This window comes from Brachionichthys hirsutus, chromosome 21 (genome assembly GCF_040956055.1).
Source record: "Brachionichthys hirsutus isolate HB-005 chromosome 21, CSIRO-AGI_Bhir_v1, whole genome shotgun sequence".
Classification (NCBI taxonomy): domain Eukaryota; kingdom Metazoa; phylum Chordata; class Actinopteri; order Lophiiformes; family Brachionichthyidae; genus Brachionichthys; species Brachionichthys hirsutus.
In genome coordinates, this window is record NC_090917.1 from 8,018,619 (window position 1) to 8,081,468 (window position 62,850).

At 41.8% G+C, this 62,850-nt stretch overlaps 3 protein-coding genes across 4 annotated transcripts in view; all 3 read left to right on the forward strand.

Moving 5' to 3' along the window:
* LOC137909922 (ras-related protein Rab-26-like) overlaps positions 1 to 12,382 on the forward strand; it is a 20,720-nt gene extending 8,338 nt beyond the window's left edge. The window contains exons 4-9 of the mRNA XM_068754351.1: positions 91 to 157; positions 2,798 to 2,850; positions 9,864 to 9,929; positions 10,700 to 10,756; positions 11,020 to 11,096; positions 12,280 to 12,382. Coding sequence (XP_068610452.1) covers positions 91 to 157; positions 2,798 to 2,850; positions 9,864 to 9,929; positions 10,700 to 10,756; positions 11,020 to 11,096; positions 12,280 to 12,382 — 423 coding nt within the window. The remainder of the gene's footprint in view (positions 1 to 90; positions 158 to 2,797; positions 2,851 to 9,863; positions 9,930 to 10,699; positions 10,757 to 11,019; positions 11,097 to 12,279) is intronic.
* A 14,341-nt stretch (positions 12,383 to 26,723) lies between these two features.
* pemt (phosphatidylethanolamine N-methyltransferase) lies at positions 26,724 to 49,541 on the forward strand. 2 transcript variants are annotated; one of them, XM_068754518.1, is made up of 7 exons: positions 26,724 to 26,933; positions 27,677 to 27,784; positions 36,138 to 36,253; positions 40,387 to 40,532; positions 44,906 to 45,017; positions 47,163 to 47,237; positions 48,920 to 49,541. In XM_068754518.1, exons 1-7 carry the CDS (start codon positions 26,847 to 26,849, stop codon positions 48,972 to 48,974), a joined length of 699 nt encoding a protein of 232 aa, XP_068610619.1. In that variant the 5' UTR covers positions 26,724 to 26,846; the 3' UTR covers positions 48,975 to 49,541. The 2 variants fall into 2 exon arrangements, with proteins under 2 accessions (XP_068610619.1, XP_068610618.1); XM_068754517.1 differs by having other exon boundaries at positions 49,017 to 49,541.
* Positions 49,542 to 55,388: 5,847 nt separating this feature from the next.
* Positions 55,389 to 56,737, forward strand: LOC137910146 (dexamethasone-induced Ras-related protein 1-like). Its single transcript, XM_068754575.1, has 2 exons — positions 55,389 to 55,659; positions 55,758 to 56,737. Exons 1-2 carry the CDS (start codon positions 55,389 to 55,391, stop codon positions 56,285 to 56,287), a joined length of 801 nt encoding a protein of 266 aa, XP_068610676.1. The 3' UTR covers positions 56,288 to 56,737.
* The last annotated feature ends 6,113 nt before the right edge of the window (positions 56,738 to 62,850 follow it).

Here is a 62,850-nt window from a genome sequence, read left to right on the forward strand (position 1 = left end):
GTTCTGCGATTGTTTCCTGTGACTGCCGTTTTCTCAGGCACTCAACCCGACAACTGTTGCAATGACGAAGATCTTGTTCATTCCTTGTAGATTTGGGACACGGCTGGACAGGAACGTTTCCGGAGTGTGACGCACGCTTACTACCGCGATGCTGACGGTAGGACTCCTCTGTGTTTGTCTGACGTCAAACTCACAGTTTGATTTTCTCCTGGCGTGGACGACCTGCTCCGACTGAACTCTGTTCCATCCGCTTTCCCATCGGGGAAGTAGAAAGTGTGGATTAGGCTCCGGGATGTGCAGGTAAATTTAAGAGGCTAGCCACTGGGTAGAAAAATGGGTCTGCCTCTTCCACAGTGGAGGGAGATAGATGATATATTTCTGTGTGTGTGTGTGTGTGTGTGTGTGTGTGCGCGGTTGGCATACCCCAAACAACCTAGCTGATTACACTGTGTCTCAGGCTAGCCTGAATCTTAATGAATACAGTGCCACACACACAAACACACCTTGTTGGACAGACCTCATCTCACACTATCTGCTCACCTATATTGAGTATACAACAGCTGACGGGGGGGGGGGGGGGGGGGTCCTGTTATTTATCTGTACGTGCTTGTGTATGATTGCATGTGCGCAGAAATCTATGAACTGTCGTGTCCCGTAGGGCCAAGGAGCAGAGCCAGACCCCAAAAATGCAGAGACCGAGTTGGGAAACCAAAATATAGTCTTTAATTGTTCCCAAAAACACAAAACACTCAGTCAAAACTGTACTGAGGGGGCGGACGGGCTGGAACGTCCTAACAAGAAAACAACACAAAATCACAGCCAAACAAAAGTGCAGAAGCAACAGCTGGTCGGGAAATCAACTCCGACAAACAAAATCAAAATACTCAGCTGGTTCTGGTAACTGGCGGAGAACGGAACAGCTTCTTCAAAAACGCAGGGACTGGAACTGGAACTGGAACTGGACCGGGAAACACGTACGGGAAGCATTTGGGTGATCTGGTGATTGACTGCGGAGACGGAGGGACTTTAAGCAGTGGGGTAATGGGGATGATGGGTTTCAGGTGCGTCTGTTACTGCCGCTCCGTTCTCTGCCACGCCCACTGTCAAGAGAGAGAGGGAGAGGGAAGAAACCAAAACAACCCTGAACCCCAACATGAACATTAGTATTGAATTGATTGTATAAATTACAACATGTGTACATGTTATCTGTATACGTAGAGACTTTTTCCTTTAACACGGAGCCCACTGCTGCTCAGAGTCGTCCGTCCTTCACCGATAAATAAAGTTAATTCAATCTGGTGGGTGGAGCCACGGGACGGGAACCTGTTCAATACGACTCAAGAAGAACGGAGCGTAGTTATTCTAGAAAAGAAAGAAACCTTTATTTTTCAGCTCAGTTCAGACAACTTTATTTCTCCCAAGGGGCAATTTAGTGTATCGATGCAAACACACATGTATATAGTAAACACACACACAAAATGAAATGTCATTTACAGCGAATGAGAGACTTTGGCCTTGAATTAAGAACATTTAGGTCACCGGGAATAATGCCCCATCTTAGACAAATGCCACCAGACGCTCGCATACGAGCCCCAGGCAAGGCCTGGCTTCAGGGTGGGGCCCCGGTCGTGCAATACCGGGTGAAGTCATGCCGGTGATTTCAAAACCTCCGCCTAATAATATTAAAAATATGATCATGTTTTTGGTAATTTTTAAAGCTATCTACAATCCTCAACTTATTTCTGCAGTGCATTACCTTCTGTCTCTACAAAGCGGCTCCCTGCGTCTTTCCTGCAGCGAGGACATATTGTCTTCTTCTCTTGCCAAAGCATAATTGGATGAGAAGTTTTACAAACACAGGATATGATGTTATTACCCAAAGTGCACTGGACTCTGCACGGCAGGGGCATCCTCATCCCTGAACCAAACTTGTCTGACTGCATACCGTACAGAAAGCAACTCTTTGTGTTTTTTCTTGTCCTTTGGTGGATGATAAACAAAAGATGCACAACAGGAAATGACCTTTTAGGTCAGTTCACGTCTCTCCATCAGTCTACTCTCCCTTCCTCTGCCCCCCCCCTGTTGGCCGGTCGTTTACGTCAATCGCCCTTCACTGACTTGCCTGGTTGGAGCAACCAAAAACCTGAAGTAACTCAGAAACATGTTGAAAATGCAGTCCCTGCTGAGGATTGTAGGAACGAGGATGGAGAGAGACCAAATGAAGGAGGATATTACTGGTGGGATTACACAGTCGGAGGAGGAGAGACGCTGCACAATTAATTTGACGATTTGACGGATAATTCTTTACAAGTGAAGGCTGTTTTATCTGAGACAAGGAGCTAGAATTGCCTTCACAGCTGAGTTTTTCTAGACGGACCAGTTTATATAAAAGTAGAATGCAGTAGGATGTTACCCATTGAGGTTATTAGAATTCCCAAGTGGGTATGCAGTCAGGTGCAGCGCTCATGTGATAAAAGGTAGCTCTCAGCACGAGAAGTTTCCAAATGCTCCTGCATCTGTGGAAGTTTTTGTACCAAAACACTCAATAATAATTATTGCTTGTTATTGTCCTCTTAAATATATGTAATATATAAATCTGCCGCATGACTCCGTGCCTTTCAGGTGTGCTCAGGTGAACGAACCTATTAGCAGGCCGGAATCACAGCCAACCCCATTGCTACAGGGATGTTTTCCATCGCAAAATAACTGAAAGATCATTTCTGAATGAGGTTTGTTTTAACGGCGAGCAGTCGAGTATTGAAAGAAATCAAAAGTGTGTTTTCTCCTCTCTCCTTAGCGCTTCTCCTTCTCTATGATGTCACTAACAAAGCATCTTTCGACAACATTCGGGTAAGAACAACCAAGTTTTTCTGTCTCTTTTACTCGCGCTACTTCTTTGATGTTAAGTCGCTGCTGTTTGATGTGGCCTCATGTCGTTCCCCAAATAATGGTTTCTGTACGAACTAGAAGTTATTGAATGTGCAGCATGTTATTCCAGGCCTCGGGGTTGGGAGAGAGTTGCCACCCAAGCGACGGAGTTTGAGCATCTTCCATCTCATTCGTGACGTGAGAATAAAATGATACATGGCTTTAAGGGGAGAATTGATGCTGTGTCAGCAGTAGACTGTTGCGAGTGCCGTGCTGGACCATTGAGGGAGTTGTGCCTTAAGGGGAAGCGTTCAATTAACCCATCAATCTATGTTCCTCAGCTCTGGTCCGACATTTGGGCAGAGACTGAAGGAAATTGTGTTCCAGCCGGTTAAATGAGTCTTTCAGGGTGGCTGAGCTTATCTTATTAGTGATGATAAGGATCTGAGACAAGGGGAAGGAGTCAATGGTGGAGTTGGTGCTTCTTAGATTCAGAAAAAGCAGTTGACATGGATCCATCCTTGATTTAGCAATCATATTTAATTGATGCCCAAGAGACTCTCGGATACATCCAGAATACACTAGATCAGGGGTCCCCAAACTACAGCCCGCCTCCACATTTGGCCCGGCCCGACCTATTTTCCTCCACATACAACACGAGTAGCCGGTGGGGGATCAATAATGGTATGGGGTCAATAATTCCATCTTTTTTTTTTCCTAAAAATAATATTGATAGTGGAAAATATATTAATATTCTGAAGAAAAGCATTCTTCCTTTAGTTTGGGACAATTTTAATGATAATTATTTTGTGAAGAAAGAGATATTTAGTTATTTATTGTATTAATAGTGTTATTTATTTCCTGACTTTTTTTCTGTGAAGAAAGTGTTATTTGGTGGCTGTCTGGAAAACAATAAATGTTTAGGCACCCCTGCCATCGTCACACTTTTCCTGTACAAATTCTGCATCAGAGGAGGGAAAAGTTACGTAGCTACGTACGTAATATAGTTTATATTTAAATAGGAAATAAAAGATTAACAGAACAGATACCAAATTATTTTGTATAATGTTAAATTTAGATGACTTGTTTCTTGATATAAACAGTTTCAAAGCTGCTTGTGCTTGAATCTCCATTGCATCTGCACAAATGCATTATAATTCTGTTCCCTGCCCCCCCCCCCCCCCCCCCCCCCTGGCCTGCTGATACTCGGTATTCATCAAATGGATTTTTACTTTACTGTTGTGAGAATCTGCAGGAGAATAAAGCCTCCATCCTGCGAGAATGCTTTCAGTGATTTTATAAATTAATACATCTGGGCTGCATACAGGTCAATATCAATAACGTGTGTGTGTTTGTCACTGCAATTTGCAGTGTACATTCATGTGTATGTGACGGATCCTGTTCTCTCTGTCTCTCTCTCTCTCTCTCTCGCTCTTTCTCAACTCAACCAGCCAAGACAGATGGCCGCCCACAATGAGTCTTCGGTTCTGTTCAAGGTTTCTGCCTGTTAAAGGGAGGTTTTTCCTTGCCTTTGTTGCCAAATTGCTTGCCCTTGTGGGTCAAGTTGGGTTCTGTCTTTCCCTGCTACTCCTGTAAAGTGCCTTGAGACAACCTTCTGTTATGAACGGGCGCTAAAGAAATAAAAATTAATTGAATTGAATTGAATGCACGCCAGGATTTGAAGAGAGGCGTTGACCACTGGAAGTACCCTTGGAAATAGAAATTAAATGTTTCACTCTGGCCTGTATGCCCTCATTCTTTATTCTCATGTTTGGCCCTGAGGCCATGTTCAAGGTGTCTGCAGAACAAATGAGTGTGCAAAAACTTGTTTTTCTAAGAAAGACATGGCTCCACAGTAACTCGTGGCATTTAGAAACCAAGAGATCTTCAGCCAGTTGCCTGAAGCCTTGCTTCATTTTACTTTTATGTTTTACATCCAAACATTGTGAACCGAGTCCTTTCATTTTAAAGGTGGTGAATCCAGATTAAGGTTTGATTTTCCAATTAAAATTGGGACTAGATTGAGGTGAAAGAAGGTAATGCAGCTGGGATTGATATTACTTGTGCTTCACAGCCCATGTAATGAATAAAATAGATGAGTAAATGTGAGATGCAGCAGCATTGGAGTGATCCCATCAGGCTTTGAGACTTAAGTTATTAGGTATTGAAACTTAAAGTTTGTTTTCGTTTGTCTGTTTTTTGCCTGAGGAATTCAGACATTGGCCGGATTATTATGTCTCAGGAGTCGCGTTGCAGATTCCAGAGACGGTTCTGTGCCAGCATGAGCTGCCTGCAGTCGCTTCACAACATGATGGCAAGGCTCTGACGACGCTGACACACACACACACACTGCCTACCAGCAACGTAACTCCCACGAGGGACCACTGTGTTCCCTTCTTCCTGTTCATGGGTGAAGGTGCAGATTTGCAGTCTTTTTTATACACATACACATACCCTCAATATATATTTTTTTCTTTCCTTTTCAAAATCAGAAAGAAAAAAAAATCCAATTGATTCACCTCCAAACATGACGAAATGGCTTGATTATGAATTACTATTTTTTTTATCACAAAAAAGCAAATAATTTTTATCGGTAAATGTGATCTTGCGACATTTTGCAGGTAAATATTGTCCATATATCTCATGTCTATTGCTTGTAATTAAGATGAAGTTCACATGTCAGTATTTTTACATAGATTGGCTTTGCTAGATACAATTTGTGTTGCTGTGTTTTTGAAAAACGCCGGAATGTTGTGAGACCTGTAAACATTGAGTGAGGAATAAAACACAAGGTTTAAGGGTGGTGGATGCTGGAAAGGTCTCAGGTGTCTCAGCCGGGGGGGGACGTGTGGGTTGGATTGGGTCTCTCCCTGCAGCAGCTGGCTTCCACACACCGTCCTGCTGAAACACAGATGAAGCTGTTACTATTGACTGATGGAGAAAGGAATCAATCAAAAGCCGATTAGGGATGAAAGCACAGAGTCATCTGGATCTTTAACTCAAACTTTTAAGCCAGGGCTTGTTCATGTCCTAAAAAATCTGGTAATTTACTCATCTCGTGTTTCCTCATCACGAGGATTATTTCTTGCTTTGGGAATATGACCATTATAGAGTATCCCTGATGATGTCATAAGTGTTAGCATAGCGTCAACTAACATGGGAGTTAGTTTAATGGATGTGAGTATTAGCAAGGCAGGGAAAGCCAAAAGAACACGTTGCATTATGGGAAGTGTAGGGTGCTTAATCTAAGACGGGGACTAAATTCAGTCTCTCCCACCTCTGTTATTGTTTTTTCTTTCGCCGCCTACCCCTCCCGTCACCAGAGGACACTCTTAATTTTTTGTTTTGCTCTTTCACTTTCACTTCTTCATTGCTTCAACAATACTGCAAAACCTGAATTAATGGCGTGCAATGCTTTAGTAATTCTGTTTGTACACTTTATGATCCTGGTTGTCTCTCACAAGTTTACTTTTTTAGTCCTGTTCGATCACTGGATTCCTCTTTCTACCTGATGAGTGGAGGAATTATCTTCATTTAGAAATATTCATGCTCACCAGTTTCCTGGACATGTAGGCTGCTTTGGTCCTCAGGTGGATGCAAGTGTGTTGTTTTCGTAACTGTTGCAAAGGTGCTCTTCATTAGTTTTGCGGCGTCTGTGTGAATGAGCAATCAGTTGTGCTGCTTGTTTCGCCACAGAAGTCTTTTCTGGGACGGGCGGCGGCGCCCCCGCTTCCTCTTCTTCCTCTTCTTCCCCTCGCCAGAAGACATCATCAGACGCATCTGAAAGAGTGAGCGAGTGTAGACGCACAGCGCAGAGCTCATCAGCTGTCACAACAGGCAGAGGCGTCGCCAGAGATCTGAGGAAAGCCAACGAATCAGAGTGGGCGCGATGGGATGGCCTGGGTCTGAGAGGGGTCTTGGTTTTGCGGGGGAGGCCTGGATCAGAGGCATTGTCTTCAGGACTTTTTTTGGGGTCAGGAGAGATGTCAGGGAGGGGAATCTGCAGAGACAGCCTGTTAGCACAAATGGCACGGGAACCAGACTTGGTATGCCACCTCCAGCCCCGAGGGGCATGGCCAGTGATGACAGACGTCTGGACATAAGCAGGAGAGGAGCAGGAAGAGCTGGACGGAGGGGAAGAAGGGGGGTGTTGGTGAATTGTCTGGCCAAAGGTTCCTGTGAAGGGATAAGAGTAGGATTTCAATGAAGGATGTTTCTCTGCATTGGCTTTGAGGAGGGATATACCACGCTGTGGAGGCTGCGGCTCCTTCTTCTTCTTCCTCACTATGATGAAGTGGGAGGAGCCACGCTCGCAAAGGTCAGCTGACCTCCGACGCTGATGAAAGCGGGGTGCTGAAACATGTGGATAATCTCCAGGCTCCTGGTCGTGTTCTGGAACTTGGCTGTTCTGTTCTCTGAGGCTCACTTGGTTGGCATTAGTCACTTTATTACTCCTCTGTTCACCTTTAGCTTTAGCATAGCCATCAGTGGGATGGGCCCGGTTAGCGGTCAAACATTTGATCATCTTGCATGAAGTGTTTGCAGGTATAATGATCTTAAATAAACCTTAGAAACATGGAAAGAAAGATATATACAGTATATATATATATAAATTGTCAAAAAAAATGAAACTTTGTCTGTCTGTTAGCAAAATAACTCAAAAAGTTACAGATGGATCTGGATGAAATTTTCAGAGAATGTTGCCAGAAATGGATTATTAATATTTGGCGATGATCCAGAAGAGATCCTGGATTATGGGTCACTTTGGAATTTTCGTCAACATTGTAGTCAATGGAGCTTCAAAATGTGTTCCTCAATATCAATTTCACACACTCGTGTTGGGTGGGGGCTTCTATTTTACTACTGAATTTCATCCGGACCGGATCCGGATTACGCCTACTGTCATGATTTTTCAAAAAATTCGGGTAATCATTGCATTTAGCAGGATTACTGAAAATTTTGAGAGCAATCCTGATACCTGTCGAGATTTTTAAAAAAAATCTAGATTTTTCCATTTTCTTATAATGGAGGCTTTTTCCAAAATCAGTCATAAATGGGTCCAAACTGCACCATCATGCAAGATGTCTTCAGAATCTCATCCAGAATGAGGTCAGGAAAAAATATAACATTTTAATATTGCAAACCACATTTACGGATTCAAAAAGCAGTTAAACACATCAAATCTGATTCACTTCTGCTTTTCATGGTTGGCGTATAAAGATGCCAAGAACTATTTAGAACCTTTTGATGATGGTCCAGATCACCATGTGGACGGTTTAGATCCAGTTAGGAGGGGAATGAGCTGAAACATAGTTTCAGTTTAAATTGTATAAGAAAAGTGATTTGATTTTCTATTAGACAGCTGCTTATCTGCATTCTGGGTCACAGATCTGCCGGAGCCCATCTCAGTTGGCTACGGGCACCAATTCCTTTAAACTGCATGTTTTTGGAGGCGAGAGGAAACTGGAGAGAACTCCACATACATATAAACTCCACACAGAAAGGAACCGTATCTCTGTGAGGCAACAGCGCCACCCACTACGCCGCTGTGCCGCCCTGCATTAAACATCTCGAGCTAAATTTGTTAACTAAATCCATATGAAAAACCTGATCTGAATCTCCTTAATAATAAATGTACCTAACATTATTACAACCCAAAATGAATAACTGAATTGTGACAGAAAAACAAAATAAGCTGAGGCTGTAAAATGTCAAACATTGTTTACCTCGAGCCAGAGCTGCGTTGACCTCAGCTTCATCCAGTCTGGACTGGCTTTAGCTCGTCTCTTTCTCAACATCACTTTCAGTGTGTCAGTGACCCACCCTACATCCGACCACAGCTTCCTCAAAAGATGACTTCGATCTTTTTCACAAAGAGCTGAATGCTTGAGAAATAGACATTTGCACAGCTTATTAAAAGCTTGCAACCTCACGAGTATTCAATTGTGATAATAAAGTAAAATACTTAAAATGTAAACAGTTATGATTAATTTTTCAAATCAAATACAGAACCCATTCTCCTATTTTGCTCTATACCTGACCAAACAAACATGTAAACAGCCATGTCTGAGAACAACAGCAAGAGTATCAAGCCATTGGGGTTTTCAAAATGACTTTCAATTGTTGTAAAACCAAGAAAATATTGCGGTATATGAGGTCTTTAAAAGTAATAACTTTAACTCTAAATAATCCAAATAAACCTGAAGTACTGTTTCTTGGCCCAAAACATCTCTCATCAATGTTTGTTCTTGTGATGTAGTTGACCTAGATGGCATCAGTGTCCCCCAGCACCACTGTGTAGAATCTGGGGGTCGTCTGTGATCAGGACCTGTCCTTACATTTCAAGGACTGTGTTCTTTCACCTTCACAATATTTCAAAAATCAGGCATATATTAACCCAAGAAGATGCAGAAATGGTAGTCCATGCTTTGTAACTTCCAGGCTGGATTACTGCAATTAATTACTGTCGGGTTTCTCCAACAACTTCAGCTAACCCATAACGTAGCAGCTTGTGTTCTAACAGGAGCCAGACTGAGAGAACGCATTTCCCCTTTTCTGGCATCTCTGCATTGGCTTCCTGTTAGAGCACAAATTTAATATAAAATCCTTCTGCTCACGTTTAAAGCCCTCTACAGCCAGGCCCCTCTTTACCTTGCAGAGCTCATTATGCCATATTCCACCACTCGGGGGCTGCACTCCCAAAATGCCGGCCTGCTGTTGGTTCCAAACATTTCCAAACAGTGTTTAAGAGTTGCCTGCCTGTAAACCTGTAACTGGAATAATATAGATGATCAAATAGAGTATCCATAAGAGATTGGGTGGAGAGACGAACAGCCAGCGACGATTAAAACAGACCTTTTGTTTCACTACCTCGCCTCTCCCTCCCTGTATTGTGACTATGTCCTTTGATCTCTCTCTCTCTCTCTCTCTCCTTTGTCTTCTTTTCTTTCCTTTTGGGATTTCTTCACCTCTCTATGCTCTCTCTCCATCTCTAGGCATGGCTGACAGAGATCCACGAGTATGCCCAGCAGGATGTGGTCGTCATGCTGCTGGGCAACAAGGTTAGTTCTTGCTGCCAACACTCTGAGATGGATGGACAGATGGACTCAGAGAGGGAAGTATGGTGGAATCATCAGGATGGACCTATGGATAGGCTATGTGGGCAAGGGGTTAATTTGACATTAACTCTTCTCCCTATACCTATCTGACTTCTTCCTTTGTTCCCACTGAAAAGACACACAGAAATTTATGTTATTAATTTAAATTGCCTTAAACAATCAGCAGTAATATTGTTTCCTGGTGGAGACTGAGTCTACCAGTTATTAAGTTGCATCTTTGGTAATAAAAGAAAAGTGGGAAGCTCTAAAATGTTTAAATTCCTCAGCAGTGCGTCTGGTTTCTGTGAGGATGATGAATCTGTAAATAATGACCTAAAGGCAACCAGATTTTGGTGAATTTAAGTCTGAAATCAAATATTAGAAGGCTCATAAGACGTATTTGATTCACCACACAGAGTAGAAATGAGGTGCTATCATTTTTAATCATAGCAGCAATTTCAGGGTGGTAAAATGTCAAGTGTTTCGCTGACTTTTTTACAGATCTCTGAAATTGAAGAAAAGTAAATGCAACCTAATTTGCGACATTCGTCACATACATCTTTGAAACTATCTGCATTTGTTGTGGAGCATTTTTTTTTAGCAAAAAGGCAGCGTGTAAGAAACTGTCAGGTAATAAAATCCGTGCTGCAGCAAGAAAAATGAGATGATCACTGGTAACGACTCTCCAGGCTCAGTATGACAGGTCTTCTAACGCCATGTCTGATATGTTCTAGGCTGACTCAACACATGACAGAGTGGTGAGGCGAGAGGAGGGGGAGAACCTGGCAAAGGTACACACACATGCAGGAATCTGCCACGTTACAAAGGACAAAACACACGCTGAACCTAATTTGCCCATGCAGCCCCTTGTGTAGCTGCCGTTATTTGATTAGCATGTGTGCTTCCACATTCATGGGGGGGGGGGCATTATGATGTTATTGTTTGGAATAAAATTATATAGGCTGGTTAAATTATCATTTCTGAATTTTGTGTTCCTGCTGAAAGTTTTGCATGACAAACGCATCCAGCGAGAAACGGATGTCTGTCTGCGCAGGAGTTCGGCGTTCCGTTCATGGAGACGAGTGCTAGATCTGGACTGAATGTGGAGCTGGCCTTCACTGCAGTGGCCAAGTGAGTCGCGCACATGCAACACAACAGAGTGAGGAGCACAGCAGGGCTCCTCCGACTAAACCCGGACTTTACCTTGAAGCAACACGCAGAGCCTTTTGTGAGATTGTTTGCTGTCGTAAAGTGACTGAAGTGATGGCCGCCGCCTGGAGCTCAGTAACGTGAGCGGCACAGAAAACCCAACGGCTATAACATGTTGCGGAAATCGTTAGGTAGCTTGGCTATAACTTTCCTGAGCCACTCTAACAGCTCTGCATGCCTTCTACTGTTGTTTTAAAAACGAGTGCAGCGCTAGTGACAAATCTCATAGTCAAGGGCACATCTTACATCCCGCCACAGAGGTGTGTGTTTGCACGCTTAGAGCATGATGGCTGTTGCAGGTGTAATTTAGAAAAACAAGAACTGCCTTTTGATAAAAGATGCGATTATGTTTTTGCTTGATGCACATTTGCACGTGTTCCCTAATGCATTAGAATAATACAGCTGTTAATTAAGCGATCAGCATCTGAACCTAAACGTTATCTTCAACGCTCTCCTTCTTTTGGAGAGTGAGGATGCAGCTTCCGTTCGCTGTGTGTTTCACATAAGTATTTGAGTCTGACAGGATGTGTGGGAGTTGTTTTACATTTATAGCCTCGTTATGGTAACACGATGGCATGGTGGGATGCTGCCAGTAATAGCACGATGGTCTGGCACACATCGTCTCACAGATCGCCAGCATATGACGAGCTATTTTCTTTTCTTGCTTGCCTTCGCTCTTCTTTAAACTCGCATCCCCTGTTATTCTTACTTTATTTTTATTCTCATTCTCATCCTTACTGTTCTTATTTATAGTCTCAATCTTGTTTTCAGGCTTTTGTTTGTAAATGTGTTTTTTTTCCATCCTTGCTTGAAAAATGCTCTTATGTCGTGCACATTAAGCCACCATTCTGTCAGACATGACATAACATAAAGGTTTACCTTTTATCCTTAGGTAGATTTAAATAATTAAACTGTTGCTTTCTGAATTTTATCAAATTTGGTTTATTCACAATGTCCTCATGCAAAGACGCACTATTTGATTTCCATAAAACCGTATTGCCGTGGTGAAAACATTCTTGGGAAATCCAAACATTGTTTGGATTTTGCTGTGTCACCACTATGGGCATGATGTTTTGCACAGCATGATGTTTTGCCTGTTTCTCAGAGAACTGAACTACAGGACCATGAAGGAGCGTGAAGAGCCAAAGTTTCAGCTGAAGGAGTACGTCGATAAAGAAATGAAGCCTGCTGGCTGCTGCAGCTCCTAGAACGCATGTGTGTGTGTGTGGTGTGTGTGTGTGGGTGTGTGTGTGTGGGTGTGTGTGTGGGGGGGTGTGTGTGTGCGCGCAAGTGCATTTGAATAAGCAAGGACAGGTACGTTGTGTTGGCATAGTCGGTGTCGGTGTGTATGAGAGCTGCCCTCTCATCTCAAACCTTAGCCAAGTAGGACACGTTGCTGGATCAATATAGTAATCGGCCAATCGCAGATCTCTGACATCATCCGTCTGCTCCTCTGGGTGTTTTAAAATCCAGACTTCAGTTTAACTGCATGTTGTTAAGACAGAAATATTTTATCTTTATGATATAGTTGTTACTTAGCAATGTGGCTACCTCCGGGTTAGACGGTTCACAGGCTTGTAAATGAGATAAAAGACGTAAGTTTCATAGATGTGTAATGCGATCACTTTTTAACTGGAACATGGTTTCTCTGTCAAACTTAGTAGCAAAGATCTCGTCATCTTCAATGAGGAAGATGACATGATACATGTGTAGATGACAGATGCTTCTTGTTACATGGAAGACAGTTGAACTTGACAGTGACCGTAACAACCTGTCGTCCTTGCACATTGACAAATCTTAAACTGCCTTTTTTTTCAGTTTTGAGAGACGTTTTGGTTCAAATATGCAAACTTAAATTAGGAACAATGTCAAAAGGCTGATTCTAGTCGATCGTACTGTTGATCAAAGGTGACCTCATTGATCGAGGAACATGTTCTGCTTTGGAAAAATTACATCATGCAAATTCTCTCTTTGCCAAGTCACCTTTCCTTTGCGACTGTGAATGTAATATAATTCCCATTGACATTCTTGCACGCATGTGCGCACACACACACACACGCACACACACAGTCATGTTTGTACACGTCTTTCACAGCTTTCTTCAATCTGTTATTATTAGTCCAGTGAAGTCAAGTTTATTATATCCCAAGATTACAAAGCCTTCGTGTGGTGTACATGTCCTTTTATTCTGGCTGCTTTGAGTGCTTTGTAGTTTGTAAATGCCTGTCTTGTTGAAAACAAGAACATACGCTGAAAAATGTTGAATATCCAATCATTGTGAAAGTCGGAGGAATAATGAGTAGATTGCACCACTGCATCTGCTGTAAGTTGTGCTGTGCTGTGCTGTTGAATTCAGGAAGCCATGTGATAACCATCTTGTGATCATGACTCATCAAATGTTCTTTACATTTTATACACCAGTTCTACAGTTTGAGGTTAAAACGGTTTTAGGGAAGTAATTAAACGTGGCGAAGGCCGTTTCAATAAAGGCAAAAAGACCATTTGGAAAGTGACATCTATTCATAGCGAGCCAAAAATGTAGTTGGGTATATTTATATATGTTCCTTTGCCTTCAACAGGCTCGGATCTATGACCTGTAGTATAAGGTTTGACAAATGTTTAATGTTAAAAAGATCTACTCCAAAAGCTACATACTCAGCAAAAAGGGACGTCATCTAGTTCTGTCTGTTTCACATACGTTGTGAATTTTCCTATTTTACACTGTATAAAGACTTAAATCTGTAAAAAAAATACATCTTGCTTATTTGGCAGCAAAAGAAAAATGTTCACCACTAGAACTTTGAGGGCTTCAAGGATGACTGTCTGCAGCGGAAATGCAGCAATGCTGATAAATTACTTTTTTTCCTGAGATGTAAAAAATAAAAAAATATGTTTTCATACTGATGTCTGTATGTGCTTTAAGAAAACATACAAATTCTACCATTTCATTATGTAAATAAATATTTAATTCCCACTGAATGGTTGTATTCAGATTTTACAACAGATTTCACAATTTAGAAATGAATCAGAAATCATTCATTGATTAGTAAGTTGTCACCTGTATCTGCATCTCTATCGTAACTTAAAATATTTGTATTGTGTGACACGTTCAAAATAAAGAATGAGGAGTGGGTGACGCGTTTTCTACATGTGGAGCCGCACCGCTACCGTCTGTCGCAGTCCTGTTACTACAACACTTACCGTGTCTGGATGCGTTACTGCGTCACGCAAAGAGAACCAATCACATTGTCCCGCCCTACCTGTTATTATTATTACTAATGATGTTTGATTTTAATAACAGTATTTTTCATGCTGACTCTGAAAGAGTTCTTCTCCTTTATTGAAGTGACTGATTCCACCCTCACATCCAGAACCATGCAAAGCTTAGTGTTCATAATACATGTATTTATGTATGGTCTTATGGATTACATTAAGGATTGATCTTCATGAGGATTGTCTGGATGCAGTCAGAGAGTTGTTGGCATGAAGTCTCGGCATTACCAGTTCCTTGGATCATTTAAAACAGGCGCTGCTTCTCAAAATATACTAGAACTGGAATTAATTCATCTTGTAAAGCTGTCAACAACCTGATCGCTGCCCCTGCAGATATTTATTATACCTTCATTGATCCAATTTGCTGGGTAGTATAAGGGCATCTCAGACAGAGGAGTGACTACGGGGTAATATTAACCTGGAGGAATGATGTATATGTGAGGAACAGAGCAATAACACAGTGCAGGAATATTTTAACCTGCATTCCTCTCATTCACACAATGCATCAGTCGACCTATCACTTCTAGTACATTTGTGCATACTCTCAATTTCTTAATTTTGTTGCGTGGGGCGCTGTTGCTAATAGAATTCTGTAAAGGGGAAGATCTAAGTGAAGAGAAATAGAAAAATGGGGAGGAGGAAGAGCGGAGACTGTCTGTCCAAAACGGGTGGAGAGAACAGGTCAACTTCACACAGTACAGCATGATCAAATGTCACAAAGGAGAAGGAACAGCATGACTCACCATAGGACAGGAAATTAATTTATTGTGTTATCAATGAACCTAAATAAATAAGTAAATGTCACGTTTTGGTTTGAATTTGTCCAGAGTGAGCTTTTTTTGTGTTTAATATTATTGCATTATTCCTTCACCAATGTTTAGGCACAGAGTTGTTGCAGACGGGTTCTGCAGCTCACAATCAACTCTCATTTATCGTAACTCGTAGAACACTCAATAGAGCACATGTTTCACAAAAGGTGGAAAAGATTTCAGGACCCACGGCCAAATGTAATCGATTCTTCTTTTGCCGACCCGTCCGCCAAATCAGGCTCAATGTTTGCAATAAGTATTGGAAGTTTGAAGAAAGCATAACTGTATTGAATGAATTCTTTAAATGTCTTAGACAATGATTAATAGTAATAAAAAAAATTAAGCAATGCAGTCTCTTGTTGCAACAAGCAAAGTAAGCAGAGTTGTTATAAGTGTATTCATTGTATTTACTGTAGATTTGGGGAAAATCCTGTGAATTGTAATCAGTAATGCTTGAAAATTATATCATTTTTTAGGTAATTAAACTTAAAATTAAGTTTGTTTGTCGCAAGGATCCTTAACTTCCATTAGTGATTATTAAAGGGGATCTCTTTAATCTGTCAGTTTGGACTGGTGTCCCTGTTACGGATTCTAACAAAGACGGAGGCTAAATTAATCGACACTTTGTTCCGTCCACTTCCACTCAATTTACTGCCCCCTCCTCATTATTGTGTTCTTCAGTTACAGTGCAAGTGGAGCATGTGTTTCATGCAGAAATGATGCAGACAGCACTCTGACTCAGACTATTACATTTGGTGGCCCTTATTAGAACGCAGAACGCTTTGTCCTCAGAAACTGAGTTGTGTTACACAGTGAATACCTTCCATTCTGTGCGGCTACACTTTAACTCACCTCTTACTGATCTTTAACCTGTGCCACTAATTGTTCATCAATCTTTCACTTTAATCCCCACATTTCCCTCCCTCTTTTAAAAATCTCAAGAATTACAAATCTTTCAGCCTCAGGCGTCTCCTGATCAACCGGGCAGCGACTGTTGGTGCAAGTTTTAGTCTAAGACTAATGAACACTTAATAATTCTGTCCCGGACTCCTGAATACAACTTGCACTGTTCCATTTGCACTGCGTGATTATGCTAGTTTACTGCTGCTAGTACACATCTGTGTATCCACTCCTGCTGCTGCTGATGTGTCCGTACTTGTATGGTTTTTGTATTTTGTCATTACTGTTAGATGTAGCACGACTTCACCGAGAAACGTTCCTAGTCAGTGAACACTCACTGACAATGGCAATAAACTACTTCTGATTCTGATTATTTAATACCTCCTTTATATCAGCAGGGGTCACCATTGTATCACCGATTCAGCAACATGCAGCCCAATTCTGCTTTAATATTAGTGAGATTTCTTTTCTTTTTTTTTTCAACATAACATGTTTTCAACATGAAAAGGATTTATTGCACAAAGACATGGATGCATTTACCTAATGGTTGAAAAGGGAGGTTTTCAACCAAAACTACCAGGTAGTTTGACTTTTAAGACTTGATGAAAAACAAAGGGTTTAAAGAAAAAAAAAACCTGGACACAAATAAGAAGTTTTTTAATTCACAGACTGGTACACAGAGAGACCGGAAACATGTACCATTATTCCAGCGCAGCAAAACTGCCTGGTTTTGTCATCGCTCCTCTGTGATGGGGGGGAAACACACATAAAAAACATCAGTATGTCTCAGCCAGACTCACCAGTCCCGACACCAATACCAAGAGTTTTGGTTTGCCATGAAGCTTTTATTGCTCTGACGTTCACATGGTCGTGAGCTGTTCAAACACTTGCATATTAATTATTCAGCATTTTGCATTTCCACAGATAAACAATGAGGCAAGGACGAGACAAACACAGAACAAGGACTGGCCCGGGAGAAGTCGTGCTGCACGAATAGGTGTAAACGTGTGCAACGGTGTGAATAATAGACAGTCATAGTGGTGCCACTTACTAACAGAGGGCCTCATATGACACAGCGAGGACCATCTGTTGCAGCAGTTGCTCCCCATGTCATTAGCCTTACCTGAGGGCACCATAACCCCGATGGCCCTCTGTACGTGCTTGATCGAAGGTGTGCAAGTTCCTTCGTCACCAGTTGCCAAGCAGTCCACTCGACAGTGTTTAAATGAGCAGGGACCCCAAACAAAGCCGTGCGGCGTGCATGTGTGTAGAAATGCTACGGTCTTTTGCCTTGAGGTTTAATCAAGTTCTGTGGGGGGGGGGGGGGGGTAGAAATGCAGAAGGCCTCTTTGTTTTTGTTGTCTGGGTTTTGTTGCTGTGTGTTTCTAACCCTCTAGCAACATAATTAACACTTTACATCTTCAATAGCAATGAATGGAACTGATCCCTTTGTGTTGTTTGTAAGATGGCATTCAGCCATTGTGTCAACCTGCAGACAGGATTGATTTGCTTTCACCTGACTAGACTGAGGAAATTGGAATTAATAGAATATAATGTTTTATTCTTATCATTGTTACACTGCAAGCACACAACAAAATTACATTTATACCCAAGTACAACCACACACATGCAGCAGCCCTATATAGCATGCAGAGAGGGAATAGGTTGAAGGCGCCGCCATGATCGGCGCACCTGCAGCAGTTAGGGGGATGGTGCCTTGCTCAAGGGCACCTCACCAGTACTCTGGAGGTGGACTGGCCCCTCTGCAGCCACCAGCGCACACCCCATATGTTGTCTGAGCCGGGACTCGAACCGGTGAACCAGTGGACCTCTCCGCCCAACCCAGATTTTTGGTGAGTGAATTGAATGCATAGTTTACAATATATATATATTTTTAAACACCTCCACTATAAGTAAATGGGGAAAATCCAGAATTCTTTTGTATCCAGATGGGTTCTCAATATTTAATGGTATCTAAGTTAGACCAAGACCCAGCTTCAGAACAGACAGACAGACAGACAAGCCAGTATGACTATGACTAATAAGGACTAAAATCATTTGGTTTTATTATACTAATATATACTACTCTACTATATATATATATATATATATATATATATTAGTAGACTAGATTGGACTAAAATTGCTTTTGCTGGAATTATTTTTGATTTTGAATAAATTGAAATTAATTTGGTTGGATAAAAAAAGATTTCAGTGGAATGTAGTGGACTGAGATGGAAATCAATCAATCACAGAACAGGATGTAGATTGAGGTTATTAAGTGCTTAACTCTTCATCAATAATTGTGCTGCAACACTCCGTTCATTACGAGCCATCCTCAGTTTATTATTTTGTTGCATGGTGATGAAGGAAATGTGTTACAGTATTTGCACTTAAAGTGGCATGGCCTTTGAGTGTATCGATCAGCGGAAATCAACAATTACATTCCTGCTGTTTGTCTGTGTGGATGTTTCAGTTGTCATTTCCACACGTGATCAAGCATCGATGTCCGTATTGATGATTGTGTTTGGGTGCGTTCGTCGCTGTCCGTTGTCAGATAAGCCTCACCGCCACTCAGCTGATCAACAAACAGTGGAGAGAAGGTCCTGCTGTGAAACACACTCACACAGACACACACACACACACACAGCCTGCGGTTTGGGGTATTTACTTTTCTATGGATCTGTCATAATGGGCCACGTATCTCCAGTGTCGTATGTTTTCATCCACAGATTACACCTACGCTGACATTTACCTTGCTACGTGAGAAAGCAAATAAAGAGAGGAGGAAGGAATGGACACAGATTATAATCTAAGTACTTTGTGTGATCATGATATTATCTTGAAAATGTATCGCTCTGGTTCGGGGCATGAAATTTTTGAAGCAGGTCTTCCTTCCCAAACTTCATCAATATCCACATGACCCTGAGCCACTGATAAGATAAAACACACACGGTGTAAGAGAAGGTGCCTTACATTGCTGCTTGACTGACAGTGGAGTACAGAAACAGGCACAGGTCCCTCCTTAAACGACCTGTACTCTCATATTCTAAAGCTGCTGATGTGCATTTCAGGTGTTTAATGAGCTCCTTTTATTTTCTCGCTCTGAATATCGGGCTTGAATGGAGGGATTCAGCATGCCTGCTCTGTCCAGACAACCATTTGAGCAATATAAATTGCTGTCCTGCTCTGTCCAGACAACCAACTCCTCAGCAATATAAATTGCTGAGGAGAAGTGGCATCACATTAGTTTTTGATGTTGTGTGTTATCGTGTCACACTCTGTGCCTTTGAACGGGTTGTCTTGGATCATTGCCTCCGCTGAGGCCGGGGTTACGTTATCGCCGGGCTGGTCTGTCTGTTAGCAAGAGGACTCAAAATGTTACGGATGGATCTTGATGAAATTCTCAGGAAATGTTGGGAATGCTACCAGGAACAGATGATTAAACTTAACTAACCCCTAACCCTTTCCCTTCTCTCTCTCTTCGCCGTACCGCACTGCGCAGCAAGATCCGACAAACGGACTCCATTTTCATATTTGACGATTATGTCCTTCTTTAATTCAACAGTTGTTCTCACTGCTTTCGTCTTTTCTTTTCCAGTCATCTTTCTAAGAGCTAAAGAGAAAAAAACACACACACAAAGTGAAAATTTAGCACACAGAATCTACTCGGTTAGACTCCGCCTTTGTTCGCGTGTCTTCGGTTTGCCTCGGCTCCACTCGTGTGTTTGAACCCCCCGAAAATCTGTTTGACTTCTGGGGCATTTTAAACTCCTTTTTTTGGGGGGGGGACCGAGTCGTTTTAGAACCGAGGTTCCACTGGAATTATATTTAACAGGAAAATGCATCTGAGCCTTCGTTGCTTTTGCATGCTCGCTTTTGTTAATTAGAGCTGATCACAAATCCTCTGGGACCATGAATATTGGTAGTTCAGTCTAAACTAAAGTTGTGTGTGTGTTTGTGGACAGGGCAATACACACCTGATTCCTATTCGGCCTCACATCTGACTCCAATCTACGCTCAACTCCAACAGCTTTATTGGGCATTTACCGGCCTGAAGTTGATTCATTGATAACTACCAGTTTCTCTGTGCTCAGGATTCCTCTGCTGACCTCTTGCTTTTTACTTCTGCCCCCCACCGCTGCCTGCCTCCTTCAAAACTTCAAAACGGCTGAAGTTACAATGCAAGTACGGTAAACTTTTTCGAAATTTCAGAAAGAGAACAAAACAAAACAAAGAGAGGGAGTGATAGAGAGCGAACGTCTGATCACAATATTCAGGATTTCCCCAATTATTAGAATCTTTTTTTTATGTGATTGCAGATAATTGGAATTAATTAATTAAGTTGTTTTAAAAAAACATTTTGTTCTGATGTGATCTGCCTTTGATACAAAGAATAAAAATGATCAAACATTGCATACATATCTCAGAATTGTGGTTAGATACAGTGACGTTAGAAAGAATCTCATCACATATGGAATTTAAAGGAATAATCATTGAGGCAGGAAACTGACATCACACTTTGCTGTAAGTTGTACCAGGAACACACACAATTTTGATATTCACACAGAGCTTAGATGTCACTGTGTTCCCCTGGAACCAGAGAAATGGAGAGATTACCGTGTGAGAACACATTAAACCTGTTAACCTGGAAAACAACACTGCAGTGATTCATGTATCCATCACACCACTGAATATAAATATTGTAGTTTCCATCAGTGACCCACTGGCAGAGTCTCATGTACAAAGATCACTGAGTCCAGAACACTTCAGCAAGACAGAACACTTCCCAGCTCTCTATCACGCTCCTTTATTCTGGAATCGGCTCCCTGATTCGGCTGGTGAGACAGACACCATCTCTATGTTCAGGAGGAGACTAAAGACTTTCCTTTTTAACAAAGCTTATAGTTAATCAATACAATAATCAATATGCTGCCATAGGCCAACACTGGTAATCCCTCTCTCTTCCTCTCTTGTGCTCTCTCTCCCTCTATTTGTCCCTCTTTCTGTCTCCCAGTCTGCAGGTCCTTGTAGCCGTTTATACGGAACCTGGACCTCTGGCCTTCAACACTGATGTCCCAATTGATTTATAGTTTTATATAGCAGCTCTTTAGTCAGTATCTCATTACGTTAACATAAACGTACGTAACGTAAAACAAAACGTAATGATAAGTTACGTTATGTTTTGTTTGCTCCTGCTCTCTACCAATCTCTCTTTTTGACTCTCATCCTACCTGTCCTTGCCTCTGTCTCTCCTCTGTTATTGTCTCTCTGTGTTTCTACCTCTGTCTCTCTCGCTCTCCTTCAGCTGGCCCAGACAGATGGCCGCCCACTATGAGCCTTGGGTTCTGTCCAAGGTTTCTGCCTGTTAAAGGGAAGTGTTTCCTTGCCTCCGTCTCCAAAGTTCTTGCTCTTGTGGGTCAAGTTGGGTTCTGCCATTCTGTCAGGCCATTCCCTGCTCCACCTGTAAAGTGCCTTGAGACAACTTTCTGTTTCGATCTGACGCTATAGAAATGAAATCGAATTGGATTCTCCCTGAGAGTTGACTTTGCCTCCAGACAAAAATAAGTTATTGAAAATGACGCTGTTAATTCCCTTCAAAGGCGGACAGAGCGATCAATCCAACGCTTGCCACCCAGTGCTCTGTGTGACTCATTCTGTTTCTCAGACTGGCAGCTGAAATGAAAGGACTCTTTGTGACCAGCCTCCTTCACTGCCACAGAGACGTGCCACTGATGGATGCAGAAAAACACAATATTAACATGAGACAACAGTGTCAGTCTCCTTCCCTTGGTGGGCTGCAGAGAGTCCCACAGAGGGGTGACGCATGGCGACAGTGTCAGAGAGGTGAGGAAGTCACAACTGCTCTTTCCACAGCGTGTATGTAATAAAATGTCACCTCTAATACTCTCAAAGGGTCTGTCCATGTTTATATGCTAGCGTCACCTTCTGCAGTGATATTAACTGCCCTTTTTAAATTACCATTTTAATCTCTGGCTGAATCAAGCACCGTTGAACAAGGGGAAGACTAATCCATGGACTAGTCTGACTACCACTGATACATGCACGATTTTTACTTTTAATTTATAGCCGGCGTCTGTCTGTCTGTCTGTTAGAAAGATAATTCAAAATGTTCTGGATGGAATTTTCAGGAAATGTTGGGAATGTTATCTGGAAAATATGATTACGGTACATTTTGGTTCCAGTTTGATCCATTAAGTGATCCCGGATTCTGGATCACTTTGACATGTTCATTAACATTGCAGTCAATGGAGAATCAAAATGTGTTCCGCAATATCTCGGTTGATTATTGACCGATGTTTATGCGATTTGAAAGCGTCATGTAGGGGGGGGGCGACCTCTATCTCACCACCAAATTTCATCCGGATCGGAGCCAGAATGGAGTCTGTGAAGAGGAGGGGAATGAGCTGCTTGGCCTCTGCCCTCTCTGACTGGTTTTCTAGTTGTTGTTGTTGTTGTTGTTTGTCTTCAGGTGACAGTTACTGATCCCGCGTGAGCCTGTGTATTTGCAGAAGACATGTCTATGTCTGTTTGTTCTCCTTTTAATTGTCTTTATGTTCCCATTTTACTGGTCTATTTGTGAATCTTTTATGAAAATGACCTGTCCTGCCACCTTTGCTGTCCTGTTAACGCCGTCCTGTTAATGCTGTCCTGTTAACGCCGTCCTCACGGGCGAGTCACCGTGATTCCCGGGCTTATTGGTTCTTTGTTTACAGTTTGATGGGAAGATGTTTGAGTCACATCTTATTAATGTGGTAATCTCTCCAAAATAAATAAAGGAATATAGTTAGCCTCCAGTGCAGCAGCAGGTAGCAACTTAAATCTAATCAAGCTTCCTCTGTTTATTTACTTCCCCAACAAGGAGGAGGACGAGCGTACAGCACGTGGATAAACGCCCCCCCCCCCCCCCCCCTCCCGTGTCAAAACAACAGCATCCATTACTACACATCGCAAGCCTGATCTTCCTCTCAGATAACAACAAACCACCGTATATTTCACAAGTACATCTGGACTGCGGTCATTACACAATCAAATATAAATATTGCTGTACTTAAGCTCATGTTCCACGCAGGATCAATGAGTTCTCATTGGTGTTGATGTACTTTTTACTGTAAACTACAGCTGGTTTAGTCGACGGTTGTAACATATCAAGGGACAATTTGTACAATAACAAATAGAGATTAGTTTAGAATTACACATTATCTTCCGTGAGGTGACGACAGCCAAACCAAGGATGACGGAGACAGAAGCACAAAGATGATCTCTGATCGGGTTCTTTGGTCAATTAGGCCCGCTTATCAACTTCCTCACGTGCTATCTGATTCACTGTTGAGTATTTGACTGATGCTCAACGTGAACTCGGTGGAACTCAGATCAGCTCTCAGATGGAGTCTGCACATAAGGAGGATGCACGGCTGAATCAATGGGCCGTTTGTGAATCAGGAGCCTGAGCAGTCATCTGCTTATCGCAGTCCAACCCGCGGCCTCCACAGCCTGCTCACACCATTAAACGTTTCACTATGGTCATCCATTTAAACATCAACAGTGTTTTCAGGGCACAAGAACTTTTAAACACGATCGGTTTTTGGTTGAGCTGGATTCTCTGCTTATTATTTATAATCTCCAGAGTAGATTAGCTGCGTTGCTGCTGTAATCTTATTCTGTGGTACTGATTTTTAAAGCAAGATTTTTCTGTGTGAATGAGCCATTTAGGACCGACTGCAACAAAGGGAGAAAGAAGGCAAATATCAGATTTATATTTGTCAGTTGGTCAAAAAAAAACACATTATTTCAAATGAATGCTTCTCTAGCAGAGTCATCATATTATCTTGAAAGGGGTCAATTTTGTGTTCGGTTTGCTTCAGATGCCAGGTTGGCAAAAAACCTTTCAAGTCAAGTACAGCTTGTTCACATTCTGTTCAGGACCAAGTCATTTTGTGAGAGATTATATTGATGGCCTAATTCCCCTGCCGGGACATTAGTTTGACTTTTCTGTGGCTCGCTGCTGAGTTTCATGAACCTGTTGACTGTCTGCAAAACAATCGTCATGAATCAAAGTGAATCGATCGAGAAGCGGAGCATTGATTCTGACCGTGAATGTTTCATTTATGCAACGAGACTTTATTCTGCTGTCGTTTCCGAATTTAAATGCCTGCTCATCCTACTTTATGTTGCATTGTGAATTTATTATTTTTACATGAACACCATTTTTTTTTTTTTTTTTTTTTTTTTTTCTTGTAGTTGCTGAGCCGCCTTGTAGGTCACGGGTGTTGCTGGAGCCTAAGTCCCAGCCGGCTGCAGGCGAGAGGCGGAGCTCAACCAAGATGAGACACCTGGGGCGGGGCCTCGTGTATCAACTGTGCGTACGCACAAAAACCTGGCCTACGTACATCCTCATGTCAAAGTTCAGATGCATCAAGAGTGAAATGACAGTGGAAATGTGAAACTGTTATATTAAATAAATACACATCAGAGAAACATGAACAATGAACACCGACCAACAATGAACGCACCCAGATGTGTGCAGCTACAGGAGAGGATAGAAAAGCAAAGTGGAGCTGAAAACACCGTCAACAATGGTGCAATTGGAAGAGAGCGTGTTCAGAGACGGGGAGGATGTACCGGCCCATGATGACGACCGGCTCATCAGCCGCTTCAGGTTCCTGCCGGTAATCCTCCCGGGACTGTGCGCAGAGCTGCGGTTTATCACATTCCCACAATGCAGCTGAACAGGCCAACATTAAAGTGCAATTTGCAGCGAGAGCCGGTGTTCCAAATGTAATCGGAGCTTTCGACTGCACAAATATTGCTATAAAAGCGCCTTCATGATGAACCTGTACATGTCAACAAGAAACATTTCCATTCGATAAATGTACAGATCATGTGTGATGCGCAAAGGCAATTAAACATTGTAGTGAGGCGGTGCAACACACGACTCCTACATTCTGAGTAACAACATGGCTGGGAACCGGCTCCAGGCTGGCGTTGTGCGCGATGGAGGCTTCTCGGTGAGTAAATTCATTCATTTAATAGTTGTTGCGCATGTGCGCCCCCAAATACTCTCCCGTTTTCACATCCCAGAGGATGACAGATGCGATCCAGGCAGGGACACCTGTGGAAGTGCAACGTAACGTCATTTGGTCGGTGGTAACTCATGATCACGTACAGCATGTGCAGTCCTTCCAGCATAATCATTTCAAAATCTTTGTTTATTTCATATCAAAATAAATGTTTCTATTATATATATCATTATTTAAATTGGTTCTTATGATAGTAATATTTGGAATTTGATAATGCAGCAATGCTCCTTGAAAGGATACGTAAAGCAAAGTCACTGTTTTTGCAGCCAAACAAATTGCTCTCATCATAGTGATGAAGTGTTGATCGGCTGACCACAGATGCTGCTTTTCATCCAATAGCTAATAGGTTGATTGTTATTGGTCAATTATGGTCTGTATTGTAAAATATAATGTCATGTTTGGGGTTGATCCATTCTAATTTAAAAGGCCAGACTGACTTTTTATTTGCTGCAAATTATGTGTTAACCTCGGTGACGTCTGAATTCCATCTCCCATGACTATTTCAAAAATGAAACTTCCCAGACAATATGTTAAACATTGCATTTATTTTGTCTGCATTATCTTCATTGGATTTACAGTTTGGGGCTGAAGAAGAGAGTCTCAATTAGCACCATAATTCTCACCGACTGGCTGGATGTGAGGCCAGTTCTATGTTCATGTTTCAAACACTTTGCAGACTAATGAACGAACAGTGTACTCGGTCAGGGAGCTGCAGGGCTTTACGCACTGACTCCATCCCATGCTCCACATGGGGTGTCTTCATCTTAACAGATAGAGTCCAAACAAACCACAGGGGGGTTCGGAACACAGGGAGTGATATAAGGCTAAAGAGGAGCAAGCGAAAAGAAGATGGACAGAAAGGAGAAAAACAAGATGAGGAGGAACTAAATGAGAAATGGATGATGTCAAAATAGAGGGGAAGAATACAAGTGACAAGAATAGAAAGAAGCTAAATAAGAGGGAAAACAAATATGAAAACATGGGACAGTAAAGAAAGCACGGAAATGGAAATGGAGGAGGAAAATTGGAAGCACTCGAAAAAATTGGAAATGATGCAAGAAAAACATTCATTCTAATGATGAGACAAGAAAATAGATGAGTAAGGGGGTGAGGAAAATGAGAAACACAAATGGAGAAAAAGAAGAGGACATGTTAATCCTGTTTGCAACAAAATAAATGAAAATCCAGAAATGAAAATTGTGATAAAGGCCATTTAAAGAATATTTAATTATTAGGCATAATTTATATATAATCTTTTCTTCAATATTGACTCTAATAATGGCCCAGCCTTTATTTGTATTTTTCTGTGTGGCCCTCAGTGGAAAATGTTTGGACATCCCTGACAGCTGGTGTGAGACGCCAATCATTTCCATCGATCTCGTGCAAGGGAACTATGAACTACATTTCCCAGAATGCCCTACGAGAAGGTGAAGGGTTATCTGCGCTTTGACGCGTTCCAAAGCAACTGCGCCTTTGTGCCACTAGAAATAAGAACCTTCAACCTTCAACCCACTCAATATAATGCAAGTATCCGCATCTCTCTGGATACATTTACGTTCCGGCAGCCCGCCCCGGTCTACTCGGGGCGCATGAGCGACCCTTCCGCCGCTCGGAATAAGTATCCTTCCGCCTGGCTCGACTGCTGCGGAGGACTCAACAACGTCGATTACTCGAAGGTAAACGAAATAAATAAACTTAGTGCAACTCCGCGTGTCGAGCATTGGCACAGATTAGTGTAAGTGGCCATATCCCGCTCTGAGCGACGTCACCACGAGCCTCCTGACAGGCGGAAAACAACATCCGGAATGACGAATTTTCAAAATAAAAGCACAGATTTCTACAAACTGTTGAAACGAGTCCAATGAACAGTGACACAGTATTAAAATAACACCTCAGCTTTTCATACCCACTATATGCATTTACAGTTTCTGCCGTCTCACCCACGATGTCTCTGATATTTTCCATATCATGACGCACCATAATATACTTACGATAGTTTAACATGGGGCGACTTATGACCGATTCGGTATACAACAAAACCCTCATGTGTATATATATATATATATATATATATATATATAGGTATTTGGAGGCGATGAGAATAGGTTCAGGTTTATCGTGGTGGAGTTTGAAGTAATTGCAGGTCATCCAAACATTAAGGTCATTTAAACAGGCAATTAGGTTGGATGGTATTCGAGGGCTTGGTGTTTATGTAGAGTTGTGGCGTGTATTTTAATTAGCATGCAGAAACGTGTAAACATAATTCCACCTAAACGTTTCCTCTGCAGAATAGAGCTCTGATCATGTGTCATATTCTTTATTCCAAAATACAGAAGATAGCACCCTTTTTATGAACCATTCATCTTGCATTGATGGAGCATTTTAATTGTCTGTTTCTCCTTCTTGTTCTGTCTTTCAGATGGACTTGACTCTGATTGAAGAACTCTTAAATCACACAAACTTCCAGGACTCTGGCTTTTGGGTCGCTGTGGTTGCCATCGTTTTCAACCCTTTATTCTGGAATGTGGTAAGCAATATTGTGGATCCTACTTTAGATATTATATATTTTAAAATACAATTTTATTGTACTTCCTATTGCAGCCAAATAATTTGGAAAATTATTTGGCTGCAATATCCCCTCAAAATCTTATTTTGAGGGGATATTTGCATGTTCTATGTGGCAAAATAAAAAACAAATAATAAGCAGAACAAATAAGAATGACGTAAGACTTATTAACAGCTATTTAGTTAACAACTATATATATTTGCAAGTTTTGTCCACAACATTTTTACTGGTCTCTTGCTTGTTTTAGGAACCTCATTGACTAATCCATGCAAGCCGAGGTGGAGAAGTTGACTAAGAGTTCGGTTTAGTTAGTGCGAGGGAAAATAGAGTATGTTTTCCAAACTAATTTGGCGTAATTTATTTGCTACTGCTTCTACAGGAGCACATGCTGCATCATTAGAGTCTCATTTAACAAATCTTTGGTGACTCATTGGATGACAGACTTCACCATCACACCTGTGCAGCCCAGCAGGCCTCTGGTTCCACTTTTATAAGCCAATTATTTGCATTAAAGTAAAATCTGCTTCTGGAGCAGCTCCTGATCCCAAATCTCTCCTTTTTTAATGCATGTTTCTGAAGATGAGCTAGAAGAAGCTCAAATGGAATATATTCAGGGAAACACCAGCAGATTAATGACATTTACATCAGTATATTTATTTCATCTTTATTACTGGAAACTGCCAAACTGTATTTCCGGAAATGCTGAACTTGGTTTATTTATTTATTTATATTTTAATTTATAAAATCTCTTATCATGTGTCTGTCAAGCAGGTTCAGAAAGCTGTTAGTGGGATTTTGCTGCATCGCAAAGCTCGCATGCATGTCTGTCCCGGCACACCTGGTCCGAAGATCGTAACGTTCTGGTTGACTTGACTTGGTGATAGTAAAGAATGTTTCATTCCGATCGTTTGCTGCGGGTCACACTGTTGCCTTGTTTCACGGGACTCTATGTGCGGCATGTGCTGTGCTGCTACCTCGCTGCTGATAATGCTGAAGGTTTGGCCTGTTAGTTCTGAGCACTAGAAGTTTAAACCTGACGCAAAGGAACATGTTTAGCTGCTAATCGTTCCGCTCCTTGCCCCGGAGGTGTGCTGGTGAAGCTTTGCCTGCTGCAGGATTGAGCATTGATGTGTTTGTTACTGACAAACACCTGGGAGTAGCACGGGTGAAAGCGGGACGAGTGGCGCTGTGAGTCATCGTTTGGCCATCTCGTCATCCTCACCATCTTGCCATCTTTCTTTTCCGCCCAGACCTGTCGTCGTTCCCGTCTGCATATCTTTTAACCAACAAACTTCCCTCTGGACATCAGCGATTTTCTTTTCTCCATGGAAGGATATAACGAAGTAACTCTCGGATTGCTGTTGCTTGGAATAGCTTTAAGCATTGAAAACCTTATGCAGGGAGTTTCAATGCACGTGTACTATACGTGCTGTCATGCAACAGATGGAGGGACATCTCACCTGCCGTGCATTCGCAGTGGACTCGGTGTTCCTGCTTGAACAGAGACACAGCAAGGCCTGTTCCTTGAGTTTGTGCTGCGTGTGTGTGTGTGTGTGTGTGTGTGTGTGGCACTGTGTGCGACAGATCAGGATGTACTAGCCCATGCACCGTCCATGAGTGAAATTCCAATCACGCACGCAGACACACACACATACCTGCCGGCTTACACTCTTCATTAGGAAAATATCAAAAGCTCTGATTTATCAGGGAATAAAAATCTGTCCTGTTTTATTCAACGATTGCTTAATGATTCAGCGACCGGTGACACAAACCGCCCGGAAATTAAATCTGAAGAAGAAGAAAGGAGAGGAACATTGGGGCTTCTCGAGGCTATCGGGTCAGTATGCCACGGCACCGCTGTTACACGTTGACCTTGTTTTGGAACAGGGCCAACCTTGATGACAGGCATCAGGGAGTCACGGTGCAGCCGTTGTGTGTGGGGGGGCATTCTATAGATCTTGGTTGTTTTTTTTTAAAGAATAATCCGCACGTAACCGCATAAGGTTGTTAAACACATTCATCATAAGCCTTTCAAACTACTCGGCGGCGTAGTGCCCCAAATCCTATCCAATCGGAGCGCTCCGTCTCTTGTCACTTTCGCAAAACAGGGTCGTTGGTGTGGATCGACAAGAAGCCAGAATTGCTGCTGAACGTAGTTTTGGAACATAAAGTCAACAAATGAAGCTATCCGCGCTGTTTCTGAATTTAAAAGCAGGTCGCACGTGACAGCCGGGGAGTATTAGCATTCATAAAGAGAATGCTAATACTCCTGAGGAGTCGGGCTGCCTTTGTGGTTTCGGACACACGCGTGCGCACACACACCCACACACACACACACCAGTTCAATAGCAAGGCTTTTGGGGAACTTTGGTGTACATTTTAAATATGATGATGATTTGTTTATTTTGATTTGTCAGATTAAGATAAAAAATACCAAAAGAGGAATAGGCAAAAGCAATGCTTATTGTAGCCTACCGTATGAATGAGGTAGACTTGTGTTTTAAACGACTGCATGAGTCAACAAAGTTCACCAAAGCAGACACTCCAGATTTTACATCACTAAAAAGGAGCAATTTGTCCAAATAAACTCAACCTTCAAAACGTTTTCTATTCCTGTGCGATCAAAGCTTTTAGTCTAGATTTGGTTATATTAGAAGTGTTCTTTTTTGTGAAATTCAGGAACCTTTTATATATATTTTCTTTTGGAAAAAGGAACCAAAATAGGTTATGCATTTGAAATGCCAAAGCTGGCACCTTGAAGTGTTTCTGCTTTGAATTGTATTTTTCCTTTATATATTATAGTTACATCTGTCTGGTGACATCACGCTGCGGCCTGTTGTATCACTTCTGTTATTTGTTATCTTTTGAATGACCTTTTTAGGTTTCAACTGTCTGCTCAGAGTCAGAGTTGCATGATAACCTTGTGATTGGTTGGTTATCAGGGATGTTTTCATGTTTTTATCATGGATGTTTTCATTTTGCTTTTTCATTTTGACAATGATTTATTAGCTGGCTGCATAAACCTGGGAGTAGAACAATTTGTTAGTGTATGCAAACTGAACGTAGGCTCGAGGCGGCACCTTTGATTTTTCAGACAAAGAAAAATTGTTCATGGTTGTAAATGTTTTTTGTTTCACACTTTATTTTTGAAGCACATTTCATATCACTTGTGCTTTATAGAAGGCAGCAAATGTGGAAAAGTGTCGCTGAAATTATAACCAAGTAAAGTGACCCAGCCTCTGGTGTTGTCCATGAGTCCAAGACTTCAGACAGACTTTGCCAGTATTAGAAAGTATTATTTTATTTCCAGTTGTTTAATTTGTCCAGTTACTTTTGAGCCCCTGAAAGGAAGGGATTGCTTTTACAAAATGCTTTAGTTCCTCACAAGCTGAATGTCGGCACTCCAACTGCACCGCAATTGTGGTACTGCACAAAACCCCAAAGATTAGAAAAACTTTGTCTCTGTCCAAATATTTGTGGACCTACCTGCATATTGAATCGAACACTCAAATGTGAAAACGAGTTTCCTGGTAGCTTTTACTGACGCTGGTTTCTAATATTTGGAAAAACATGAATAAACCATCATGAATTATTGACGCATTTTCAAGCTGTAATTATGCAAACATGGAAAAGTGATGTATTTGGTACTGTTTTCATATTTACTATGTTCTTTGGGCACCAATAAAGGATTGTTGGTGCCCAAAGTTTTTCAAATCTCCAAAAACAACATCAGTCAGGCTAAACTGGATATTTTGCTGATGCTAGAGTCACATTGACACCGTGAAATTTGGGAAAATGGTCAGCTTGTTCTTTGTGCTTTTATCTTGCCGACTTAGGCTGACATCTCAGCTGACTCAAATTAATATGACGTCAGGTATAACAGCTCGCCGGGAGCAGGAAGTCTTTTTCCGTGGGCCTTCAAAATAAGACTCCAGTCCAGCGTTGGTAGCTTGAATAGTGCTCTGAATCTATACGTTTATATTAATTGATCAATCAGAGTGGTTGTTTCTCTCTGTGTTGGCCCTGAGGTGAACTCATGACCTCTCCAAGTGGCAGTGCTGTTTGCTCCAGCCCCCACACACAAAATTATGGGCGTCTTTCATCCATCCATTGGTCAAATGAGTCGGTGTGCACGGTCGTTTGACTGCAAGCAAGTGTTGCCGCATGATTTTATTCTTAACTTCAGATGATTGTAACCTTTCATCAGACAGAATTCCTTCATTTAACAAGCCTTTTTGGACCTGCAGGAATGTCGTACAGAAAAATTCTTGGACTTGCAGATATTTATTATTATTTTGATATTAAACTTGGAGGAAAATTTTTTAAATTGCTGTTATGAGATATTAAACATGAAGATTGATGGTTGTCTTTAGGGATTGTGGTGTTATTACACCACACATGCATTTTAGTCCGCTCCAGACTTGCTATGGCGTGATGCAGAGTGGTGACAGTGAATATTACGGCACTTAAAATGATCAGAAATCAAATTTAAACCTAATGTTGAAATCCTAATTTACTTCAATGGACAAACGGGAAATAATTGTTATGATTTAACTGGCTGAAACCTTTAGCATTTGCCAAACATGTGGGCTGCATAATATTGGTGGGGAAATACTGCATATATCTGTTATACATTGTGCATTTGCGTGTGTGTCTATTAAAAAAAAAAAGAATTCCATTATTAGCTTTGATTTGATTGTTTTTAGACGACTAGAACAGATTAAATTGTTTTCAGTTATTTTATATAGGAAAAAATCATTTGACATACGAGTGATTTGAGTTATGAGGTCGGTCCAGGAATTAATTATACTCGTATGTCAAGGTATTAATGTATCTGCAACCAATCTCACCTGACTGGACGGTGCTTTTATACCAGACAAGAAAGAGCAGGAATAATTCTTTAAAGATTCAAAAGCATTTTGGGTTTTTTAGACGGCATCCCAGGAATCTTGGACCTGTCTTTAAGTTCTAATCATTTTCCCTCACATGATTGCAACTGGGACTCAAGCCGTGCATTTATGCAATCATATGTAATCTCAAAAGCTGCACCCTATGTCTGACAAATCAGCAGATGACAAGATGGGTTGAAGAAAAACGTGTGAGTGCATATACCCAGTCTTAGTGGTGTGATGTTTCCATGTCGTGCTGTATCCCTGAGGGGTTTATCCAGTGCCTCATGTGGAGGCTGAAATAGCCTTCCTGAGGCTGCAGAACAATGATTTCTGAATGAGTCATCGCCGGTTCAATGGATGCTGTGTATCATTTCAGCAGTGCTTTGACAAACTTCAAATGGACTCCAAAAGCAAACAAAAAATAAAGAGGGGACAAATAAGAGAAACATGATGTCAGAATGACCTCCAGGGTGCATCCGATTATTTCCAAACTCTGAAGGCTCAGTGAAGGAGAGGACTGCAAACTGTGAGAGCGAAGCAGATGATCATCATGCGGATTATCAGGCGGAGGAAGAAATCAAGGACAAATAATCAATTTGATGAAGTAACGCACAAATGAATCGAGAATCTCTCAAAAACAAATTCATACATACAGTCTAAGAGAAGTCCTTGTGTGGAAGTCAGCTTGTGTTTTTATTTTATACATCAATATTTTAACATTAAAAAAAATGTTTTCGAATTATTTTGACACAGGAATCTGACTATATGTACATGCAGGTTCATGAATGAAGATAAATGTGAAGAATTACATGTTGTCATGGCAACCACTTGCAGACGCATGCCAGCAATCAACACTGTGGGTCACATTTCTGATGCATTTAATGACTTCTATATTTAAGATGGGCCCCGCGATGAGGCGGCGTCTTGTCTGTTGTGCACCCCGCCTCGTGCCCGGAACCAGCTGGGATAGGCTGCAGCAGATCCGTGATCCATGAGGCGGATAAAGCAGCTGGTCTCGAAGAAGAATCCATCCATCCATTAAGATAATGGATGGATGGATGGATGGATGGATATTTAGGATGGTAATTAAACGCATTGAAGCATAATAATTGCCAGAAAAATCACATTTTATGAAAATAAATCTTCCAACAAAATTTTCAAAAACAATTACCGGTAATATAAATTTTTATTTGAGCTTTAATTTTCCAAAATTTGTGTGTATGCAAATGCATGCCTGATGGTGTACATCAAGTAAATATAAATATATATATTTATGCATGTGTGTGATTGTATGAAGGAGCCCTTGTACTAGGATGTAAATGTGAGTTTGCAGTTTAAAGAGTGTGACACATAATGACAATAAAAGCTAATCTTAATACATATATAATATAAACACTTCTCTTTAAAGGGATATTATTATTATTAATTTTAATACATATGAAAAAACACTCAAAAACAATTACATTGAACTTAATTGACCTGCTCTAGCCTCGGCTAACTTCTTTCTTCCAGCCCGGATTGCCTGGGTTTGGTATCCCAATCCTGCATGCCTCAAAAGAAAAACATTTTGTGCATGGTTCCTTCACATCGTCTGAAATCAGCTGATTATGATCATTGTTTCTTATTCTCTTCTTGTTATCAGTCAGTGAACAAGCTTCGGTCGAACTAGCCGATGTCATTCAGTACATTTGATCACCGGCCCATATGTGACGGTGACGCTGACAAAGCAGGCAGCATATTAAACATCACCTGATCTCGTCACTGCAAACGGAGCTACTCATCAGGGATGTGCCGGCCTATGACTTTAAAGCTATTGGAAACAAAGAGCGCATTTGACGGCTATATTTGCTGCTGCAGCAGCTGTGAATAGTTGCTCTTTTGTAGTTCTAGTCATTTGAATTACACAGATCAAATCCACTCATGCACTGTTTTTTTCTGATTTCTGGTTTCGACAGGAGGTTATGTTTTTGACTTTGTTTGCTTGTCTGTCTGTTTGTTAGCAGGATTACGGAAAAACTGCTGGATAGATTGTGATGCACAAACAAAAACAAAAATCCGCCCTGTTTATTTGTTGATAGCATTTTCCATAATGGCAAATCCACTAGATATTCAAAAAAGGCATGAAATGGAAAGCTACCAATCTTTTCATTAAATATTATCTTTTAAAGCAGCTGCAATTATCCCAGCGGAAGGGAAATTTTACACTCTCTGTAGACATCATAACAACCAGTAATAGAGCTTGTTTTATTGTCCACAGTCCACAATTTAACCATGTTGCATAAGACTCTCTTCTTTTTTGCATGTTCTTCTCCTCTTCTCCTCTATTTTCCTTTGTGATGTTGTAATGATGTTTATAATGCAAACACAATTTACCAGTATTTCGTGTAGCCTGTATTGGACACTGTGACCTGAAGGAATATTCTTCTACTGTCCAAGCAGGTCAAGAGAAAGCAGAACGGAGTTAAAATGACACTGAACATTTTGTCCATGTCTGATGATGATCTGATGTTTAATATAACAGACTTACTATAACGAATGCATTAATGTTGATTAGAACATAATACTTATAATATAGATCCCTCCATCTTTCACCGCTCATCTGGGGCCTGGTCACGGGGACAACAGTCTCGGCAGGGATTTCCAGTCTTCCCCCTCCCTAGACACCTCCTCCAGCTCTTCAGCACTCTGCCGAGGAAGAGTACCGCAGATGCAATGTTTCATAGCAGATTGGAACTGAATAGAACATGTAGGACGTTGCCCAAATAGTAAGCCCTTTGATTTTGGTGGTGATACAGATCATTGCACTGTTCATGGTTCTATGCAAACTCAAGCTATTCCCATTGAACGTAAGCATTTCTTTTACCAGTAGAGGGCTTGAAGTTCGTGTTCAGCACCGTTCTAGATTTGTTTAGAAAAGGAATTCATGCCCCAGGGAGATTGACGCCCATGAAAAAGTTCAAATTGCATGAATTATGAGAAAATTGAGCTGCCTTGGCGGATGACTGTGTTCTCTATCCTTAAGTTCATCCCCCTACGATTAAAATCTCCTATATTTAAGGTGCCTGATGCGTCTCTCATTTGCATTTCCCCTCTGTAATTTTCTTCAATTTGTATTTTTTTTTAATACCGGGACCTTCTAATGCAAATCATGCTTTAGAATTGGATTATTAAGTCCATCCTCTTTGGTTATTATGTTGTGCTATTCAGCAGTTTACAAATACTGTATTTATTTTTCTCCCAATAAACAGTTTACAGTAGCTTTATTTCATCCCTGCAAAATAATGAAAGTCACGAAAAAACTCTGCTCATAAGTCCGTGATTCAGAACAAACTAAATGCAAGTCCATTAGAAATATCCACACACATCACATAAATACAGCTTTTTAGAAATGAAAGTCCTCTGCGCTCTGTGTCGGATGTCAGGTGGCGAGATGGGAGCATCGTACACGGAGACTGTCCAAGCTCTTCGGCAGCCCCTACCTGGCCTGTTACTGCCTGGGCTTCATCATCATTCTCCTCAACGTGTGCCGCAGCTACAGGTAAAGCTTCTCTTCGTCTTCTCTTTCTCAACCAGCCCTGTGAGCTGCAGCAGTTTATGCTATTTCACGACTTCTACGAAGTGAATGAATTTGCCTTCAGTTCACTCGGTTACTTTGATGGCCAATCATGTCATTTTAATTACGGTCCCGCTACTAAATACTTTTACTCTAACTGCCACTTGCAATCCTGCATTAAGGAATTGTGTGGTTTTGTCCAAAGTCAAAGGCCAGTTGAAGAGTCCTTGCATTTTAATATTTTGTTCCTGTGCTTCTCTGCAAAAGGCAGCGATATCTCCACATTGAATGAACAGATAATGAAGCATTGAGCCCAACTTTTAACATTAATATACATTTGGTATCCACATTTGTGACGATGAATTTAAGTCTGCAAATATAGGGAAGAACATTTCAATTAAATTGTATTTCTATAGTGCCAGATCATAACAGAAAGTAATCTCAAGGTGTAGCAGGGAAAGACAGAACCCAACTTGACCCACAAGAGCAAGCACTTTGGAGACGGAGGCAAGGAAAAACTTCCCTTTACCAGGCAGAAACCTTGGACAGAACCTAAGACTCATGGTGGACGGCCATCTGTCTGGACCGGTTGGGTTGAGAAGGAGAGAGAGAGAGAGAGACAATGACAGAGCGGGAGAGATGGCGACAAGGACAGGTAGGGGGAGTCAAAAACAAAGAGAGGGAGAGAGAGTGATAGAGAGACATAGAGCAGGGTCCAAATCCCAATGAGTGACGGAGAGACTGATTGCTGTGCAGCTTTATTGTCATGCTGCTGGCTTGTCTGTCTCATTAACATATTTATACGTGTACTTTTATCTTTAAAGTTCACACTGTGGTCATTAATGAACATTTAGAAGAAGAAAAACCTCCAGGGGCTTTAATGAGTCCCTTTTTTAATTAACTCAGCATGTTTATTGATGCTCCTGCTATTAACAGGAAGCGTAATGAGATGAGAGGTTTGGGGTTATCACATTTAGAAGTATGAAATGTAGAATTGGTAGCACTTCGTGTGCTCTGTTGTCTATGCTCAGGGCATATAAAGAGCTTAAAAATAGAATGCCAAAACCCTTATTTAGAAATTGATCAGTGTTTGAATCTATTTCTATTCCAGAATGGGCAGTGACTCGTTATTAAAGATGCTGACGTCATGTTTCAACGTTATTTAATGTCTTTAGTTAGACTGGCCTCTGTTTTATTATTTCCTGATTGGATGTTCGTGCTTCTCAGAGGATAACTTTCCCTGACTGGGAATTTAATGGTTTGTTTTAAGCCCTATAATGTGTTTTTATCAAATCCATAATATGACTTCAAAAACGCCTACAGAGCATTTAAAAAGTGGTGTTATAAGGATATACTTATGTACTATATTATGATTTATTTAACTTATGACGCACGTAGCACTTTGCCAGTGACTGCTATGTGGTTTTATGTTGTGCTTGTGTCCTGCTTGTATTTAACAATGCTGCGCTTCCTGGCTTTTAAATTGCCCCCTTGGGGACAAATAAAGTGTTTTGAATTGAATTGAATTGAATAATAGATTGTGAGTTGCGGTTAGTTTTGTAACGGCCTGATTACCAGAACATTTTAGAAGAGGCTCTTGCTGCATCCTGGAGGATTAGTTTGCTGCTAAAATGGTCCGTGTTGCCTTGGAACAGTTTTTAACACTCTTCAGAGCATTTCTGTCTCTGTCTCTGAAACCAGCCAGTCAGAGATAAACAGGAAGCTCTCCAATGTCAACGAATGGATGCTCTGAAATAATATCTGCATACTCTTCTTCTTCTTCTTCTACTTATTTATTCTTTTCATGAAAATTCACACTTTCAATACTTTGAACATTTCATGATTCAGAAAGGAGCAGATAGAAGAATTAAATTCTTATATTTGTCTGCCCCCACCTTTTTATTCATAATCATTACAAGATGGTCACGTATCATGATCAAAATGAACTTTGGCGACTCCATTGCATTTAATTAATTAATTTGCTTGTTTGCTTACTTTCTTGCTTGCTTGATTGCATTCCGAGATCCATGCAAGAAAATCAAGCACATACTGCATGACACATAATGTAGACGGCGTGCCTTATTTCCTGTGAAAGTAATCGACACGCTCTCACGCTACTCTGTGTACTCTTACTACTGCAATTGCAACCACAGCACCCAAATATCCACTCGCAAGTTCCAGTCATGGGGTTTAGTATAACCACCAACGTATAAGCGAGGAGTACCAAGGTCGGCGCCTCTGCACAAGGCCACAAACCTGTTGCGTGCATTTCTTAAAGATTCCACTTTGGGGTTAGGAGGGCCGATGGGGCAAAGTCGCAGCTTCTGTCAGTCAAGAGAAGATGCCTCGATCGGTCCTATTACTGAGGCGTTTTGGTTAAAGGTTGTTCCTGACAGTCATTTCAATTATGAAATATGTAAGTGGGTGGAAGTATATGGCACATTCAATAGTTACAAGGTCAAAGTCCTTGTGTGTTTCAAATGCCGTTCGATGTTAAATTAAAAGCGGTGCCATTCACATCTCTTTATAGGTGGACTGGAAAATAGAAATAGGCAAGAGCTCAAGGATCGAGCAGCTGCCAAACCTTTGGTATTAATCGTAGCAAGAATGTCCTCCCAGACTTCACTGGACAAAGTCATCCAGTGCTAAGATGGTCTGGAGAGAGGAAAGGATTCATGAGGGAGTCTGAAGGTTCATGTCTGGAATTTGAATTCACGTCCAGATTGAAAGGCTGATGATATGATACCAGCCTTACCTTCCGTGCCTCATCCTTTTGTGAGCTTTGGTGGAAATAGGCTCATTTTGAAAGAGGCCTGACCGACACCTACACCGAAGCATTTCGCCGTGTCCTTCTCATACTTCTCGTGTTTTTGTTAGACTTCCAATGTCAAATCTGCAGAGACAGTAAAAGTGCAGGCTAGTAACAGTAGATAGTCATGAGAGACATGCGGAAAATGATGTGTTCACGGAACTGGGCTACAGAGGTGCTCAAGAAAGTTTCCTGTTATTTTTAGAAGCTGTGCAATGTGCTATGACGACGGTGACATCGAATCAGTCGTAACTGCATCCCACCGTCAGCCCAAAGTGTCTAACCCCCTGCCCCTAGCGACGGTTCTCTAAGCTTCCTGTTCAATCTCTTTTTCAATCCAATTCTCAGCAGCGTGCCGTGAACCTTACTTCTTTACTTAACAAACGACCCAGTGCACGTCTGACGTGGCAGAGCGACACACAACATCATGTTATACTGGCTTTTTGCTTTAACAAAGGTGGGCTGCTGAACCGCAGACCCCTCAGCCTAGTTTTCTCTTGCAATGACACGGCGAGTTTTGATTTAGCACACGTTTTCTAACAGAATACCGCATTCAGCAGGCTTCAAACACGGCTGTGTTGGCACACATCTGCATTATGATCAGGAACTCATTCACACGCATCAAAAATAAACTTTAACGCATATCTCAAAAAACTGACATTTACATTGTTTATGCTACGGCTTTATAAAAATCAAAGTTGATATCAAGAGCCTTGAAACATCTTTATTCGCTCAGTTTCCTTTTGTTCAAATGTCATAATCCGGTAGATTACAGTGTTCTGTTAACTTTTCAAGCTCATAGGAAAATGTCGCATGAAAACATACAGAAAAAGATTTGAAAAAAGGGTCATCATTTTAGCTTGTGCTTTCATTCATAAATGTAATAATAAGACATTGAGATTGGACTGAAAAAATGCAAATATTTATTAAATAAATCACACAACCCAAACAACAGAGAGACAAAAAGCTGACTCAGCTTCTACGATCTGTAATTCTATAGATGTAAAATAATCTATTATTTAATCAGGTGGTTTGTGCTTTTTAGCAAAACAGAGCAGCAGCACTTCTATAATCGATGCCTCTTTTTCTTAACACCAGTAGAGAGTTTTATGAATGTCGATCTATGGAACTTTTCCTCTGGCGTTGCCTTCGCTCTTGTGTCTTGTTGTGTCCTTGTCCCATTTCTACTGCTTGGATCCCTGATAAAGACCTCTTTCATGCTTTGTGTTCACAACCACAAACCACAGGTAAAGTGGGGACAGTAAAGCTGTGGCTGAAAGCAGAGCGGTTGTGATTTGTTTTCCTGCAGTATGACGGTGGTGATGAAGAGCCAAGCCAGGTGGGAGGCCATGGATGGGACGGGGGTCTTCTTCAGCGGCGTCGTGCTCATGGCGCTGGGCACTCTGCTGGTGGTGAGCAGCTTCCTGGCTTTGGGGTTCACTGGAACCTTCCTGGGTAAGAACCAAGCGCCCTGATGTCACTGCTGAAAGTATATCGCTGCCTCCACTGCTGCAAATTAATTTGTCTTAGTTTTAAAAAAATAATCAGCAGAACACTCGATGATTGTGTTTATCTGGCATGGAGTAAGAAGAATGGGATCATTTTAAATTTTAAGTGGGGCTTGAAAGTAAAACTATGATGACTTCTTTTTTTTTAATCAATTTATCAAAATCTGATCATTTTGATATTTTGTTCCGTCAATCCAAATGAACTCCACGGCACTTATTTAGCACATTATTAAACCAACGTGTTATTTTTGCAGTTTGATGATGTCGTTGCTGATTTGGTTTATTCGTTTAGATTTATTATTTACTGTTTTATACCATATGCCACTCTGTCGGGATCAGTCAGCCGCTCGCTCAGCCCAGCACCGCGATCCAGACGGAAATATCTCAACAGCGATGTGATGTTAAGTTGCAGGTGTTCTTGGTTCCCAGAGGATGAATCCTGATGACATTTAGAAACTCATCAGGTCCACATTTGTGCGGCAAATAATAACAAAATTCAGTGGATAACACAAGTATTATATGCATTTCCAGTATTATTGTCTGGAACAAGTTCCTAATAAAGAGGCTTTATAAAGTGCATGATTTGTGGAGAAAGCTCTGTACTTGAAGTCCTCTAACTTATTTACATCCATTTGTTGTAAACTCACTGTTCCCCCTGGGGTCTTCTTATTTACACACATACAGTATATTCTGTTTAACTCCTTCATTCCTCTCTTTTCTAAAGCAGACCTCCACTTCTCTAGATTCTCCTCTACCTGCTTCCTGCTCTCACTGTAGATCACAATGTCATCTGCAAACACCATATTCCAAGGAGCTCCCTCTCTCACCTCCATCACCATGGCAAACAAAAAGGGGCTCAGGGCTGATCCCTGGTGCAATTCCATCTCTGCACTTAACTCCCCTGTTACTCCGACTGCACACTTCATTAACCTACTAACCCTAACCCTAACCCTCTGTCAACATGTTCCCATCTCTACCCTTCATCACTCTAACATGCTGAACATCCTTCCCATCTCTGTCTCTCTGTCTGGCCAGCCTGTACAGATCCTTCTCTCCCTCTTTACTGCCTAACCTGCATACAGGTCATCATATGCCCTCGGTTTGACCTTTTCCTTGCGTCTCATCTCCCTGTACTCCTGTTTACTCTCTTCTGTCCTCTCTGTGTCCCACTTCTTCTTAGCTAACCTCTTTTCCTGTATACACATCTGCATTTCTTGGTTCCAGCACCATGTTTCCTTATCTCCTTTCCTTTCAGAAGACAGACCCAGTACTCTCCTACCTGTCTCCCTGATCACCCTAGCTGTTGTATTCCAGTCTTCTGGAAGCCTCTCTTGCCCACCCAGAGCCTGTCTCACCTCTTCCCACACTATGATAAATCGTTTTGCCGGTGTTATCTTGTGCTTTTTTTAGGAAACCGGTTATCAAAAAAGCAATATTATATATTAGAAAAAAATCAATTGGATGTGTTAGAAATGTTAAATGTGAATGACATAATCTGTTTCATGCAGTGTGAAGAGGCCTGTGTATTATTAAATGTCTTAAATTGCCCCATTAGACAGAAATGACAAATGATTGCAAATAATTTGCTTGTATAATGTTTCTTATGTAATATTTTTCAGTTGCTCACAAATCGAAAAGCACAACAGGAGATCATTTTTTTATTTCTGGAAGCCTCTCTTCTCTCACCCAGAGCCTATCTCACCTCTTCCCTGAAAGCCACAACACTCTTTGTTCTTCAGCCTCCACCACTTTGTCCTCTGCTCTGCCTTCGTCCTCTTCATCGTCTTCACCACTAGTCATCTGACACATCCCCAGCCTATGTTGGCTGCCATTTCCATATAACTCGTACATTAAAAACTGTACACAAAGCCTCACACAGCATCTAGCATGGCTGTAAGCTCTTAATACTTGTTATAATTACATCCCTACATGTATGTATTGTATAATATCTGCTATACTGGGTTCTGGCCATTTAAACATATACATGTATTTATTTGTGTTGCTATTTGTCTAAGTGGCAAACAAGTATTTCATTAAGTATTAAATCAAGTGTCATTATTGATCACATTTATGCAGCTTTTATACAGTTATGCTCATTTCCATGCTTAAAGTCACTCATGTTTTCTTAACATATGGGACATGCAAATGTCTTCCCATCTGCCACATGTTGTTGCTCTTTGTTTTGCTGTTGGACAAATCCAGGCATCGATTCAAATGAGCACGAGAATGAAATGATGACTGTTTGACAGGCTGTGGTTTTGAGTTTCCAGCTCAGTAATCTCCATGAGTCGTGTCCAAAATGCAGACATCGTGTCTCACCTATCATCACGTTCCTAACACGCCCTCTGTCCAGTCCTTCACCGGCCAACTGTGATGACAGGACAGGCGGCAGGAATTAACACGAGTTGACAGGCTGTGTGCGCATGCATGTGTTTAGCACGCTTTATATGTGCAAACCTTCTCTGCAACAGTAACTCTGGGACTGATGAGAAGCACGCGAGACCAACCCCAGCCAGGCACATGTGAACCCAAACAGGGGCAGTAAACACATTACAGAAGCGCAGAGATCTAGTAGGGAGCACTGAGGACAAGGTTTAGGGTCATTTCATGCAATCTTTAATAGGTGCCATTTTATCCAGATACACTTCAAATTGAACGTGTTCCTCCTCGCTGCATGTGTATGTTTTATCAAAATACAGGAGATTTACGCATATCAAACAGACGGGGGGAAAAATTATCTATGAAAATTATCATTTAAATAATTCAACCATTATACAGTTTGATACCTGTTTTGCAGCACAGACAGAGAGGCCTTTAGCCCTTTGTAGATGTTTTCAGAATTGCATGGGTTATGTTTTTCATAGTTGCGTAAGTGTAGCGGCCGCACAACAAGCGTTAATGTGCTCGCCAGGTGGCCTTGTCTCTCTCTCAACACACATCTCCAGCCTTGTACGCACCAACAAGTCCAGGTCGCCCCATTTTCATAACCACAATGAAGCAGTGATGCTGGAACACACACACACACACAAAATATTATGCTGGGCTTGTTAAATGGAATGGGTTACGTCTTGTCACTCATTGTTGGAGATCAAAAATGAGGTCAGATTTCTATTCAAACTGAGCATATTTGTTTATATAATCTCTTTTTTATTGTTCCCTACTTGCCTCTTTTAAATAACCAGACATGATGAATATTGTTATGTAACTTCAGCAATAGCAAAATAATAAACAGGGGTCACCAGCACTGCATGTGTAATACTAAAGAAACAGTTTACCAACCGGAAGCCTGCATGTAGTGTGTGTGTGTGTGTGTGTGTGTGCAAATATATACAAATAAATCTAAACATACAGGAAAGACAGAGTGAAAGATTGATGAAATGAAAATCCATCTATTTGCACATAAGTTAAAGGTGTTCTTACATTTTTTAACTATCAATAGTGCAACATGTGCATTTAAGGTTTTCCACACTGGTCTTGCATTCTCTAACCATTCAGCCCGTAGCCTTTAAAGGTTGATGATGTCACTCACACACATAATGTGTTTTCTAGAAAGAGAATAAATAAAGAAACAATTCATGATGCATTCATGAATGAACTCTGGCTTGAGGGGTTTTAATGCGTTTTTCTAGAGTGGCCACAAAAGCACGATGAGAGCGGCAGTGGCTTATATGTCTGGAAGCACCGACAAAACCTATTCCAACACTTTACACACAAAAAAAATTCTATGACAAATAATAATAAAAAAAAAACAACCAAATGCATTGTATCCTAATTTTTACTGACCAAATCAACTGCTCTTTAGACGCCCACTTGTGCCACAAGAGTTGCTACGATACTAAAACTTTTTCTCCAGCACTTTCACATGCGCTGATATTAATGTTCACATGCTGCTGACATCAGTAGCGGCCAGGTGACGACGGGCCAGGCTGACGGGGAAGCTTCAAGACTGTCTCCCTGAATGCGCTGCGTTGGCCTGACTTCTACGCCTGCTGCTTGTCAGAAATACGTGAAGAAATACTTTTGCCACAGCAAAACAATTTGTGGTCTGTCTTTGAATGACACATTGCGGGTGAATGCAAAGCTGAAACCAAGGCAACAGTCTCCTTCCCAGTTTGTCACTAGATTCCTCTTCACCTTGTCGATGGGCATAAACCTAGAACCGCTGCACCCTTCTGCTAACTGCTTTGTGCATGTTGGACTTGGCTCCAACCTCCGGCAGCACTGATGAGGAGAAGCAGGGATGAAGAAGGACTTTTTTTTTGTCTTAGAAAACTGCAAAGACGAACTTGCTACAATGGACTCACTGTGTTGGTTTCTCAGGTGACTACTTTGGCATCCTGATGGCTCGGAAGGTGACCGTCTTTCCCTTCAGCATCACGGAGAACCCCATGTATTGGGGCAGCACTGCGAACTACTTCGGCCTGGCACTCATGTAAGTGTGTGTGCGTGTTGTTTGCACAACAGAAACTAAAATGGCTGTGGCGATGTGCGTCAAAGGTTTCTAAATAAAGAGGCAACATAAATAATGAGCTGTTACCAGCAAATCAGAAATGTTGTTTTCTCCAAGTTGCAAATCCACTTTCCTCTCTATGAGGTAGAGAGCTAAACCTTTGATGTGTTCCGCATCTCTATGACAACGGTGACCACATCTGCCACACCAAGTGTGTGTAGTTGCTAGGCAAGCATTTCAGAGCGGACACAGCAGACACTGATTAAAGCCCCCCCCCCATCTTGCAGTCATTACATGGAATCGCTCATCTCTATCCTGTCAGAGTTCCTTTGTTCTCCTAATGTCCTACTTTCTCTGCTTTGGATTGTATTTTATTTTATGCCAGCCCTCTATCTTCTGCTCTGTAAAGTCATTTTGCCATCACCTCATCTCTTTATTTCTCTTCCCTATAATATGACAGGCAGCTTCTTCTTTCCTCTGTAACGTTCAGGAGCGTCCGCAGTCAGCTGACAGCCGCTGTCTGAAGCCTGAAGCGGTTTGCTCTCAACACCAACACTAATGCAGGTTCATATGGAGGACCAAAACCGCCACAATGAAAAATAAATATCAATGGGGGGGGATGAAAATACAAATATATACATCAATAAATAAAAAACAGTTTAATATAAAAATATAAAACAAAATTCAAAAAATTAAATATATGTGGGAATAAATAAGTAAATAAATATAGAAATATAATTAAATAATAATAAATTAATAAAAGCTCCCTGCAACAAAAAATGTTATTTGCATTTTTGACTGAAATGCAAATGCTGCTAGTACTTCGTTAGTACTCTATCACATCCTACACACAACCACAATTTGTTTAACTACTACTATAACACCTTCAAAGAGAAACAATTCTACGCACACACACACACACACTTTCCTCTCTCGCATGCGCACTACTGAGCCAGCCAGTAGTTCCTGCAAATTAGAGCAATTACTGCCCTCTCTGTGTGACTTGCACAACACATTATCTGACACACATTAGCAGATGCTGTTAGGTTAAATACATGATGGCAAATGGGATTCGTGCTATTAGGTAAGTAACTAGAAATGCTACGTGATGCCGTGTCATGTATTTTTCCATCCTGCGCCGCACCAGAAACGGGTGGAGCGTCCAGAAACGTCTGAGACATTCATTCATACATGAAGTTCATTTGAATGCCTTTCCATTCTCCCATATTGTCGGAATTGTGAGGAAGTAACCGACAGTTTGAATAACCCGGTAAAGCATCGTTTTTATATTCTAATGTCTTTTTATTCTATTTTTTGTGACTGTGCAGAAACTGTGCTGAATGTAACTGCACCCTTTTTCTTTCTGATTGCGTCTACTTCCTGCATGCGTTTTAGGTCATGGTGGATGGTTTCATAACCTCATAAAGAAATGAATCATAAGTGGCTCCAGTGTGAAGTCGTTTTGTGCTTTCTATGCTTCTTTCTGTTTTTTGATGAAAGGCATGACATGATTAACCACTTGGGGTTTGTGTCTTCAATGAGTTCTGATAATCGCACTAAGTTACCCATTCTGCTACTCATCACAAAAAAGGCATTCTTTGCCCTTATTTCTCTTGATAAAGTAAATGTGTGTCACTTTGCCTTTTCCCCAGCAGGTTTGCGGGTCAGTGTGTCATGGTTTTCTCTCCATTGAAAGAACGGGCTACAGAGTAGTTTTTTAAATTTCTGTGTGTTCTGAACCCACCATATGTAGCTGCATCTGCTTATATATATTTATATACTGTATATTTAAATAATCTTAAAGGTTAAACTCCCTCTGCATGATGATGAAGTTGACTTCCTGGTTGCTATAGCAACAGAAGACCAAACAAAACTCAGTCTTAGCACAAAAGAAGAACACAACTACACGACTACAAAAAATATCAAAATGTATTTACATTTTTAGACATTTTGATACAGAAATTAAAATTATTACACTTGCTTAGGTCCAGCTGGTCTAAACACATTCAGTTTAACACTTTGAATACTTTCATTTGAACTTATGTTGTAATTTCCAAACCCACTACGTATATATGCCCCTCGGCCCTACCGCACCTGTCTCACCTTTGTTCATTGTTCTTTCTTCAGTGGTGCCAGTCCTATGGGTCTGATTCTGGCTGCAATAGTTGCTGTGACTTACAAGGTGGCGATAACATTTGAGAGGTAAGTGCTGCTTTATGTCGGTGCTCTTCATTTTTTGTACGTAAACTGCTTTTGGTACAGTTTTCAAACCGGACTTTATAGAAGACACTGTGAAATCTGGACTTTCACATCAGCCATGTTTATGTTTACGACATTGTGCATGTTTTGCACTTTGAAGCAAAATCATCTCGACCAAAGTCGATAATTAACATTAAAACAACAGAGACCCCAAATAGATCCCTGCGGAACTCCTGTATGCATATACGTAAATACATTTTAAAAACATGTTACCAGGATAAACTCAGCTCGACTGTGAGATGCAGCTGTAACCATTGGTTGATAATGTTTCCTAACTAGATTTGGCCTTGTCAGAAACATGCTTCTCTGAAAATGTCAAACATGAATACACACCGGGAAGAAAGTAGTAGTAATATGTGACAGGAGTCATTCACAAAACATCCTCTCATCTCAGCTGAAGGAAATGCAGCTGACAGAATGTTCCACTCGGCGGTATTCATGTTCCGTATTTATCTTTTGCTACTGGCTTAGATTCTGAATCATCTCATTTTGTTAATTGACAAGGCGAGCAAGCCATCCGGTTAGATATGACCTCAAGCTGCGACTGTAAATGGGTACGAGACACAGGTGGGATAGATGCTGGGACCCCTGTGGGAGCCGTGAGGCCTGCAGTGCACCTCAGCAGTGCGATGTAGCACTGATGCCAAATAAAGTTTTGAAATCTCTTGCCATTGATTATGAAATACGAAGTCATTCTCATGGGCGAAATGATGTGGAGGTCATTTTTTTTATTTCTTCTTTTTATTCAACTTTGTTTTTGTTCTCTATTGCGTCACAGAAAGAAACACACTCTGTAAAAGAGTGTTAACATGTACCTCGATTAGATGTTTTACCTTCATTTTAATAAAAAGAAAAAAGCAGCATTGCCTAAGAAAGAAAATCCAGTCAGTATTTACTCATCAGCGTCATGCTGATGGACTTCTGAGTCCACAAAACAAATCTGGAGCCAGACAGCAAAACAGAACTGTAGCATCATTGTTGGAGTTAAAACCGAAAACCGCAGAGACAAATGAGATGATTTAGAACAAACAAAAAAGCTAAAAAGTTGAAAATGCTCATGAAAAATCACCGTACAGCTACATAGGCTCCGCCTCCAGATCGCTGAGACAGATCAGAAGCCCTCTTCAAGCGGTCTGCGTGTTGAAGCCCATTTGATCACACGCATTTTCCTTGAACGTTATTTGCGATGTAAAATGCGGAGCACGAGAAACCTTCTGATGTTATCCCGATTTTTAACACGTCTACGCAGAAGAGAAGGGGAACACAGGTACCGGTAGTCGTCGACTTACGACCGCGATTGGTTCAGAGGGTTTTATCGTAAATCGCCCTATGTTAAATTAATGATGCAAAAAATAGCAATAAAATGTAATTCCCTAAATTACACAGGAGAAAGAGAGCTATATCCTCTCCTATAAATATTACGCTTGATACATGAGTTGGAGTTCAGAGGGTGTGTGTGTGTGTTCATCCATGTGCACCAGGCCACAGGAGCATGTGGAGACACGGGGATCCTCCTATCTTTCGCACACGTTTCAACGCACACACACGTTCCTGGCACAGCGTGGTACGGCGTTCCAGTCTCGGATTTATTGTCCCATTATGTGTTTGTTCTGCTGTATTTACAGTCCATTCACTGGACAGATCTATCAAGACAGGAGTCAGCGCCACAAGCATCAATAATCACCCCCCCCATCCCTCCCCCTCCCACCCACCTCCGCCCAGGTGCTTCCTGGTCCGGCTGTCGACTCCCATCCTGTCACGGGGACCGAGAAGAGCGGACAGCTGACAGACTGGACAATGGGCGACATGATGAATCCACATCCAGTGTGGATTCATCATGTCTAAAATCATGATGCAGTTGTTTGATGTTTCATGAGTGATCCGTGTTTTCTAGATGCTTTTCAGAATTCATTTCCGTCTCGCAACGCTACAGAAGAAATGTGGATCTCCTGTAGACGTTTTAGAGGAAACCTACATTGTACCAGCAGGAAAAACAGGGATGTACCTGTAACATTTACAAATGGGTTCCTTTGTGATATTATTCCTTGTGATCATTTTACAATTTGTCCCAGAATCTACAGTGAGCTAAAACCACTGGTTTTCTTGCAGTATTAGCAAAGTATAAAATCACAAAGACACAGTTTTTCATAATGAAAGCCTCCGTGAATTTTAGTGAGAGTACTGTGCTGATTGATAATGTGACTCTCTAAAGCGATGCTTGTTGAAAACGTGTCATTCAAAGTAAAATGTACCGTTAAAAAGACTCGCTTCGGTTTGTTTCTGGACACATCAAGGAGATCCTTCAGTGCTGCCATTGTTGTAAGAAGTAATTACCGTATTTTCCGGATTATAAGTCGCGGTTTTTTTCATAGTTTGGTCGGGGGTGCGACTTATAAATCGGAGCGACTTATATATGCTTTTTTTTACAAAATCTGTGAGCGCAGAGACAGTAGCCTACACATTTCTATAACAGGTGTTACAGGGAACTCTGTGACCCGTCAGAATCTGTCGCGGTTTCTGGAGGTTCATATTTATCTGTCACACCTGTTATCTAAAAACACCAATTAGAAGGGCTGATTGAAAATGGGGCCGAAAAGAAAGTCATATTCCGCGGCTTACAAGCTTCAGATAGTGAAATATGGAGCCGAAAACGGCAATCGAGCAGCAGAAAGAAAGTTTGGAGTGAGCGAAAAACTTGTAAGGGACTGGCGAAAAGCGGAGGTTATGCTTACTGAAATGAAGAAAACAAAGAAAGCTAATCGCGGGCGACAAGCTAGGTGGCCACAGTTGGAGGAACGAGTTCACGCATGGGTGCTTGAACAACGTGCTTCTGGAAGAGGTTTGTCAACGGTGCAGTTGCGTCTCCGCGCCCAAGTGGTTGCCAGGGAGGTGAATATAAACGGCTTTGTGGGAGGACCTTCTTGGTGTTACCGCTTCATGCAGCGCAAACGCCTCTCTATCAGAGCTAGGACGACACTGTCCCAAAAACTGCCAGCGGACTTCCAAGCCAAGGTTGACAGTTTCCGCGCGTTCATTGAAAAGCATGTAAGTGATCACAACGTGACACCGGATCATATTATTAACATGGACGAGGTCCCCCTCACTTTTGACATCCCCATGGGCCGAAGTGTTGCAGAGAAAGGGCAAAAAAGTGTGAATATCGTTACAACTGGTCATGAGAGATCACACTTCACAGTGGTGCTGGCATGTTGTGGAGACGGATCAAAACTGCCACCGATGGTCATTTTCAAACGAAAAACCATGCCAAAAATCCAATCCTCCTCAGTTGAAGTCGCCGTGAACGAGAAAGGGTGGATTGATCAAGAAATGATGAACTTGTGGCTTACAAAGTGCTACAATAAGCGACCGGATGGCTTCTTTAGAGCACGCAAAGCTCTGCTTGTGATGGATAGCATGAGAGCGCACATCACACCACAGTTAAAAAATAAATTAAAAGTTCTCAACTCCATACCTGCCATCATCCCTGGAGGCTTAACCAAAATACTCCAGCCACTTGATATCTCCGTGAATAGGAGCTTTAAGTCAGTTTTGCGTAACCTGTGGGAGCAGTGGATGACGGATGGAGAGCACAGCTTCACGGCAACCGGGAGAATGCGCCATGCAACTTTCCTGGAAGTCATTGAATGGATCGACAAAGCATGGGCTTCAGTGACAACCGCAACCATCCTGTCGGGATTCAGAAAGGCTGGAATAATTGGAACTGCAACTGACGACGAGTCTGATGTAAGCGACGTAGAAGAGGAAGCGGCGTCTTGTCTACCTGCCGAGTTGGGGGAGTTGTTCAAAAGTGACACCGAGGATGAAGATTTCCTTGGATTTCGTGATTCTGAATAAAACCTGATATTTTGGTAAACGTGTTAGCATGTTCTTTGTGCTATATGTTGTTTGGTGTTGGATTTTATCAAATAAATTTTCCCCAAAAATGCGACTTATACTCCAGTGCGACCTATATATGGTTTTTTCTTCTTAATTATGCATTTTTTGGCTGGTGCGACCTACAATCCGGAGCGACGTATAATCCAAAAAATACGGTACTTACAGATATTTGATCTTAAACATTACGAGGCATGTAAAGAGAGCACTATAACTTATGGCTGATTCTTCTTAAATTACAGATTGTACTTGTACTTGCCAGCTGATGCATGAGTGGAATATTTTTATGTCATAAAAGAACGAATGACTGGAGATTCTGAGAGGAAGATTGCTCATGTTTACCTTTTCGCGTTTCTACTTCTGAAAGGAGCTTTTAGTGAAATCTTCGGTTTATGATTACGACATAAACCGACAGACACATCTGAGTTGCTTGGGCAACTTATCAATGAACTGATTGCAATATAATGTGCGATCCTGTGATTTCAGATTGCTGAAAGAGAAACCAGAAGTTTGGCTCTGCCACCTGTCAAATATTTCTGTGCTGCACTTCTGATCTTTTTTTTTTTTTATGTTTTAGCCACATTTTACATCTTCATGTTGGTTAGGTGAACATTAAAGCCAGACCCCCCCCCCCCCCCCCCCCAGGTTAAAGTTAATAGACTGTAAATAAGCAGATACACGACTCTGTCTGACACCATATATATTTTTTAAATCTTCCTTTTTCGGGGGTCGCCACAGCAAATCAACCTTCTAGTCAATTGCATGATTATTTATTTACTAATGCTGATTAATTAACAGGATGTGCTTCAAGTACATTTATATTTGTTTTTATACACTATCTGTTTTTATTTTAATTCCTGATCCTGGCACCTATTAAATGGCGTGATAATAATCATCCTTGAATCTTCAAGCACAGGTTTGGTCTGTTCACATCTGCATATATATACTATACTATACTACATATGTATATATTGTATAATTATCTGTTATTATGTTATATTAATTTATTGCTCTTATTCACCACCATCTGAGAAATTAAAGAAATGTTGAGAATTAATATTAAGACATTAAAGGGGTCTATTGTGGCCCAAGACAAATCCTTCCACGACAGTTTTGGTGATCGGATGGGATGGAAATCAAGTTCAGTCAAATGTGATGCATGAGTAGAGGAATTACTCTGCCTTTTTGGTTGTCTGTCTCATGGAAAGTGTTGTTGTTCTGAACACAACTACTCTGAGCGACGCTCGGCACAGCGCATGCAGCTCTGTCCATGAAATCTCCCCGAATCCATGAAGAATTTCAGCACAGATTTTCTGTCAAATTTAAAAAAACTCTAACTCTAAGGAGCAGGGCTATCTATCCCTTAGGTGGTATCAGTTGTCACTGGCAACCAGTTCACTTTGTGGGCTCGTGGATTCGCAGTTTGCCATCTCCATGCAGAGATGAGCTCAGCGCCTGCTGGCTCCAGCTTCACTCAGAATTCACACGCAGACATGGTGGCGTAGATCTTTCCTAACTTCCAGCCAGAGAGCGAACGATTCCTAAAATGAGCAGCTCATGTTCATTTAGATGTGTGAGTGTGTGTGTGTGTATCAGCAGTGGACGCTACACCTCCACGCCTGATACACATCTCTCCCTCTGACTTTTACGAGCTGCCTGGCAGAAGTCTGATTTGCTCCGTGTCTGGATTGTTTGTTTTTCCACTCTCCTCTGGTTTTCTTCTTCCACCGCTGTAGATTGTTCCCTCCTCACTGTGTCATTATCTGTCAGACAGCCAAACATGAACACTGTGCTCATATGATACCTCTTCCTCATTACCATTAGTCACACAGGGGGGGGGGGGGATCTGACGCTGAGATTGAACGATGGAGGGAAAGCTGATTGTCAGAATTGTTCCCGTTCCGGACATTTGCTTCTTTCGCCTTCCAGAGTGGCACCCTCGCGATGCTTCTGCTTGGTTCCACGCTGTGATGAAAACTGTCGTGTTTTAGGAGCCGTGCTTCTCTGTGTCTTCACGCGGTGGGACATGCTGATGAAAGTACTGTCAAGAATATAATATAGGCAGAGACGGATGTTGTATGTCCAAGCAAACATGGCTAGTCCGTAAATTCCATTATTGTTCTGATGATGTGAAAGTGAGCTTGTTTCGGGCTTACTGCACGCCTATGTACGCGGCCCCATTATGGGTCCGTTATAAGAAGGAGACCCTGCGCAAACTTCAGGTAGCATATAATGACTGCCTGAGGATACTGCTGAAAAAGCCCAGGAGCAGCAGTGCTAGTAAGCTCTTTTGTGACTCAGGACTAAGCACTCTACAGGCCCTCTTGAGGAACCTGATGTTTAAGTTCATGTCCCGACTTGACGGGTCCCGAAACAGTGTCATATTGATGCTTACAAATCCCAGGTGCAGCGAGGTCAGATATCAATCATATCTATGGAAACATTGGTATTGGTGTCTGTTAAGACTCTCCTGAATAAGATGATGTTTTTTTACTATTGGGTCTAGAGCCTGTAATAAAGTTTATATATATATAGTATTCCTCCTTCCAAGCGCCTTAAGACGCCTTCATGGGTTGTGCCTCATGCAGCAACATATTCAGACCCAAAGTGACCAAGTCAGGGAAGGCAGGTCAGTGTCACTGCTCTCAGTTTTGGGTCCCTTCGCTGGGGCCACGAGGGCAAAGGATGTGTTTCACGATTGCAGTCGCTTCACAGATGGGTTCACTCATATTTATTTTGAGCGTTGCGTTTCTCAAAGCTCAATGTTGGAATCTTTTTTGACTGAATTGGTTCTCGAGTTGAAGGTTGGAGCTGGTTGTGTCCAGAGTGCGGTTGTCCTGTCCTTGGACATGTTTAAGTCCCGGATGGAGGTCGGGCTGACACCAAACAGTCCGGATGGTCCATTGTTGTCTACTTAGTACTTACTTCGTCTATTTATTAACTTCAAAATCTTCTATCAACCCGAGTTTAGCCAAAATCACACCATTTTTTTACACCTTCCTCACAGGTGCTAATCCAGCTACATGCTACATGCTACATCACAATTACAACTCTCCCGCCTCACTCCTCCTTCACTCAGATGCAAACCAGCATGCAGGTGCTTGTGCGCTTGTTTTGTGTTAGAGGGATGCACTTCCAGTTTCTGGTGAGCTCTCCTTCCTGTCGACCCAGAATAGTTATATAACATTATATATTGACTTTTTGTGCAAACATCTGTTCAATGAATGTAATATAATTCCATCATATCCATAAGCCTTTGTTTGGACATTTCCCATCCTCCCATCCAATCTTATACTATATGTTTATTACAGATTTATGAATCTTTAAAAAATATTTAAGCCTTTTTTGTTTTACTGGCTGTGATAAATAAATCTAAATAACAAAATTAAGATGGTGCACTAAATAAACAGATATAGAAGGCTTATGCTCACATAAGCGCAAATGAATATCTCACAAGTGTGTAATTTCTCTTGCTGAAACTGTACCCTGAGCGCCCCCTTTTGGTCTCCATAAGAACTGCTGCGTATCCATCCTTAAACCTGCTTTTGGACTGTTCTCCTTGCTGCCTCTGCCAGGCAACATGGATGAGTATGAATGAATACATATTAGGATGGTGCTTGTTTACTCTGGGTTGGATTCAGAGCCGACCACAGGCCGCTTACCGATTGTGGGTCAGTGATAATAAACTAACTAGAACTATCTGGTAGCATATTTGTTTGCTCTCGGATTCACATCCGCTGCTGAGGTTTAATATTTGGAGAAAATGTCCCAAAGTCCACCCTGGATTTCATCACGGTGCTCCAATCCGGTTGTGACGACCGGAAGACGTGTTATTCATTAACTTCTTCTGTGGAACTCTGCGTTTTGCTTTTACGCACAGCATCGGTTGTGCTTTCCCATCGCGTTAACATCACATTGTGTGTGTATTTTGGACTGTCTGTCTCTCTGTTGCGCAGCGCGCCCTCAAGTTTTTGTTAGAAATGACAAACTGACGCGCCGGTGGGAGTTCGGCTCGCTGTTCCCTGTAATCAGAGGAGCTCGGTGACGTCCGGAGGAGGCGTGATCCGCCTCGTCCATAAATAACAGGCTGCGCTCCGCAGCCCAGACAGAAACTCGCAGCAGCGCAGACCCTCCCGTCTCTCCTCCTCGCCTCTCCACTGCCTCTTTTTACGCACGTTGCTTCGGAACCCGGTTGCAACCATGATAAAGAAAATGTCCCCATCTGAGAGCGATTTTACCATCCCGGCAAAGAATTGCTACAGGATGGTGATTTTGGGATCCACCAAAGTCGGGAAGACAGCCATCGTGTCCCGGTTCCTGAACGGGAGGTTCGACGAGCAGTACACGCCGACCATCGAGGACTTCCACCGGAAACTGTACAGCATCAGGGGCGACGTTTACCAGCTAGACATCCTGGACACGTCGGGGAACCACCCGTTCCCCGCCATGAGGAGACTGTCGATACTGACAGGTAATTATCTCCGTAAGATCCCTGTGCGCACCGCGCGCCTTGGCGCACGGCTGCAGGCGAACCCAACCTAACCCACGGCGTGTTCCCTCTCCCCTCAGGTGACGTGTTCATCCTCGTGTTCAGCCTGGACAACAGAGACTCCTTCCAGGAGGTCCAGCGGCTCAAGCGGCAAATCTTCGAGACCAAGTCGTGCCTGAAGAACAAGATCAAGGAGAACATCGACGTGCCTCTGGTCATCTGCGGCAACAAAGGCGACCGGGACTTCTACCGGGAGGTGCAGCCGGAGGAGATCGAGCAGCTGATCGCCGGAGACGACAATTGCGCCTACTTCGAGATCTCCGCGAAGCGCAACGAGAACGTGGATAAGATGTTTCAGACTCTGTTCACGTTGGCGAAACTTCCTCACGAGATGAGCCCCGACCTTCACCGGAAGGTGTCCGTGCAGTACTGCGACATGCTGCACAGAAAGTCTCTGAAAAACAAGAAAATGAAGGACATCGGGGAAGCGTACGGAGTCGTGAGGCCGTGCGCGCGGAGACCCAGCGTGCACAGCGACCTCCTGTACATCAAAGAGAAGGCGATAGGAGGCAGCCACGGGAAGGACAAGGAGAGGTGCGTGATCAGCTGAGCAGACCGCGAGCCGCAGGTTTCAACGCCAATCTTTGGATGAGACGAAGTCTGGCGCGTCACCTTGAGAGGCGACGTGCGCGGCCGCGGCCGCGGCTGCGCTCCAAATGGAACTGGAGGCGGCGCCGCGTGGACAAGCGCGTCCTCTGAACGCGCGTGAGTCTGACAGCTTTTCCTGTCAGTGTCAGTCAAAGCCCGATGTGTGACGCGGTACGCGCACGTCGATGCGTAAAAATGTGTTTCGTTTCGAGAAGTCGGAAAGGAGAGACCAGAGACTCTTGAATTGGGAGGTGCCTCGCTGGAGGAATAATTACGTTGTTTACATCGTATTTGTTTTATAGCGACTAAATACTTGAATGTATTATTGAAATCTGATTTTTTTTTTATTGTGAATGTTTATTCTGTCAGTTTTGCAAAGAAAGTCCAACAAAATCTTGAAATGAAATAAAAAAATGACCACAAATCTCACAAGTGCTTCTTTCTTTCTTCTCCTTTCTCTGCTATTGGGCCATTCACCTCTGAGTAATTAAAAATATATTTGAGTTCTCAAAGAATCCAGAAATGGGTCTCGTAGAACAAGCAATCTGTGGAGAACACAACAACAACAATCACAGAAACCCTTAGCTTGCAAAAGATCTGTAGCACATGCAAAGGAAAAAAGTAGTACAGGGAAAATGATCATCCTTTAAGAAAAAAGAGCTTTCATTACTATTTGAGCATGAATGTTTAAAATGAGTAAGTATAGAGCTTTTCTGAAATCATAGCTTTTCACGCATCACACTGGAATAATTTGCACAGGAGAAAATCTACAGAAAAAAATCTAGTTTCAAACCGAAAGCACATGGAGACATGCGTTCAAAGTGACTGGTAGAGAATTATCAACAGCACGGTGGCGCAGTGGGTAGTGCTGGCCCCTCGCAGTTCGTGTGTGTTCTCCTCCCATCTCCAAAAAACATGCAATTTGGATGAATGGATGGCTCCAAACTGTCCGGAGGTGTGTGTGCGTGTGTGCGTGCGTGGTTGTCTGTCTGTGTGCGGCCCCGCAATGCGCTGGTGACACGTCCGGGATGTACCCGGCCTTTCAACATCCGTGACCCACAAGGAGAACAAAGCGGCCGGAGACGGGACGACAGAGGTCATCTCGTCGGCAACAAATGGATGGATGGACGGATGGATGGACGGTTGGGCGCATCGATGGATGGATGTGTCACAGATTGAGGCGGGCCTGTGTTTTTCCACTAACTTCTCCTGTCTTCCAGATCCCTCCCCTGCACACAGCTCATTCCTGTCACTTGTGTTTCTGCAATCAGTGTCCAAGTTTCAGAGATCAACAGTTTATTTCCAATCCAGCGTTAAGCAGAGCCAAAAATTACAACAAAAAAATCACTTTTTAATAAACTTTCCTAATCCCAAAAAAGTGAAATAAAAAGCAACGCCCCCAGCTCGTTAATCAAACAAGAAAAACAGCAACGTCTCACTCCTGCTCGTTGCTATGAGCAACAACACTGTATCCACGAAGCCTTCATCTTAAAGTAAGAAGTTCAACCTCAATTTGGATCGACGCAGCTTCTCCCTCCGGGATGGGAATCGTTCCCCCTTTTCTTTATTGGCAAGCTTTCCAACTTTAAGCTTCTAATCAGAGGAGGATCAGCTGGAAATCTGCACAACCTCAATTTATCGCTAAGCCTTAATTCAATGAAAACTGATCCGAAGAAGCTTCGGGTCGCCTTTGAGCTGTCGGTGTCATGAACAACCTAACGTAACAGGAAGGAAATATGTTTATCAATAAGTCTGAGATCAAACTGTTGGCGCTTGTTGCACAACTCAGGGCTCAACGGATGGATTCTGGATCAAGCAAGATGTCAGATCTTAAAGGAAATGATTTACTGATACCACGGCGACGGCTGGCCCAGACTCCAACCGTCCCGCAGCCTGCAGGTTGTTCACCAGAAAGCCCGGCAGGCTGCGATCAAGTTGATGGGAGGCCATCATGCTGTGACGGAGCAGCAGCTGATTCAGCGTTCAAACGTTTTGGAGCAGCCAGGAATTCTGTGCAAGTGGAAAAACTTTCCATTTCAACATCCATCAATGTTCACCTGTTTATTTACAGACCGTTTTGCAATCAGTGATGCACTCCAAACATGCATGTGGAGTTGAAAACATTAGATAAAAGCTATTAGGCTTTTATGTAATTAATATTTTCAGTATTTCATTTGTAGAATAGGATAAACATTTATAACTGAGAAGATAATCTATACTGCTGCTTTTTTTGGGGGGGGGGGGGGGTCTTTTTAAATTAGGGCATATTATTGCTGTCAATGCTAGATGGAGTTTTGGCTGATTTGATTTGTGCAGATTGGCATCAAAGTACTTTTCAGATTTAACCAGGAACATTGTGTTTTGTGTCTGTTCACTGAACATCCTGCCTAAAAGAGTCCTCATTAAGCACTTATCAAATCTCATGAATCATCATGCAGATGAATTATGCATGGCTCCTAGATAAAAAAGAAATGAAAGTAAGTCAAAGAGGAGTGTACTTCACTGCATCTCCCGAAGATAGGGCTTTATTCAACGTGGACTTATATAGGCTCGTATTCACGGGACTTGATAGCATTTAGCGAACATTCAGGAATATTAATGAGCCAACATCCAACCAAGAAGACAAACGCAAAACGTAAAATAAGCTAATAATCTGATTTTGAATGCATTTTTATTCAGAGTGAAAGTGTTATTATAGGAACAAAACTACTTCTCTTGTTTTCTCTTGGGGTGCAACACTCAAGGAATCTCTTTTGTGGCACAAACGCCATAATTGCTCTTAAACATGCCATGTTTAAGATTTTAGTTTTTTTATATCGCAGAATAGATTTGCTTTGGCCTCCAGAACCAGATCCTAATCGCCCCCTGCAGATATGCTCACACAGAGGCATCGGGGAGTGACGACCAAACATGACTCCTCCAACTGGAGCCTTTCACTGGAGTGGTGGCGATGGGGCCGAAAGTGAAAGTCCTCACAGGCGTTGCTTCATTTGTACCTGGAAGAAAACTCTTTGCTCATACTGCTTTGGAACAAGATGCAGAATTGTCCAGGGACTGGGGCAAGATTCTACCACACGCTTCTGTCAGATCATGTTATTCAATACGCTGTACTACACAGAATAAAGCGCCAAACACCCATTGTGCTTGAAAGCATTACATTCCGTTCACTATCAGCCAAAACCTTTTTGTTTTTTCCCCCCAGAACTTGTTAATCTGTTTATCCCTGCTGCAGGCCTCAGATCAGCAACAGCAGACAACGGCTCTGCTGAATTGTTTGACGCGGTAATTTCATAAGAGGCATGATATGATCTGACGTATGACGATAAACCGCTCCCATGAAAGGCTCCACATCAGAGTAGAGAAGACGCAGGGCTGAAGATCCATTTATGGATGATATAAGGCACTCTTCTGGAGGCCTGTCTGATGTTTTTAGGGATTGTGTGTGTGTGTGTCTGTGTGTGTGTGATCTAGTGACGTGTAACTCATCACTCATACAAAGCATAAAACAAGCCGGTTATTACCGTGTAAATTGTCCGCCAGGATTCAACCTAGTGACGGACTCAAGAGCTTCACCAGCATAATTGCTCTTTTGCAGCACATGTGCTCGTTCGTCACTGTGCAGCTGTTCCAGCTGTTCCAGCTGCTTCTGTAGATCTCCACATTGACATGGGGCTTTATTCCTGATCTCTCTGTTCGCTTTGGTGCTTTGATGAAAACAATGTTTATGAATGGGACAGCAAATAAAAGCCATCCTGATGATGATGATTAATATATTTATTAGATAGAATGTTAGGGTACAAGTACAGTCACACAGTAGCATGTATTACAGTAAAAAGGTGTAAGGTGACTTTATTTGTACCCAAAGGTAGATTTGGTTTACAGCAGTTACACTCTGCTGCTGGTCGCAGCGTACGCATGCGCCCGGGCAATGTGGGTGAAGTGTCTTGCCTAAGGACACAACAAGTACAGTCACACAGTAGCATGTATTACAGTACAAGTACAGTCAAACATCCTGTCTAAGAGGAGCATTTCAAAAAAGCCCTTGCGGTCTTGTTTCCGTTGAAAGTCCTTTGTACATAAATCATCGACATTTTACAATACAAATTTAACAATACAAATAAAAACAAAACCAATATTAAATTACACAATTGATGCAAAATAACAATAAAATAAAAAAAATTTACACCACAGATGCAAAATAACAATAAATTACAATAAATTACAAAGGCAACGTAGGTGGACAAAAGAAAAGGGGGGGGGGGTTAATCCGGAGAGAGTCGTGATAACTATCTCCGTTTCTGCTTTTAGGGCCATTTTGAAGGAGGCCAAAGAGGTGCATGTAATCCTAAAATGAGAGGATGATTCACTGTCATGGACTGGAATACTTTACGGAAGGCGACCCTGCTTCGAATTCTTGATAAATTAACCCACTACTGAAACACATTTCCTGTGTGAATGAGTGATTGATTGACGATTGTCGGTGGAGGCCAGGAGGACTGATGGCTCAGATTGGCAGCCTCACCCTGTCACCTTACCAAGTATGGAGAGAATGAATAATGCACATACCATGTAAAGCGTCTTTGAGTACCTCGAAAAGCGCTATATAAAATCAATGCATTATTATATTATTATTATTATTAAAAATGCTGTTGAGTTGCCTTGTAGAAATTCTTACTGTAATCTGAGATATTATTTATCAGATTTGGTCTTTTCTGAGTGTCTCAAATGTATGGGGGTTTGTGTATGGAAAAGCATCACTTCTGTTGCTCCAGCTTAATTGTGCTCTTATTTTGTCAAATTGTCCTGTTACAGGACTTCCTCCTAGGCTGGCAAAATACAAAACACAAAAATCCCAGTGTATCCCGATGACTTCACAACGTCTGGCATCTTTAGATCCCCCTTCCCCAGACACCGCAAAAAGCGGGATCAAACAATGTTTGTGATAAAGTTTAGAATATAAAATGTTCTATATGACAAAGGACTTTCATATAAATGAATGTACAACCTGTATATAAACAAGTATTCAGAAGATCTGGACCATGACAGAAGACAAAGACTTTAAAATGAACAGAATCAGTATTTAATGAAATGTAACAGACATTCATCCACGCCGCTGCCTACCGCCTGAGGTCGGACTGAATGAAGTAATTCAAATGTGTTCTCTGTATCCAATTGATGTATATCATCTCGAGTGAAGTACTTCTTATTGAGATCACATCTGTTTGATTGGCTAATAACTGTGCAGCACATCATCAACCGTGAAAACCAGCTCCATGATTAAAGGTCAGACAGAAAGAAGGAACAAATCAAATTACTGAGCATGAATTCAATGCCAGAATCTGAACTTCAGGAGAAGGAAAGTTACAGAAGGACAATCCTCCATTTTCTTGTTGATAAACTATAAGCGGAGCCAAATGACAGCTTCAATTCAAATCACGTTTCCTTCCTTACATCCCTGTGTAAGTACGCAGTCGTCAGGGCAAACGTTTGTAAAAAACAAGTTATTGTAAGGGTGTAAGGGTGCAGGGCAGGACAATCTGCGTCACCAGAGTTGATGAGTTTTTCCTCACATGACAACCTTTTGCATGAGACGAGCTGGAAGAAAGGCAAGCAGAACGGATTTTGAGAAATAAAAGGTCAGGAAATATTTCAAGTGAAAATACAGTGTTTTGATTTTTCATACAACCCTGCACATCTTCTTCAGATGCGTTTCCCTGAGGCACTAATCAACAGCTACGGTGCCGATGGCAAAATAAAACCCAAATCTTTGTGTTGCCAAATTTGATCACATCCAGTTCTGATACCAGGTTATAAAATAATTGGAAACTGGAGATTGTAAGAGAATGGTGCGTGTAAAATGGAATAAAGAGAAAAAGCACATTAAGCGGAATAACGGAATAAATTCAGCACTTGAGTGACAGAAAATTTACTTTTGGTTTTAGTGGAACTAAAGTAACTTTACTAAATTACTGGTCTGAATAAAACTTCTCATCCCTGATCATTTCACAACCAGAATATCTCGGTTGATCTATAATGTCCAAGGATAGTATCAATATGAGCATAAAGTGATTTGTTTTTCTACACATACTGTACAAGCATGTATATGTGGAATTTTAGTGGGTTTATTTAGTATGTTAGGCTAAGATGACCAATCGGGACCAATAATCACAGATCCATGATTATACATAAAAACTAGAACAGTCACAATGACAACACTGGAAAACAAAAGAATATGCCAAGTAATTCCTTCATGATCAAATTATTGCCACGAGCATTCAAACAGCCCTAGGACGGCTGCAGGCGTGTGAATGTTGTTCTAACGTTCAGCACGCAAATTTGGTGAAACTCCAGTGATTAATCTTCGGATCGAGCATTTAAAAAGTATTTGTGCGACTCGGATGGTGGCTGATTGATTACCAAAGGGGAGATGATGTGCCGGTAATTTGTAGTTTGTGTATACGCTCGTGTTTCATGCCCACACACGCTCGACCCCTTTGGTCCTATCCAGAACAAGCAGAATGTTTT

Bases quoted from the DNA above. Each gene is read 5' to 3' on its own strand.
- LOC137910146 (XM_068754575.1), top strand. From the start codon at position 55,389: ATGATAAAGAAAATGTCCCCATCTGAGAGCGATTTTACCATCCCGGCA. The intron at 55,660-55,757 runs GTAATTATCTCC...CTCTCCCCTCAG, and splicing joins GAGACTGTCGATACTGACAG to GTGACGTGTTCATCCTCGTG.
- pemt (XM_068754517.1), top strand. From the start codon at position 26,847: ATGAGCGACCCTTCCGCCGCTCGGAATAAGTATCCTTCCGCCTGGCTC. The intron at 45,018-47,162 runs GTAAGTGTGTGT...TTCTTTCTTCAG, and splicing joins TACTTCGGCCTGGCACTCAT to TGGTGCCAGTCCTATGGGTC. The intron at 47,238-49,016 runs GTAAGTGCTGCT...ACCTCCGCCCAG, and splicing joins GTGGCGATAACATTTGAGAG to GTGCTTCCTGGTCCGGCTGT.